Source organism: Herpailurus yagouaroundi, unplaced genomic scaffold, assembly GCF_014898765.1.
Source record: "Herpailurus yagouaroundi ecotype Mexico unplaced genomic scaffold, PumYag 185, whole genome shotgun sequence".
Taxonomy (NCBI): Eukaryota; Metazoa; Chordata; class Mammalia; order Carnivora; family Felidae; genus Herpailurus; species Herpailurus yagouaroundi.
Genome location: NW_024412416.1, coordinates 16,574,337 through 16,646,425, shown reverse-complemented (window position 1 = coordinate 16,646,425; position 72,089 = coordinate 16,574,337). Strand labels below are relative to the sequence as shown.

The following is a 72,089-nucleotide window of genomic DNA, read 5'->3' as shown; positions in this document are numbered from 1 at the left end:
ATTTAGAAAGTAGTGTGGAGTAGTGGATTTGGAAAGTAGTGTGGGAGTCCTAGAACCTAAGGTCCAAGGAAACACTGGTGGAAAAACAGTATAAGGAGGTAGGAAAGGGACAGAACATCAAAAGCTTTACACGCGGTTGGTCACTCATCTTTGTGTTCTAGGACAATGATAGTTGATGCGTGCTGTCTGGGTGTAATTATTAACAGGGCTCCCTTTCACTGTCAAAAAAGCCCTGGTTTGGACAAATAAATTACGTGGTCAGCGTAATCCTGTGCTGTGATGAGAAGAACCAGTGTCCACAGTTTAATCAATGACTAGGCTTTCACTCTGCAATGAAACCATGAAAAAAACGTAACTTTTTTTGAGATGAGAATAAAGAGAAAAATAAGAATGAAGGGAATTATTTCTGGTGAGTGATTGCCAAGGCAAGACTTTCAAAAAAGTCTTTTTTAACCTTGTTTTCCGCAGGATTATATTTTAATGTTTTATATAGCTTCCTGTAAGAAATGCAAACTTAATATTCGATATGAACTGACAATTTGCTTTTATTATGTGTACAAAGTAAGGACTTTTATGACATACCGTTGTTTGAAATAGTGGTATAAAATATATATTTTTTTCTGATCAGAGAAAACAGTCATGGAAGAAACTTCATTGTTTTTCTTTTTCTACATAAGATTTAATTACAAAAATAATGCTCTCGATAATGACCCATGTGATACAGAGATTTACAATAAGAATTATTATTCAATTCCTCCTGACAGTCAGTCATTCCTTCTGAGTTAGCTCATGGACTTTCTTACCTACAAAATTATCAAAATATTATCATATTTTATTGAAATATTCTATAGTTTTATTTATAATATTGTTATGTTTGGGCACTTAAACATAGGTAAAATTTTGGATATGATGTGAGATCAGACTCTGATTTGGGGCACCTGGGTGGCTCAGTCAGTTGAGCATCTATCTGAATTTGGTTCAGGTCATGATCTCATGGTTCATGAGTTCAAGCCCCACGTTGGGCTCACTGCTGTCAGCCCAGAGCCTGCTTTGGATCCTGTCCCTCTCTCCAAAAAAAAAAAAAAAAAAAAAAAAAGATAAATAAAAATTATCTATAATATAATAATCTAATTTATTGGGTTTTTTTTATTAGACACTTTTAATCACTAATTTGAAATGCCTATTAATATTACCATACACATATGCTTAGTTTGGGGATTTATCTTGTGTCCCATTAATCTATGTACATAGTTTTACATTTATAAACCACCATTTCAATTTCTATGGCTGCATATTATGTTTTAATATTTGATATCACAAAGCCTTCCTCATTGTCCTTGTTTGTCAAAAAATCCTTATTGGTTTCATGCACTTTTTTTTTTTCTTTCCAATGATTTTAGAATTAGGTCTTCAAGTTCCTGTTTTAAAAATGTCTGTCTGGGGGCTTCTGGGTGGCTCAGTCAGTGAAGCATCCGACTTTGGCTCAGGTCATGATCTCAAGGTTTGTGAGTTTGAGCCCCGAGTTGGGCTCTGTGCTGACAGCTCAGAGTCTGGATTCTGCTTTGGGTGCTGTGTCTCCTTCTCTCTCTGCCCCTCCCCTGCATGCACTCTGTCTCTCTCTCTCTCTCTCTCTCTCTCTCTCTCTCTCTCAAAAATAAATAAAGATTAAAAAAAAAGATTAAAAAAAATTCATGTCCACCCCAGGGAATCTTTAGGACAATGAAACTATTCTGTGTGATAATATTCTGGTGGACATTATACATTATGATATTATGAATTCATGAAAACCAAGACAAAAATAAATTGTACGATACAAAAAGTAAACCTCAATGTAAACTATGGACTTCATTTAATAATGATGTATCGATGGGTATTGAGGAGGGCACCTTTTGGGATGAGCACTGGGTGTTGTATGGAAACCAATTTGACAATAAATTTCATATATTGAAAAAAAAAATTGTAACTTGCCTGGGCTTCAAAAAAAAAAAGAAAAATCAAAGTAGCTGAAAAAAAAATAACAATGATGTATCGATATTGGTTAATCACTTGTAGTGATGGTAGTGCCATGCAAGATGGTAATAATAAGGGAAACTGAGGGCACAGGAAAGGGGGTATATGGGAACTCTACTTTGTATTCAATGTTTCTGTGAATTTAAAATTTCTCTAAAATATGAAGTGTATTAATGCAAAAAAAATTATGTTGGGATTTTTGTTGGGGACTACACTGATTAATTTGTGGAGAATTGGCATCTTTAAAATATCAAGTCTTGGAATCCTGGTCTTCTTTGACGTCCTTCATTAACGTTTTGTTGTTTTCTTCAAGTATGTTTTCCACTTTTTCATTTTATTTCTTCTGAGGCATTTTATGAGTTTGTTGCAATAGTGAAAAATAGATCAGGATCTTATGTCTACTAAATATCCCTATTGGCTGTCTCTGTGACTTAAGAAAGATGATGATTTTTTAAGTGTAACTGAAAGTAGTTTATTATATATATTATGTTATTAATTTACTTCATTAATCACTAATTCTACATTGTTCCAAAATCAAAACTCTTTTAAAATAGTTACCATGAATATTTTTTTGTTTTTTGAGAGAAGAGAGAGAGAGACAGGGAGAGAGTGGGCCTGCACAGACAAGCAGGGGAGGAGCAGAGGGAGAGAGAAAGAGAGAGAGAGAGAGAGGGAGAGAGAGACAAAGAGAGAGAGAGAGAGGGAGAGAGAGAATCTTAAGCAGACTCCTTACCCAGTGCTGAGCCCCCTGTGGGGCTCGATCTCGCAAACCGTGAGATCGAGACCTGAGCCAAAATCAAGAGTCAGACACTTAACCAACTGAGCCACCCGTGTGCTCTATGAATTTTCTTTTTATGTCTTATCTTTAATGTTGCATGAAACACGTGTGTAGGTATATGTACTAAAGACCAAAATAATTTCTACATTGACTGCAAAGAACTTTTAAGCCTCTCTTTCCAGGAACTTTAAAGTTTTTTTTTTTTTTTTTAACGTTTATTTATTATTTTTGGGACAGAGAGAGACAGAGCATGAACGGGGGAGGGGCAGAGAGAGGGGGAGGCACAGAATCGGAAACAGGCTCCAGGCTCCGAGCCATCAGCCCAGAGCCCGACGCGGGGCTCGAACTCACGGACCGCGAGATCATGACCTGGCTGAAGTCGGACGCCTAACCGACTGCGCCACCCAGGCGCCCCTCTCTTTCCAGGAACTTTAAGTAAAGGTTTTTAACTCTGAAAACAGCAGTTTTGCAACGAGCTACAAGAGAATTTACAGTATTTGTCAACAATGGTATTGCTTATGTACTTCCTTTCAGTCCACAGTTGCTAAATAGAATTCGATTACACTTCTGGCATTTATGATTCAATTCAAAATGTCTGTGCTACATACACAACTAAGTGATTATATAACAATGCTTTTGAATGTGTCTGAGGAATTCCTTTTTCAAAAACTTTTTTTAACGTTTATTTACTTATGAGAGAGAGACAGAGCACAAGCAGGGGAGCAGAAGAGAGAGAGAAGGAGACACAGAATCCTAAGCAGGATCTGGGCTCTGAGCTGTCAGCACAGAGACCGACGTGGGGCTTGAACTCATGACCGGTGAGATCATGACCTGAGCCAAAGTCAGACACTTAACCGACTGAGCCACCCAGGGGCCCCATGAATGTGTCTGAGGAATTTCAACACACTTCCTGAATGGTAAAGGAATTTTCTCATATATGCAGGTAGGTTAGTTATATACTTAGATGACATTTTCCATCTTTACATCAAAGATTTTAATTTCTCATCTTCATCTTGGTCAGATGTTTTTATGGTTATTATTTAGTCATGAGTTTCCTATATAATTTTTACACTTATAGTAATTATTTTTTTTTAAAGTTTATTCATTTTTGAGAGACAGAGAGAGACAGAGTGTGAGTGGGAGAGGGGCAGAGAGAGAGAGAGAGGGAGACACAGAATCCGAAGCAGGCTCCAGGCTCTGAGCTGTCAGCACAGAGCCCGACATGGGGCTAGAACTCATGAACCGTGAGATCACGACCTGAGCCAATGTATGGCTTGCTTAACTGACAAAGCTACCCAGGCGCCCCTACACTTCATAGTAATTTAAAGTGTATCTTAAATGTTGATTTTGACATTATCCCTAAGTTTCAGAGTAATAGTAAAGCAGAAAATAAAGATATAAGGGCAGATCTAATACAATCCAATATGATTACATTTTTATCCCTTTTACTAGCTTACTGGTTTATAAAATACATCTTTACGTACCACAATCTATTTTCAACTGATATATACCAATGAATTTATAGCTGAAGAAACTTAAGCTAATATACTTCCTTTTATCTGTTGCCTTTGTGTTATTGTTATTATATATTTTACTTTTATACATGTTATAAACACTACCCTACATTGTTATCATTTTTACTTTAAATAATCAATTATTCTGGTGCCTGGCTGGCTCAGTCAATAGAGCATGTGACTCTTGATCTCAGGGTCATGAGTTCAAGCCTGATGTTGGGTATGGAGCCTACTTAACTCAAAAAATAATAAATAAATAAATAAATAAATAAATAAATAAATAAATAAACAATAATAATAATAATCTTTTAAAGAAAGAAAAGCATTTGTTTAACCATGTAGTCATAGTTGATAGTGTTTTCATTCCTTTGGGTAGATCTGGAATCATTCCCTCCTGCCAGAAAGATCTCCTTTGGCATATTTTATAGTAAAGTTCTGCTGGTCATAAGTTCTTTAGCTGTCCTAAGCCCAAGAAATTTCTTATTTTGACTTTGGTATTTGAAAGATATTTTCACTTGGGGTGCTTGGGTGGCTCAATCAGGTAAGTGTCCAACTCTTGATTTCAGCTCAGGTCATGATCTCACAGTTTGTGAGTTTGAGCCCCGCATTGGGCTCCGCACTGATGATGCAGAGCCTGCTTGGGATTCTCTCTTTTCCTCTCTCTCTGCCCCACCCCTGCTCATGCTCTCTCTCTCTCTCTCTCTCTCTCTCAAAATAAAGAAATGAAAAAAATTAAAAAAAAAAAAGAAAGGTATTTTCACTGGATTCAAACTCTAGGTTGCTAGTGTTTTCGTTTATTACTTTATAGATGTTGCACCACTATAAAGTGGTTATTGCTTGCATTGTTTCCAAAGAGAAATATGTTATCACCAGTACCTTTGTGCCTCTGTATGTCACAGTGTCCCTCCGATTAAGATTTTTCTCTTCGTCAGCGGTTTTGAAGAGTTGACTATGTGTAGGGTTCACTGAGCTTCTTGGATCGATGAGTGTAGAGTTTATGTCAAATTTGCAAACTCTTCAACCATTATTCCTTTCAAACATTTTTTTTCTATTCCATCTTCACTGTCCTTCTGGGACTATAATTACCAGATTGAAATTGGCCCAGGGCTTGCTGAGGCTCTGTTCATGTTTGAATCCTTCTTTTTTACTTTGTTTCATTTTGCAGTTTCTTTCTTTTTTTAGTGTCTTCATGTTCACTACTCTTTTCCACTGCAATGCTTAACCTGTGATCAATGCCATCTACTGCATTTCCCATCTCTTGAGCTGTGATTGGAATCTTTATATCTTCTGTATCTGTGTTGTTTTTTGAGCATATGGAATACAGGTTTAGTAAATATTTTAATGTCTTTGTCTGCTAATTGTAATATCCTTGTGAGTTCTGTGTTGGTTTCAGTTAAGTTTTTTCCATGTTATAGGTTGTACTTTTTTTTTTTTTACCCCATTTTTCATGCATGGCAATTTTAATTGGATCTCAGACATTATTATCAATTTTACATTTTTTGAGTGCTGGATATTTTTGTAGTCCAGTAGATCTTCTTGAACTTTGTTCTGGGATGCAGTTATTTGGAAAGAGTTGGACTGCTTCACATCTTTATGATTTGTTAGGAGGGACTGAGGCAGTGCTCAGTCTATGGCTAATTATTCCTCATTTCAGAGGCAAAGCCATCTGAGTCCTCTTCCCAATGCTGCGTGAATCAGGAGGTTTTCTGGTTTGGCCAGTGGCAACAGGCATTTTTTTCCAGTCTTAGGTGAATCAGTCCCCTATTACCTCTGATACTTTGCACACATGCACTGATTATTACTCAGCTGAATCCTTGAGGGAGAGCCTCTGCAGATCCCCATAGTTTTATCTCTGTCCTGCTTTCTTCCCTCTATGACGCTATCCTATAGACACAAGCCATCCTGGTCTTCCCAGACTCTTAATTCTGTCTCTTCAAATCAGGAAGTCTACTTGTTTCCTCCTTGGCTGCTTTTCCGGGCTGTATGAATTAGAACTCTCTTCAGGGGGCCTGGGTGGCTCAGTCAGTTAAGTGTCTGACTTTTGATTAGGGTTCAGGCCATGATCTCATGGTTGGTGGGTTTGAGCCCCACACTGGGCTCTGTGCTGACACTGTGGAGCCTGCCTGGGATTTTCTCTCTCCCCCTCTCTCTTCCCCTCCCCCACATCTTCTCTCTCCCTCTCCCTCACCCACCCCCCCCCCCGCCAAACTAAATAAATAAACTTTAAAAAGAAAAAGAAACTGTCTTCAGGCAGAAAGCTGCAAAATTCACAGTGCTTTCATTGCTAGTAAGAGTGTAAATTTGTGCAAACATTTTGTAAAACAATTTATCGTTGTTTTTTAAAACTGAAGATATATATCATGTACAACCTAGGGATATACTCACAGCACTGAAATGTGTTCAAGAGTATTCATAGCAGCAATGTTTATAATAGCAAAGTTTTAAAAAATGAGCAAGGTTCTATTGATAGGAAAATGAATGAATTGTGGTATATCCATCCCATAGAATCCTATGTAGCAAGGCAAATGAGTTTAGGACAGCTTCATGTATCTCAGTATGGATAAGTCTCACCATAGTGTTAAGTGAAAAAAGCAAGTTGCTGTAAAAACACCGCATAATACCGTTTGTATGATGCTCAGAGGCGTATAAAATATAAAATGTATTGTCTAGGGATTCATACACTTTGATCGCAAACAAGAAATGATGCATAACAATTTTGGAAGATGAGTTGCCCCTGAGAAACAGTGGGAGAGAGGGAAAGGAGCTGGTAGAGAGAGGAAGAGGGTATGAGATATTAGGTTGGGGGCATCAAGTATTGCTGATGTTCTGTTAACTTTTGTGGAAGGTTTACAAGTATTTTACAATTATCTTTAAACATTATACCTTTATGTTATTTATTTTTTTAGCCTGTCTGAAGTATTTCTTAACAATAATATGTTAAATAAATTTTGCATTCATTCTAGCTATATAGGTAACAGAATTTTAATTGTTTAAGCTAATCTTATTCAGCCTTCTAAAAGAGCTGTCCTCAAAACTATAATTTATTCAAATGCATTATAAACTAATTGAATTTGAAGATGGTGTTTGGAGGTCTCCAGTTCTTGAAAATGATTGTGTCTTTTGAAAAGGTACCTTATGAACAACCAATTAAAATATTTAATTGAAAATATTAAACTTACATTGGCAGAAAGTATAAACAATATAAACACAATCAACTTCTTTTAAAATATCTGTTTGGAATAATTAACATGTCTTTTGAAAATGAAAATTACAATCTCTATTAGTTTAAAGATAAATTCCTAGCGGTAATATTAAAATGCAGTTATAATTCAAACTGTGTTTTAATCATTAATTTTGTTTTTAACTGTAACTTTACATTAAAATAGAAAAAATATATAATAGCTTCCATGTTTCTAGAACTGACAAAATGCCATAAAATATATTCATATACTTAAAATTAAACAGATTTGGTGTGTGTGCCTGTGTGTGTGTGTATTTTGTGTGTATTTTTCATGTAACATTCTCCCAAAGCTAACATCGTAAGGGGGAAAACAGTATCATTGTGAATCCAAGAAGTCATGGCTTTGAGTTGAGAGGAAGAATTGAACTTTCTCTCATGTTAGGCATGTTCCATCCCAGGGCCTTTGTCTTTGTCATTGCCTTTGTCTAGAATGTTCTCTTTCCCCAGGTATCCTCATGGCTACTGTCCTCATGTTATTCAGATCTCTGTTCCACCTTGTCAGTGAGATTCCCCCCCTTGTCATGCATCTAAAATATTACCTTTCCTAGGGGCACCTGGGTGGCTCAGTCAGTTAAGTGTCCGACTTTGGCTCAGGTCATGATCTCATGATTTGTGGGTTCAAGCCCCACATCGAGTTCTGTGCTGACAGCTTGGAGCCTGGAGCCTGCTTCGGATTCTGTGTCTCCCTCTCTCTCTGCCCCTCCCCTGCTTGCCCTCTGTCTCTCTCTCTCTGTCTCAAAAATAAATAAACGTTAAAAAATTAAAAAAAAATATTACCTTTCCCACCCCTAATGGTTCATATCCCCTTATCTGCCTTTATTTCTTTTTCCATAGCACTTATTACTTATACTGTTTATTTTACTTAAATTTTTCCCCCACTGCTTCTCTCCAAAATAGAATTTAACTTTCTCAAGGACAAGGATTTTAGTCTTATTTATTTATATTTATGTACATATGCATGTATCACCAATACCTTAATAAATATTTGTCAAATGAACAAAAGATGAGTGAATGCCGTTATCAAAGTAAGAACTATCCATCATTAGAAGACCAATAGTTTTGGTTAAAGTAAACTCAAGTAGCTGGACGAAAGCCAACTTAGGTATTTTCTATAAGCTCATTGGAATCAAAATTATTAGAAATAATGCAAAATAAGCTAATTTCATTGTCAAGCATTAAGGAGATATATTGTCATAAAAGTCTCCAGTGTTAAATCTTATATATCACGGTGTTACATTGGTAAGTTTTGGGTGTATTTTGTTGTTAGATAAAGAAATAAGCAAATATACATCTTTGAAGGCTTAGAGGCGGTATGAACAATTTTCCGAAGCCATGTGAAAGTTGCCTTCCACTGGAAAAAAAAAAAAAAGTGATAATTTGGCCAATTCAAGTAAGAGTAAATTATAGGTAAGATAGCTTACATCTTTAAAAGGAAGAGGTCTGTTGATGATATTGGGAATAAATAAAGTATCTTTACTCTGTAAATAATTAGTACTCTAGTTGGGATGACTGTATTTGATTAGGAAAACTCTTTTCAACTTGAAGTGCGTGTACCTACCTGTCTATGGCCTTGCTCTGTAATGTAGGACTAGGCTTCTGCAACTCACATTGCTTTCCTGCCAGCTGCCTTCCTGTTACGTTTTTGTCAACTGGGTTCTGGAGAGAGTCTGCAAAGCTGATGGAGGGAGATCTGACCGGGCTCCTTTATTTTTGTTCCTGTGGCTTTTGTATCTGGTTCCTTTTCCTGCCACAGTAGTTCCAGTTGATTGAAGTTTGCATTTTTTTTTCTTGTATGTGCAGAATCAGCTTCACGGCACTTTCGGATTCACAGCTGACTAACACCTTCTTCTGAGATGTTCAGGTCCAGGCGCACAAGATCCCTCTTCTGAGCTCTTTCTTGCAATCCTCCTCTGGGATACCTTTGAGTTCTCTCTTTGCCCCACTCAGTTGCTTAGTTAATAACCTCTTACTTGGTTAATATTTGTTTTGTATATTACATTCTTTAAAGTAACTGTCACGATTCTGTCTTCTGACTGGTCCCTCACTGATCTCTCATCCATTCCTACTCCCTGTACAAGATACCAACTGTCAGCAGGTTGTTCTGAATTCTTCAGCGTATTTTGCTTTGCTTTTAGAATTGTGCATGCATGCAAATACACATGCACACACACACACACACACACACACCATGCAATCTATACAGTCTTTCTGATAGGTGTGTAGAAGTAGCTTATTGTTTTAATTTTCATTTCCCTAATGACGTATGGTGTAGAACATTTTTCCATATGCTCTTTTACCATCTCTATGTGTTCTTTAGTTCAGTTTTAAAGGTATCTGGCCCATGTTTTAATCGGGCTGTTTGTGTTCTTATTGTTGAGTATTAAGATATTTTGTATATTTTGAAAAATCCTTTATGAGATGTGTCTTTTATAAATATTTTCTCCCAGCATGTGACTTGTCCTCTCATTCTCTGAAACACTCTTTCATAGAGCAGTTGTGCCTTTGGTACTACATCTAAAAAGTAATCACCATATCCAAGGTCATCTAGATTTTCTCATATGTGTTTTTCCTGGGAGTTTTATAGTTTTATGTTTTATATTTCAGTCTACGATCTGGGGCACCTGGATGGCTCAGATGGTTAGGCATCCGACTTCAGCTCAGGTCACAGTCTCGCAATTCATGAATTCAAGCCTTGCATCAAGCTCTGTGCTGACAGCTCAGAGTCTGGAACCTGCTTCAGATTCTCTCTCTCTGCCCCTCCCCCACTCACGTGCTCCCTCTCTTTGTCTCTCTTTCAAAAATAAACATTAAAAAAATAAAAGAGAGGGGCGCCTGGGTGACGCAGTCGGTTAAGCGTCCGACTTCAGCCAGGTCACGATCTTGCGGTCCGTGAGTTCGAGCCCCGCGTCAGGCTCTGGGCTGATGGCTCGGAGACTGGAGCCTGTTTCCGATTCTGTGTCTCCCTCTCTCTCTGCCCCTCCCCCGTTCATGCTCTGTCTCTCTCTGTTCCAAAAATAAATAAACGTTGAAAAAAAAAATAAAAAAAAAATAAAAAAAATAAAAGAGAAAAAGTTAAATCTATGATCTATTTCAAGTTAATTTTGGTGAAGGGTGTAAAGTTAGTGTCTAGATTCTTCTTTTTTTAATGTGAATGTCCAGCTGTTCCATCCCCATTTGTTGAAAAGACTATCTTTTCCTCCATTGCGTTGCCTCTGCTTCCTTGATAAAGATCAGTTCAGTATATTTCTGGGCTCTCCATTCTGTTCCATTGATGTATTTGTCTGTTCTTTTGCCAATACCCCACTATCTTGATTACACTAGGTTTCTAGTAAATCTTGAAGTCAGGTAATCTTAGATCTCCAACTTTGTTCTTCAATATTAAGATGGCTATTCTGGGTCTTTTGCTTCTCCATATAAACTTTAGAATCAGTTTGTCAATATCCACAAAATAATTTGCTGAAATTTAGATTGGGATTGTGTTGAATCTATAATTTGAATTGGGAAGAGTGAGCATCTTGACAATATTGAGTCTTTTTATCCATGAACCTAGAATATCTTTCCATGTATTTAGGTGTTCTTTGATTTTGTTCACCCGAGTTTTGTAATTTTCCTAATATAGTTCTTGTACATATTTTGTTAGATTTACGACTAAGTTTTTCACTTTGGGGAGGTTCTATTAAAATGGTATTGTGTTTTTAATTTTAAATTCCACTTACTCATTGCTGGTATATAGGACAGTGATGGACTTTTGTATATTAACCTTATATCCTGCAACCTTGCTATAATTGCTTATTAGCCTTTGGAGTTTAGATGAATTTAAAAAGTTAAAGTATAAACATGTATATAGAAAATTAAATCAAAAGTGTATAGTATAATGAGTTTTCAAAAAGTGGGCACACTATGTATCAGCATCTTAGAATATTTTTTGTTCTTTTTCAGTCACTTTTCCTTCCCAAAAGTACCCCTAAATGTTGGTATTTTTGAGCCTATGTTTTTCTGTCGCATTTGTATCTACAATCTCTTATGAAAATAAAACCTTTGCGTTTCTAAAAATTTCTATTTGTCCTCCTCTGCTTCCTAAGACCTAGATTTGATGTTTATAATTTTAAAAATCATTATTTTAGGCTCTAGATTTTTTTAAAATGGTTTTAAAATTTTATTTTTGAAATTTAAAATTTTATTTATTTGTCTTGTTTATAAAAATTATGTGTTCTGAGCAACCGCATTAAACTCTAGAAATGCATTGTCACCCTTGGTGATGTAGTTCTAAGATTTACTAGTTGCTTTTATCTCTAGTATGTTTTTATATCCAAAGTTTTAGATTTTTCTTTTTTTGGATATATACATGTATATATCCAAAATATATATATATATATATATATGTGTACATATATGTATACATGCAGACACACACACAGACACACACACACACATATTAATTGACTAGGAAATATAATTGAGCAATATTCTTTTTCAGAAAAGCAAACCTTTGGTGTGTTTTCTGAATCCTTACACAACTGAAGAAATGTTTAGTTGGTCTTCATGTGCAAATGATAATATGGCTTGTTAAAGGATTCAAGATTCACAGTATTTTCTTCAGAACAATGTAGATATTTCTTCATTGCATTTTAGTATTTAGTATTTTATGATAAATTCATCATGTGTTTATTTCTCTTTCCTTTTTAATAAAAGAGTTTTATCCTTCTAAAAGTTCTTAGTGGTATTTTTTAGAATTAACCTCTGAGTTCAGATATAATAGCAGGATATATCTAACAATATACAACTACTTTCAGTATTCTTTTTTAGTGTTTAGGTGGCACTTTAGTTATGAAAACTCAAATCTTTCTCAAATAATTCATATTTCACTTGTCCTTTGCTTTATATTATCAAAATGGGCTTTTAAATTACTAGTTGGAGGTTGGGTGTATGTACATCTTGTTATTCTGTCCCCCATTGTGTTTTTATATTGTGCTAGTCGTATTTTTATTCGTCTAAGAATTTTTGTTCTGAAAAAAAAAAAAAGTTTTTTGTTTTTTTTTTTTTTCCTTTCTGATTGTGCCTTTTTACCAGCCTGCTTTTATTATATGACTGCACATTGCCTTCAATATCATAAGGGATATTCAGATTTGGGGCCACAAATTCTTTTCTTCCCTTTGTTAATGCTGTTTCCTTTGGGAACCATTTGTTTTGCTTTTATGGGGTGACTCCTTAATTTTATGCCTTTATTTTTTTTTTAATTTCTAGTGACTCTTGGTTGTCAGTATACGTATACTGACATATACATATACATATACATACACATACATATATGTGTATATATGTACACATATAAATGTCTAGAGTAGTTGACATTAGCAGCTGATGTAGAGCTACACAGCAACTGTGGGTTCATCTTTTCTAGCCATGAATGAGAGTGTTATCTGCAGAGTCCTAACGGAATGAGGGGATGCAGGCCAGCTTCTTTATAGATGCATAAGCCTACATCCATTGTGGTGGCCTGAAGTTGTCTGGGGAACAGCCCCTTTTTCCTTTGGCTCTAATACCCATCAGGAGCCCACCAAGAGCTCACAGCCTGATACTGCTCCCTGAACTGGCTGACTCTGTACTTGAAGATTTGGGGGGCTTTCTTATAAAAAGTATTAGTCACTTTTCAGCCACATCCTTGTTTTCCTGGAATAGGTCACAACTCAGTTTGGTCTCACCCTCAGTTCAGTCCCACCTGCGTTGGGTCCTGTAGATAATTTCCAATGTTTCTAGTCTTCTGGGAGAAAAGTCCTTGGCCTTTCACTACTTCTATCAAATATTACTTTTATTTTGCCTTTGTCACCTCAGTGAGATGTTTGGAGGATGAATGGGTAATTTTTTAGGCGTGTTGTTTTTAACCCGCATTGAATGAATTTGATCGGTTTTAACCAAATCCAACCAGATGGGACAAACTCAACCTAGTATCATTTGTCTGATGAAGACGCAATGCGTACCTGGTACACATGCTTTGAAAATTTGGAAATTCAGGAAGACTGACCTATTGCTAACACCTGTCATGGGGAAACAGGATCTTTACTAGATGCTTTTGTATCACTCAGCTCTGGGCACGAAAGATATTTGATCTACAGTCTTGGTGTTACCCAATTACTGAGCCTAGAAAACCAAAGCTGGCTAGATCAGCAATTTGAAGCAGACCATCATTTGGCATATCTGACAGTTATTCTGCCTCAAGTTTTGGGGGAGTCTCTGAAAATCAGGTTCCTCATTCAGCTCTGCTAAAATTCATCCTGCTTGAATGGGGCCCTAAACCCATGACTGACCCGTAGGTGGCTTTCTTGAAAGGCTTCGAAGCTATCCCAGTAATTCCAGCTGCTGCCTGGAATCGTGTCCTAATCCAGAGATGTGCTCAAGCAGGAAGCTGTGTCTATTTGGCATTGATTCGCTATCCAGAAGCTTCCGAGATTCTGACCTGGCTGTTTGGGCTGGTTCATTAGACATTGACTGGAACTTTTACACCCAACAGTGTGCTTGCTAACTACTTTATTTGGAGGTCAAATTCTACTTCTACATCACAGACTCAACCTTTGCTCCACAAAATCTCGTGTCCTTTGATGGCCCATTGTTGAAATAGAAGCAAGTTTCTTGATTAAGGCAATTTTATGGTTGTATTCAGGGGGTGGTTTTAACAATGTCCTTGATGGTCAAGAATGGTTATCTATGGGTGTTAGTGTTGTCAAAGATTATCTCTCTTTTTTAAAATCTACAATAAGGGTGACTACCTTTTAAAGAATATAAAGGGCTAAGGTTATTTTGAATTATTATTGTCAAGAATTAAAACTCTACCTAGAACGGACAGCAAGGACACTAAAAGATGAAATAACAGTTGAAAGAAACAGCTTTGCAGATTGAGAATCAATAACTTGGGATGCCTCCCTGCCTGTCACTTCTCTCCAGAGACTCCCAGGCCGGTCTCTCTAAGGAGTTATCAGAACTGGAGAAATTGAAGCCGTACGTCATTAGTAGAGGGTAGAAATTTAATGTGCTATAAATAGTTTTAGTGACTGTGGGGTTTGCTACGTATGTTTCAGTGGTAGAAATGTTTAAATATTTAAATTCTTGACTTTGACAAATTAATAATGTATAGTCTATTGACATTTCCAAAGGTCTGTTCCACCCCAAATCACAGTACCTGCTGAATAATTAATATTTAAAGCTTTTTATTCTTCCCCTGTTCCCCTGCTGGTGTCACTCGAGTTTTGGACCACAGTTGGTGCAGTAGGAATAAGATGAATTTTGGCAACTTTCTTATTCGAATCTCAGCATCGTCACTTATCTAGGCTGATGAAGTTGGTCAAGTCACTGAGTAGTTCCAAGCTTCTGGAACTGTTAGCGAAGATAATATGACATCCAATAATGCAGGGAGTAACACCTACCTCACAGGGTAAGGATTAAGAGAGTAGGATCTGGAATTATGTCGCATGAGTTTGGACCCCCGCTGAATGCCTTGCTGCGTAACTTGTTAATGGCGCTAATCTCTCCCTGGCTCAGTTTCCTTGTGGATAAATTGAAGAAAGTAATGGTAGCTTCCTCACAGAGTTGAAAGCCAACATATAGACACATAATGTTTTATTTCAGAGTTTAGCACATGATAAATATTTCATAATTTTAAATATTTTAGGACCATTGTAATATACTAAAAATTCTAGCTATTGGTTTTTCCTATCTTGACTTTCTTCTTTCATTTCATTTTCTACTTGTTCTGTGCACACTGGGCACAATCACATTCCTCTATCTACTATTTGTCTACACCACATGTTGTTGGGAAATCCAGAAATAACCAAAGCAGACAGGCTGCCACACAGGCAGACAACGGGAACTTGAGAGTCTAGGACTGGACGCTTACTGACTGTATCGTGCTTGGACAGTTTGCCAAAGAAATAAGCATTTATTCCATTTTTATTCCGGTTTTTTTTTTTTTTTTATTTTGTGTCCTTCAAAACTAGTTGACTCTTCTTGCAAAAGTGTGACATATTTTGCTAGAGGCCGTATATTTTGCTTACTTACTGATTTTATTGTTACTGTGAGAAGTCGCCCTTTTTGTAATACAGCTCTCGAGTAGATGGTACAGCGTGGAAAGATGCTACTCGTTTTCTGTACATTGATCTCGGGCCCAGAAACTATTCAGTATTATTTTTCATTCTACTAGCTTGCTTGTGGATTGCTTGATCTACTACATATTTATTATTATGTAGACCGGGGCATGCAGACTTTTTCTGGAGAAGGCAAGATGGCCAATAGTTTGGTCTTTGAGGGTCCAGCAGTCACTGCTTTTAACTCTGCTGCTGTAGGTCTAAAGCAGCCATAAGCAATATGTAAACAGATGGGTGTGGCTGGATTTGGGCTACAATAGGCTTCGTTTAGCCCGTGGGCTCATAATAATCATTTTATTTATAAATTAGGACGTTTTGTTCTTTTAGCCATACCTTAAGCCTTTTGCTTCTTTTTCTTATATTTTATGGGCTAGGATTTCTAGCATAGTATTATGTAGTGAGGCCAACAGTGGGAATTCTCGACTTTTTTCCCGAATTTACTGGAATCCGTTGGAAAGTTTGATATTAAGAATAACATTATCTTTGGGGCGCCTGGGGGCTCATTCGGTGAAGCGTCCGACTTCAGCTCAGGTCATGATCTCCCAGTTCGAGGGTTCGAGCCCTGCGTGGGGCTCTGTGCTGACAGCTCTGAGCCTGGAGCCTGCTTCAGATCCTGTGTGTGTGTGTGTCTCTCTCTGTCCCTCCCCTGCTCGCACTCTGTCTCTCTCTGTCTCTCGAAAGCAAATAAACAAACAAAAAGAATGACATCATCTTTGAATTAAGAAACTTTCTCTCTATTCCTACTTTGCCAAATGCATTTATATTAAATAAATGTTTCTATTTACCACTTTTCTGCATCTGTTGAGATAATCATCTCATTTTTGGTCTTTATTGATTGATTTCATAATTTTTAAATATCTTTGCCCTAGTAATAAAAGTCCAATGCACTTATGATGTGTTAGGTTTTTTTAGTGTCTCTTTATTTATTTATTTATTTATTTATTTATTTATTTATTTTGAGAGAGAAAGAGAGAGAGAGAGTGCTCAGGGGAAGGGCAGAGAGAGAGGGAGAGAGAGAATCCCAAGCAGCCTCTGCAATGTTGGCACAGAGCTGGAGTCGATGCGGGGCTCAGTCTCCCAAACCCTAGAGACCATGACCTGAACCCATATCAAGAGTCGGATGCTTAACCAACGGAGCCATCTAGGCGCCCCTATGATGTGTTAGTTTTATACACTCTTGATTTGAGTTGACACTATTTTGTTATTGTTGCATTTATACTTATAAATGATTTGGATCTTTTTGCACTCCCCTAGCCAGGTTTCAGAATAAGGTTATAGTAACATCAAAACATCAGTTGGAGAGCTTTCTCTATTTCTTTATTCTGAAAAAAAAAAAAAAGTTTGTAAAAACAAATAGAGAGTTTTGGGCTTTGTGGAGTTAAAGTTATCTTGTGAAATTGGTTGAGGAGAGATAGTTTTTGTCTTTTTTTAATAGTTATTTATTATTGAGAGACAGAGAGAGACAGAGCATGAGCATGGGAGGGGCAGACACAGAATCCAGAGCAGGCTCCAGGCTCCGAACTGTCAGCACAGAGCCCAACGCAGGGCTTGAACTCATGAACCATGAGACCATGATCTGAGCCAAAGTCAGATGCTTAACTGACTGAGCCACCCAGGCGCCCCAAGGAGAGATAGTTTTTAGACTGCTGATTCAAGTTACTTAATGGCTGCTGGCTTGTTCAGAATTTATTTGTTTTTGAGTCATTTTGGTGATTAAAATATTTTGGGGAAATTGGCATTTCATTAGTGTTTTCAAATGTGTTGGTACAAAATTGTTTATAGTATTAACTTAGAACTTATCTATAGCTATGCGGTTGCCTGGCTGCCTCAGTTGGTAGAGATTGTGACTCCTGATCTCTGGGCTGTGAATTTGAACCCCACATCCAGGGGTAGAGAGTACCTAAAAAAAATAAAACTCTTTTAAAAAAATAAAACAAAATAACTTATCTATAGTTATGTTTCTTTTACATTTCTTTTTCTTAAAAATTTTTTTCTTAGTGTGTATTTATTTTTGACAGAGAGAGAGAGAGGGACAGAGCATGAGCAGGAGAAGGGCAAAGAAAGAGAGGGAGACACAGAATCAGAAGCAGGCTCCAGGCTCTGAGCTGTCAGCACCGAGCCCAATGTGGGGCTTGAACCCACAAATCACGAGATCATAACCTGAGCCGAAGTCAGATGCTTGACTGACCGAGCCACCCAGGTGCCCTTCTTTTCCATTTCTAATTATGTTAATTTTTGGCTTCTCTGTTTCCTCTTGATCAGTCCTGCTAGAGATTTGTAAATAGTACTCACCAAGGAACTACATCTTGATTTTGTTGTTTTACTTCTCCCCATTAAAAAAAAAATGCAGTTTTGCTCTCATGCTTAGTCCCTTTCCACTACCTTATTTGGATTTGTTTTCTTGCTCTTTTAACGTCTGCTTGGTTGAATACTTCATTCACTTATTTTCAGTCTTTTAAAATGCACATTAAGGCTGCATTTCCTCAAAGTACGCACTTAGCTGTATCCTACAGGTTTGATATTTGCTATCACTTAGTTACACATATTTAATAATGTCTAGTATTTAGGAATGTGTTTTTTGGTTCCTGTTGTATGGTGGTATTTTAGGACTTTCCTGGTAAAATTTTAATTTGATTGCATCATAATGAAATAATACCTTTATCGTATCAAGTTTGGAACGGTATTGAGACTTTCTGTGTAGTCCTGTGTAAGTTAGAAGCATCTGTCCTACGTTTCGTGTATTCCTTGGGGTGCTGAGGTGGTGTGGGCTGAAGGATCAGGGACACCGGCAGGCTGAATGATGCTGCGGGTCTCAGGGCGTCAAGGAAGAAAGTCTGGTTGCGTTTGTCAGGAGTCTATTGCCTTCTCATTTGTCAACCTATCAAACTTTATGATACAGGTTTCTGTCGTATACCGCATTGCGTTTTTACATTCCATACCTTGGCATCAGGTATGTATTTTACTTAAGGACAATTTACAAATCAAAACAGAAACTTGCAATAAACTCCCTTTACAGTTGTGGTTGTAAGAAGCCTCAAATTCCCTTAGGCTTGATTGATAAAACATGGCATTTCTCCTATTCCTACGATAATGTTCGGCAAACTTTATGACGGAGGGAAACAGCTGGTAAAGTGGGTTCATCGAAAGGTGAAGGTAATATAGTCATAAAAAACAAGACGATAATGATTTTAAAAGGGATAATAGTTGTAACAACACCATTAACCTTTTGCTTCAAATTATCGAATGTGTGGTCTCTTTTAGAGGTCTAGTCAAAGGTTTTCAGTAACTGCAGTAGGGGAACAAGAAGAAACAACATAGAATTTGCCGTAAATTTCCCCTTCAAATTACTCTTTTCCCTAATCCATTAGGAAATCAAGACCACTGCTGGGCTTGGACTTACTTTGAAAATTTATGTAACTTGCTTCATAGTAGAGAGAATGTTCAAGGATAGATAGATAGAGATAGAGAATACATATAGGATATTATATGTGTGTGTATGTATATATATGTAATATCCATATAGTAGACCAGAATTCAAATACCTGCTGGTAAGAACAGATACCCTTGCTGAGGAGAGAAGGCATTTTATGAAGCTTAAGCATAGAACAATGTTTCCTATTCTAGGTTTATCAATCCATTTAGGATTTCGTATGCCATTTGGGCGATAGTGTAATTTAGCGGAAATTAGAATTAGTCTCCTTTTAGACTTTGTGATTGTACAGCTGATGGAGGTTACATGCATGTGGCAGAGGTGAAATTAATTGCGGACTGCATGGCTCAATGAAAGTCAGATAATGTAAATATTGGTTGGGCCTAATTTAGATGAAAAACTATGATAACAGAATGTTTGTTGAGGGAAGGAGAGTTATCGAGACTGGGGCTCTCAAGCTGGTGTCCAGGGTCACGCCGACGTTCTTGGGCTCCAGAGGTTTTGCAAACCTCTCCAAATAGTACGCACAATTTTGCAAGAAGATACCTGAGCAAATTGTTTTGGGAGAAGTTCTAGAGGGTTCAGCAACTTCTCAAGGTTATGGGGGTTATGGGTCTTTAACCCCCATAAAGTTTCAGAACAAGTGATCTAGATTTTTCTTTCTGTGTTTACCTTGTTGCCTGGTAACGGTTCCATTTTTCTACTTCTAGAAGTTTCTGTAGCTAGAGATTTGAGATTTGGTGCTTCTCCGCTTTTTCATGTCCTGTAAAAGGCTATTACATGTCTTTTTGGCCACCTTCTCAGAGTGGCCAAATTTCTTATAGGAAATTTACTTTTCAAAAATTTTTTAAACATTTATTTATTTTAGAGAGACAGAGAAGGAGTGGGAGAGGGGCAGAGAGAGAGGGAGACACAGAATCCAAAGCAGGCTCCAGGCTCTGAGCTGTCAGCACACAGCCCCACACAGGGCTTGAACTCACAGACCGTGAGATCATGACCTGAGCCGAAGTCGGGTGCTTAACTGACTGAGCCACCCAGGTGCCCCTAGGAAATTTACTTTTCAAACCAACCTTTGGGATACATGGTCCATACGTTAGATAGCACTTGGAAGTTTAGGGAGATGCTGGAAGAAGGGATAGTGATACAGTCTGATTCATCTTGGAAAATCTGTGGCAAGTCTCCTACGCACACATGAGTCCTTCAACTTTGTGTGTATACAATATGATCCGAATATAGTTGACCTATTGTTAAGGCCTTTGCTTGTTTGTTTTTATTTTTTTAACTTTTTTTTTTTTTTTTTTTTTCCAGACAGAGAGAGACAGAGCGCTAGTTGGAGAGGGGCAGAGAGAGAGGGAGACACAGAATCTGAACCAGACTCCAGGCTCCGACCTGCCAGCCCAGAGCCCGGTGCGGGGCTTGAATCCACAAACCGTGAGATCATGACCTGAGCTGAAGGCGGACGCTCAACCGACTGAGCCACCCAGGCGCCCCAAGGCCAGACATTTTTCAACTTTAGAATGTTATTGTCCTTCTTGTTCTGGGTTTCACTAAGAACCTTGGGGAAAAGGCACAGAGCTTTTCCTCAGAGACATGCTCATTCCTACATTTAGGGCACATAATCTGAGAGCTTCCATAAATCCTACAAAACATGTAGGTCCCAGAGGAAGAACTCCCGTTTTAGGTTCTGCTCATTTCTTGCCTGGTTGTACTGCCCGTGACTTTGGTAACTCCAGCTGAGTTTCCAGGGTGGTCTTTTTCAAAGGCCAACACAATTATTTTGCACCCCTGCTGAAAACCTTCTCGTGGTTTCCCGGTGCTTACAGGCTAAAGTCCATAAAGCCCAGTCTCATCCAGGCACTTGAATGCTTTTCATGACCATCTTCTTGTCTACGTCTCCTGCTGTTGCCTACCTCTCTCTGTATACCCCAGTGAACACCCTGCCTCTTGCTTGCCTCTGTTACATGCACACATCCTGCCTAGTTGTTGTTGTTGTTGTTTTCTGGAACGGCCATGCTATTCTAGTACCCAGTCCCGCCATTTGCTTCTCCTGGCTTGGCTGGCTACCCCTTGAGTATGCTTGGTGATCACCCCCACCCACCCTTCAGGACCCTTTCGCCTCTTCTTGGATGAGGCCACTGTGGCACCCTCCCTGCCCACTCACACCTGGTATGGCGGCTGTTGGCTTTTGTGCACCACCGTGGGCTTTTCTCATTGTAGTTCTTAGCACACTGCAGCTCATTTCTTTGTTTACATGTTTGTAAGGTTACTATAGTCAGAAACTAATTTTTTATTCATATCTGTAGCTGAGTTCCTAGTCAGTTTCTTGTTTAAATTTTAGCTTTGTTGAATGAATGGTTCATCTGGGCTTGTGGGGTACCATGGAGAATTTATTAGCAGGAAAGATGCAAAAAATCTGAAGGGAGAATCATTAGTAGATAATATATAATCACTCTGATCCAAGATAGTCTATCAAGAGATTAATTCTCTTTCTCTCTCTATCATTTTTTTTTTTGAATAGTATTGTATAGGGGAGTGAAAAGAATATCTTGTTTCTAAAAGAATTAAATTCAGGGGAGCCTGGGTGGCTCAGTCGGTGAAGCATCCGACTTTGGCTCAGGTCATGATCTCACTCTCTGTGAGTTTGAGCCCTGCATCAGTCTCTGTGCTGACAGCTCAGAGCCTGGAAACTGCTCCCAATTCCGTTTCTCCCTCTTCTCTCTGCCCCTCTCCCGCTTGTGCTCTGTCTCTCAAAAATAAATAAACATTAGGGGCGCCTGGGTGGCGCAGTCGGTTAAGCGTCCGACTTCAGCCAGGTCACGATCTCGCGGTCCGGGAGTTCGAGCCCCACGTCAGGCTCTGGGCTGATGGCTCGGAGCCTGGAGCCTGTTTCTGATTCTGTGTCTCCCTCTCTCTCTGCCCCTCCCCCGTTCATGCTCTGTCTCTCTCTGTCCCAAAAATAAATAAACGTTGAAAAAAAAAATTAAAAAAAAAAAAATAAATAAACATTAAAAGAAATTTAAAAAAAGAATTAAATTCAAATTCTGAATTTTTCATTTATTAAAATTTTTTTAAATGTGTATTCATTTTTGAGAAAGAGAGAGAGAGAGAGAGAGAGAGAGAGAGAGTGGGGGAGGGGCAGAGAGAGAGGGAGACACAGAATCCGAAGCAGGCTCTGGGCTCTGAGATCATGACCTGAATTGAAATCGGATGCTTCACCGACTGAGCCAGCCAGGTGCCCCTGAATTTTCTATTTATTATTAGGTGACCTTAGTGGAAGCCCATTGTTCTACTTAACAATTATACCCTTTGCCTCCAAATTAGAGATCATAAATACACTTTTTTTTTTTTTTTTAATCTTAGAAGAAAGCTGTTAGGATGGAAATAATACCTGCATGCATGTATTGCTTCGGGTAACATGACATAGAAGTGTGAGTAGCATTTGTTATTAATATGCTGCTGGATTATAGAACCGTTACATTAATTTGAAAGTGAATGCCAAGTAAGAGGGTCAGACCAGGAATAGAAAAGAAGCACCTTCATCCCTACCCTCTTTTCCTGTACGCATTGCAGGCATCACCAATGGATAGCAGAACTCTTCATCCTGGAGGCCACACTTCGTTTCAGACTCCTTCTCAAGCAGTCGTGAACTACGGTTGATGATTAATCAAGCCGTCACTCATCGGGTTAAGCTATTAATCAGAGCTGGCTCAAGAGATAAAACCCAGGTGTTGTTTTTAACACTAGAGCCCGTGACCTGTGAAGGAAGCCATGAGTAAGGAAGAATCTCGTTAGTGGTCAGAAGTCCACAGACAAATGCCCATTTCTCTGTCAACAGCACCTATGTTGTTCCATTCACTGTCTTCCTTCGTAATGGTGGGATTTTGTCTGGGTGCACGGTTCCTCGGAATCAAAATGGAATATTCTGTTCTCTTCTCTGCAGCTGGATGTGGCGATGGGAGGAGGGGCTTCGGCCAGCGGGACAGAAGCCACTGTGTTCAGTGGCAGTTTCTGGGAACCCTTCTCAGGAGGCAGTCACACCAGCTCTTTGCCTTTTCTCTCTTCATCTTTTCCCGCATTCTGCGGCTGGCATGCAGACTCGCCCCGAGGAGCGATGACAAACAGTGAACTGGGGGAGCACCCTGCTTCTCTCTTGTTTAAGACACCGTTCAACAGTCAGGGCCATCCGGTGAGAGTCTGCCATTCCCCCTGCCGGTTTGTTTATTTAACCCCCCTCATGGGGAGTTCCAAGCACCTTCAGATATTAAGGCAAAACCCATTTACTGTAGGCACAGAAAGGCCAACAGAAAGACTTTTGTATACTTTTCCAGGTTGGAAAAACATGGCACGTTGATGTCCACTGGGACAGTTGCCATAAGCAGCAGCAGGAACGTGATGAGGTAATGGAGCGACGCATTGGGCAACTGGGATGTTGGATTTTGACTTGGGCCCCGTGTAAGTTGTCTGAAATTGTTCTAGGTACATAGGGCCTCAGTTTTCTATTCAATATGATGTGTACAGGGGCGCCTGGGTGACTTAGTCGGTTCTGCCCCTTCCCCATCTCGCGGTCTGTGAGTTCAAGCCCCGCGTTGGGCTCTGTGCTGACAGCTCAGCGCCCGGAGCCTGCTTTTTATTTTGTGTCGTCTCCCTCTCTCTCTCTCTCTCTGTGTCCCTCCCCCGCTCGTGCTCTGTCTCTGTCTCAAAAATAAATACACACTTAAAAACATTAGAAAAAAATGATGTGTGCCCCTGAGGGAAAGCGGGGAGAGGTTTGTGCTGGTGTGGGAGGTGGAGGGCGTGGGGGTATGAAGCAGGGGCAAGACCAGGAGCCTCTCCAAATGGGAGCGAGACCTTGCCACCAAAGCGGGGACTGACCCGTGAGCTGGCAGAGGCCCAGTCAGGGGACTTGTTAACAAGGGACAGCAGACCACATGATGCCTTTGTATTGTGACTTTGCCACATTCATGCACGTAGTCAATATGCCCCGTAAATTTTCAACGGTGAATAGCTTTCTGCATTTGTTACGTGCTGCTTGCTTTAAATTTCTGTCACACAGCTCCACTTTTGCCCTTGTCTTTCATATACTCTGTTTACGTTTGAGCATCTATATTTATACTGACTACAGTAAAAAAAAAAAGTATATAATAAAGCCATTCGACATCAAGAACAGCTTTTTATCTGCTTTGTCAGAACATCATTTAAACAGCTACATTCTCTTAATGCACAGTAGTTAAGTAAACTCCAAGATTCTTATCCTGCAATAACCCATTAAATCATCTTAAATACTATGTCATAATGACAACTCGATGCAACCAGATGTGATATTTGGGGATTTAAAAGAAATAGTTTTCTAAAGACACAGCCTCCTGATTTTACATTCTCGAGGCCGTGTGCACAGCTGTTAAATCTCACTGTTCTACTTTCTGTGAGTGTATATCACTTCTGTTCTGCCTCACGCACGGCATTACCGAAGTGCAAACGAAATGTTCCCCAGGACATTGTGATAGGCACTTTCGTGAGCTCTGCATCGGCCATGATTTAGTTCTCGAGGTGTGATTTTCTCACTCCGGAAATGCATGAATGCGTATGAGCCTGATGCCACACAAAAGCATTAATATCAGGGCGTGCAAGATGCCCCATGGTCTGACAGTCACGGTAAGTCAGCTGAACCCAAAAGGCCAGAAATCACCCCCAGGCTAGACGTAAGGTACCGCTGGAACTTACTAGCCCACATTTGGATTAAGCATTACCTCGTGACAAGTGTTTTTAACGCCATCAGCACAGTAACCCAAGACCTCCCGCGTCAGCCCTGCCATTGATTATTTCTAAAAGGTGTCGGCTTTAGAATCTTCGAAGTTTCCATGTCACGTGGGATCGGGAGTGAACTTTTGAACTTCTGATTTTATCAGCTGGTATAAAAGTTGGCACAATTCAAAACTGTGTATGTGACGAACCATCAAAGAGAGAGAACTCATCTGACAGCCATGTTATACACTGTGTGCAGGGAAAGATAATTCCACCATCAAGCAGGAATCCTAGAAATTAGGTCATAACAGGCAGTGCAAGTGGGCCCTAATGAACCCGGATTCATATCTGTGGTGAAATTATATGCTGGATAATGTCCTTGGAAACGCTGCCATATTTCAGTCTGGAAGGAAGCCCATTGCTGATACAACAAATCAATTGATAAGAAGTGTCTTTATTGCACTCAATAAAAAAACAGCGCAACCCCAAATAAACATACACGGCTCATAAAACAAATTGCTCACCTAAAATGAATTACACTCTAAGTTTTTTTTTAAGTAAATTACACAGAATATTCAGTGATGTTTCCACCCACTAAAGAGTAAGATTATAAACGGCACTAAAAGTAAATGTTTCCACGTTTCTTTTTAGTTTAGTTTTTGTTGTTGTTGTTCAATCTACAGGATTACCAAGAGCAAAATGCAAAAGGAAAAAAAAAAGTGGTAGAAATTGCCTGTTTCGTGAAATATAGGAAAAAATATACCATCTGTGATTTAGCACAGTCCTCAATATTCCATCTGCGATCTGAACGCGGTTCTTAACAAAAGCTGAATCCATTGTCGTTCAATATGATGTTTTGAAAAGTTTTTCCAAGAAGACGACTTTTGTAAGACGCTGGTATTTTTGGCGTGGAGTTCCTTCTGAATGAAATAGTCGATGTTGCTCTTTGCAACTGTGTTAAGAATTGGTTTTTGTGACACGCAAAGGCTTGCAATTTTGAAAAGGTAGTCGGCCAGAGCTGCCTTCCACCACCTTGTCCCCAGAAAACTTCCTGAGAGAAATGTAGTTTTGAGCCCTGTGTTATAGGTTTGGATTTCTTCATGTGTTAAGATTCAACAAATATTTATTACCAACAATCTTGTCAGAGGGGTTTACCCGTGTGAGTCCAAAAGTATCAAATGGTGTTACTGTGCTGCCTTAGGCATTGTAGTTTTGTTCAGTATTTTTGTTTAATGTTTATTTAGTTTTGAGAGACAGAGAGAGACAGAGCACGAGTGGGGGAGGGGCAAAGAGAGGGAGACACAGAATACGAAGCAGGCTCCAGGCTCTGAGCTGTCAGCACAGAACCTGATGTGGGGCTTGAACTCATGAACCGCGAGATCAGGACCTGAGCGGAAGTCAGACGCTCAATGGACTGAGCCACCCAGATGCCCCTAAAAAAACTTTTTTAATGTTTATTTTTGAGAGGGGGGGAGGGGCAGAGAGAGAGGGAGACACAGAATACGAAGCAGGCTCCAGGCTCTGAGCTGTCAGCACAGAGCCTGATGTGGTTAATTAGACAACACAATGGCCCGTCCTGTAGTGACCACCAATGTTTCCTCAGGGTGATGCTGTCACCTATGTGCTACCCCCTGATGAACCCATTAGGTGATACGAAACCACACGTGGGCACTTCCATCCGTCACTGTCAAATAACATAAAAATGGGGTTTCTCAATCTTGGCATTACTGGCACTTTCAACTGGATAATTCTGTGTTGGGGGCTGTCTTGTGCCCTATAGGGTATTGCGCAGCATCTCTGCCTCTACCCATGCGATGCCAGGAGCACCTCCCTCCCCATTATGACAGCCACAAATGCGTCCAGAGATTGCCACGTGTCCTCCAGGGGAAAAAAAAAAAATCACCTTCGGGTGCAAACCACTCCTATGAAAGGAATCATTAAATTTTCACATTAGCAATTGTTAGAAACTATTGTTTTCTTTTCTTTTTTCCTTCCCTCCTTCTCTCTGCAGGGTAACAGCTCATGATTCGTACCTAGCTTCTTACAGTAAATGAAAATGTGATGGAGGTTACTACCGAACGCAGAAAGGAAGAAAAAGTGGGAAGTGGTTTAGGAGACGCGAGGGCTGCAAGAACTGTTTTGCAACGTGTGAAGAGCAAACAGAGGGGCGACAGCTCCAGTGAGTGTCATTGAACACAACCCAGTTCTCCAGCCCCGGGACTGTTCTGAAACTAACCAGGTTGCCACAGACCACACTTCCTTTCTTCACTCTGGGTCCTTGGTGGGGGTGGGGGGTGCGGGGGGGGGGGGCGCGGGTGGTGCGGTCCAAGCCCTCTTTGGTCTGGAAAAACACTCTTCGTTTTGCAGAGCTCGGCTCCAGCGTCTTCTCCATTTTTTTCCATGAGGGTGTCTTAGGTCCCACTGGTAACGCGAATTTTCTCTTTCTGCTTCCGCGTTGTGGACTTGTGTTAATTTCAACTTGGTGCTTTTCATATTCTGCTCAATATTTTGGTTAAGTGGTTAGATGCCTGCCTCTCTCAAGACGTCATAAAGCCTTGGAAGCTAGGCTACCATCATTGCTGCCTGTGACATCTAGTCAAGCGATTGCATTTGGCTGTGATTAACAGAAATCTGCTTCAAGGAAGTGAAGTGGAGGGGCGCCTGGGTGGTTCAGTGGGTTGAACGGCTGACTCTTGGTCCTGGCTCAGGTCATGATCTCACGGTTTTATGGGTTCGAGCCCCACGTCAGGCTCTGTGCTGGTAGCTCGAGCCGGTTTAGGATCCTCTCTCCTCTCTCTCTGCCCCTCCCCCACATACACTATTTCTCTCTCAAGATAAATAAATAAACTTAAAAAAAAAAAAACCTTAAAAAAAAAAAAAGAAGAAACTTAAGTAGAGAGCTTGTTTCCCTTATATTATTAGAAGCCTAGAGCTAGGCAGCTGAAGTCACCAGTTCAGCAACTCAACGTGTCTCAACCTCCAAACTTCTTGGAGGCAAGATGGCAGCGGCTTGGCCAGCCACCATCTCTGCGATCTCCGCGTTCTCAGCAGGCAAGAGGAGGGTTCTTCAGAAACCAGCACACTTCCCTTCTATCTCTTCGGTCAGCACTGACTCACATGGCAATTCCTAAGGGTAGCAGAGGTGAGGAGATTGAGTTTTAGAGTCTGTTGTAGAAACCGGCAAAGGAAAGCAGGTTGGAATCAGTTCAAATTAGTTGCCCTCCAATGGCTGACCACGTGCTACTGCTCGTGCAGGGTACATGGGGCTAGACGATGCCCCAGTGAGAATTCTTCCTCCTAAGGCCCTTGGCACAGGAAGAACAAACACCATCTCAAGTATTCCACAAAACTATAAATTCGGCCTTAATTTGGCCATTGCTTTCAAAAAAAGAGCTCAATAAATATGCATGCCTCCTTATCTTTTGCTTTCATTCTTCATGGTGCGGGGGTTGGATTTAATAAAAGGAATATGCAGGACAAGGCACAGAAGTCCGACTGGGAGGGATGTGGGGCAAAAGGAAGGCACTGGTGACCGATCTAATCATGTGGTGCCGTGAGCTACCAGGGCCAGGACGACTTTGAAGGCAGAAAGAAATCTGGATGGCCAACATGACCTATGTTGTCACAGTGGGACTTAGATAAAAGGGGTCACATGTTAAAACGTGATTTTAAGATTTGTCTGCCAGAGCAATGCAGCACTATTATTTCTTTTTAAGACCCACCTGAAAACTCACATAAAGACATCTAATAGCTATTTGAGATTTAGTGTACCTTATCTACTCTGGTCTTATGGCTTAGCCAATGGAAAGCCCAGTTAGCTAATGGAAAGCCCAGAAATTTGTGCTTTAGGCTGTGTGCTTGTGTTTTTTTTTTTTTCTCTGCTAAATATGCATATGGAGATATTTAACCTGTAACCACAATGTTCCATAGAAAACATTCATTTTATTTTCTTCTTCAGTCAGTGTGACAATTTAACCAAGAATGGCCAAATTGTTTTCTTTCTTTTTTTTTTCCCCTAAATCAAACTCTTGTCTATTCAGTAGAAGATCACTATGGGGTTCCATTAAACAAACTAACACATTCTGTTCTGATGTTTAGTAGGGCAGGCCTCAACTTCACTGTCTCTGGGATTCATTCACGGGAATGCTCACTAGAGGAACATTTTCCCCCATCAAAAGATCTGGAGATCCACATTCCACCTGCCTCCCCTTTCCCTGGAGATTTCTTTTGCTTCCTCTGGTCTTTGGTATGATAAATGACACAAGGCTCCTATTAGCATGTATACAAACTCAGAGAAAGAAAAATGGAGGGGTAGAAAAACAGTATTTCCCTTTTCTCATCTAAAACAATAAACTTACAATAAAATAAAATAAAATAAAATAAAATAAAATAAAATAAAATAAAATAAAATAAAATAAAATAGAATAATAAATTTATATTTAATTGATTTCGTGGGTCTTTCCTCATGAAACGGTAAACCCTATTAGGAAAAGAGACACGATGGTAAATTATTGGGGGGAGGATCTTTGCAAAGGTTTGTCATTGGTTGGTAATAACGGTCGTGAGGATGTAAGATTGATCACACCTGGCCGGCTCTCGATTCATTTAGCCCAATTGCCTGTCGTTGGCAGCTGGGCCAAGAAACACAAGTGTTCACGATGTTTCTATTACATGCAGTTTGTCCCTAATCATCCCAGTGGACAATTAATGCTGCGACATCTATGCATTTGGCCAAAGCACAGATTTATGTTTGCACTACCTGCAAGCTCCTGAGGAAAAATAATTATTGTTTTGTTTGTGTGGGCTTTTTTTGTTCTTTATTATTCCCTTTCAGGCATCCTGGTATTCACTTGAGTGCTATTGCTTTAAGGGATGAATTACACTGTAGAATTCTTGTTTGGGAAAGCCAGCTAACATTCCTCTTATCCTTACTCTTGTTGGTTTCAAAATTATTTCATATCGTAAAAGCAGTGCATTCACATCCCCAGAAGTACACAGAATAGGGAAAAATGATAAGAAACTATTCATGGGCTTGGGCAGGTGCAGAAGGCTGTGTGTTGTAATATTGATGGCAAGAGTGAAAATCTGAGAACCAACTAAATGTCCATCAATAAGGAAACAGTTACATAAATGTTGTCATGGACACGTTAGGAAATCCATGCAGCTATTAAAAAACAAGTAGATATTTTGTGTATTGATACAGAAAGTTCTTTTTTCACGACCAATTTTTTTCTTTTTTGGTAAAGTTTATTTATTTATTTCGAGAGAGAGCACAGTCAAGCAAGGGAGAGCAGGACAAAGATGGGGGAGAGAGAGAATTCCAAGCAGGAATCTCCTCTTTGACAGCAGGGAACCCCAGCCGGACGTGGGGCTTGACCTCACAAACCGTGAGATCATGACCTGAGCCGAAATCGAGTTGGACGCTTAACCAACTGAGCCACCCAGGCACCCCTCAAGACCAATTTAATTGAAAAAAGAAACATCGCAGAACGACACAAAAAGTGTGATAACATTTATATTACTAAAAATACTAAACATTTATATATTCCTGTAATTATGTATTTACGTGAATGCGCAGAAAAAAAATGTCGAGAAAGATGTTCGCTACCCTGGAGAGGCCGGGAAATGGGGAAAGGTTACAACAAAAATATATTCAATTTTGTCTACATTTGAAAACAAGTACAAAAGAATTGCTTAAAATGAAGGAGGGAAAAAAAGATCCTGAATCTCCTTACTCTAACAAAGAAATGCCATCAGAATGTTTTGTGATTTTTCCTTCTAATCTTTTTTTTCATTTGTATATATCTTAAATAGTGGTGCTCTGAAGGAACATAACATTTAAACCTGTAACAGTGTCTAAAATCAGAGAGGGGTGAAAAAGAAAACCAGTGTCCTGGTAAATCCGCTGTTGACATTGTCCTATGTAATTACGTGTTTAGGAAATGCGAAACATCCTTTTAGCGAAAGCCTCCTTCCCTTTGTCTGTAAGCACCCTCCACCTGTCCTTGTCTTTCCCTCCTAATTTCCAAAAGACTTCTAAAATTTCCCGACTTCCTCAGGGAGAGGAAAAGAAGTATATACCAATAGGTGTAAAATAATTACCATAACAAACAATTTGTGAGCTTTTATCATATAACTGTTAGCCACTGTTCTAAAGCACTTTGTATTAACTGACCCATGGACTCCCCATAGATCTGTGAGTTAGGCTCTAGGGTGACCATTCTACCGAGGAGGAGATTAGGGACAGAGAAGCTAAGGAAATTGTTGACAGTTACACAGCTAGAAAGTGGTGGACCCCGGGTACAAATCCAGGGACTATAGCTCTAGAGTCTCCATGGTGGCTTCTACCACACTGCCTCAATGTTAGTAGATCCTTAATGGCAGAAACACATGATGCCATGTGTCTACCTGAGTCTTTAAATTTTACATAAAGGAAGTCACACCATACCTGCTATTAGGCACCTTGCTTTTTTTCCCTTTAAAAACTTTTTTCCCCCCAGGGCTAATTCAAAAGAATCGTATTCTTTTAATAGATTGCAGAGTTTTTTGGGGCGCTTGCGTGGCTCAGTCGGTTGAGCGTCCGACTTCAGCTCAGGTCATGATCTCAGGGTTCGTGGGTTTGAGCCCCATGTCAGGCTCCGTGCTGACAGCTCAGAGCCCGGAGCTTGCTTCGGATTCTGTGTCTCTCTTTCTGCCCTTCCTCTGCTCATACTCTGTGTCTTTCTATCTCAAAAACAAACATTAAAAAAAAACCAAACAGATTGCAGAGTTTTCTATAGTAGGGATACAACTCTATTCATAAATACTATAGTCATTTTCTGTTTCTTTTTTTGGCGTTGTTTTTCACTTGTATTGTTTTATTTATGTTTTCTCCTTCTTCTGAGGTCAATTTTGTACCTTGTATTTTTTTCTAGAAAATGCTTCATTTCCTTTTTCTCTGTTTGATAGTTCTTTCATTTCTGCTATTACCTTTGTTATACTCTTCCATCTATTGAAAGGGCATATTTTATTGTTGATTTTCTAACTTCTTGAACTGGATGCTTAAGTAATTCATTTTTACTTAGTTCATTATGTAGGTCTTTCATGCCATGAATCTAGAAAAGCACGTTTTTCTCCTCTGATATTCTGTTTAAAAAAAATCCATGAATAATGTAAGATATTGTTTAAAACTTTCTAGTTGGTTCACTTTTTTTCTCCTAATTCACGCCTACACTTTCTGCCTTGTATTAAACTTCTTGTTCCTGCCTTGCATATCCTGGTTGATGACTGTCACATCTTCATATTTTATATTATCAAGGTTGATAAGCTTAACCTTGTCTACTCGTAACATTTTCCATAGTAATTCGGTTTTCATTGTATATTCAGGTACATTTAGTGCTCATACGCAGCATTTTGTATCCAGAATTTAACAACAAACATGATAAGTTTGTTATCATTTTCATGAAAGCAGGCATGGTCTTATTTTACACGTATCATGAGGTACCTGGCCGTCGCTTCAACATTGGATTTTAGATTGTTTCCAGTTTTCCCTTCTTGTGTGTTACACTGCATTCACTGCTTGTAAGGATTTATCTCCAACCCCATATTCTGCGTTATTGCCACAATTAGAGGAGGGCTCACTAGGTGGGAGTGGGAGTGGTTGTTTTGAAGCCCAGGGTAATTTATACCTCTGCTTTGAGCGTCCCCGACTCTTGCAAGAATCATGCTAGACTGCCCTCCCATGGCAGCCACTGTAACTACACTCACATTTCAGTTCTCCCATTGCTTCTATTGGGAGCCAGAACCATACCAGTGAGTGCATTCAGGGAGCCACAGCTCTCCTTGTGGTGAGGGGGCTTTCTCCTTATTTCCAGAACCCTTTTTTCCTCGATGTTCAGCATATTTCCTGGGCTGAATCTCAGAACCTTTCTCCAAATTGACCCTGCGAGTTGAGATTGACAACGTTGCTTTAAGAGAACCGTAGAGTTTGGACTTTAAGAATCCGTTTTGGAACCATTCTTCCAGAAGATAGTGTTCGTGTACTCTCATGTATAAAAATCTGCCTGCGATGGTTTACTTTTACGCAAAACCCTGAAAATATTTTCATTAAGTTATTACCCAGCAGGTGTTAAACTCATATAGAACACGTGACCTTTGTGCTTAAAAAAAAAAAAAAAAAAAAGGCTTTCTTACCAAAAGCAGACAAACAAACACACAAAAGACTCTCTTAGCTATTTTCAGTAGTAATGGGCTGTTGGGCTGGGGTTGACTCATTGACATGCCCACACGTGAGGTGAGAGAACAATCTGTCGCTATGAAATAACTTTTTCCTACAATGGTGCTGGACGCAAGGTGACCTGAACGGAGCTGACTCTGTGGTCCCCAAATCAGTTCAAGCCAGTACATGGAGCCCCAGTCTTGGCTCTTCCTGCCACCTTACCTTCTACACCCTGCCAGCTCTTTCTGCCAAATATCACTCCAAATCCAACCTTTCTTTCCCTCCCACTGCTAGTGTCCTGCCGGGTCCAGGCTGCCTCAGGGTCTCACCCTGGACTCCGGCACTGGCCTCCCACCTATCTCTTCCCTTCGAACATGCCCTTTGAGACCCTTGCTTGGTAAAGCAGTCGGGAGGATTTTTCTAGCAAGGAAATATTTACTTAACAGCCTTCAGCAGTCATCAGCTCTTGTGGTTACGTTCAAACTTATGGAAAGAACAGGTTATGCTCTCTGTCCTGCCCGTGGGTTTTTGTGCATACTCTTTCCTCTTCTGGAACGTTCTTCTCTCCCTTCTCCAACCCATTCTTAGTCCTAACCTTATTTGTTACTTCTCCAGAGAAATCTTCCTGCATCTTCCAGTTTCCCTGGCTTTGTAGCTCCTATGGTTCCCTGGCCCACATTGTCATGTTGTATTAGTTCCAGCTGATGAGTCCCTAAGTTCTGTAAAGTCGGGTATCTTGGTCTTGTGTACTGTATCCACTAGAAATTTTACTTGACTGTTAGTCACTGAGACTGAACAGAATAAGATAAAAGGATGTTTTTCTCACATACCACAGTCCTGAGAAGAAAGGTACCTTAGAGCTGGTGTGGGGGTTCCACATTCCCCCTGGAGAACCAAGCTTCTTCTATTGCCGCTCTGTATCCTCAGGCATTGGCTTTCATCCTTAAGGGCGCCTCATGGTCCAGTATGGCTGCTGGAGCTCTAGCTATTACAGCCATGATCCAGGAAGGAAAAAAGAAGAAGGAGAGAAGGACAGAGAAAGCCTGCATGGCCATTTGTGTCCCCTTTAAAGAGCTTTCCCACAATCCTTCCTGAGAATATCTGCTTCTATCTTGTTCGTCAGAACTTGGTTACCTGGTGATACCTAACTATAAGGTTGGTTGGGAAATAGCCTCCACCTAGGTATAATGCCACCCCAATCGAAGCTGGAGTCTATCACTGGGAAAGAAGATGGGAATGAGTATTTTGAAACAACCAGCAACTTCTGCTCTTGTCGGTATAGTATCTCAAGGTCTACCTATTTGGGTTCCCAGTAGACGTCATGAGACCATGAATGTGTGTCACTCCAACCAAGGGAGCAGACAGCCCTGGGACCGAGAGGGTAAAGGAAACCAAAAGGTTAGGATAGGAAATGTTATACTGCGCTCGACAGAAACCGTCTCCCTTGCGACGATGAGCGTGGCCCATCTGCAAGTGACATGGTGACCCCTGTTTCTCTGAGCTGCTGTTTGCTCCGGGTCCAGCACATGGAAGCGGGGTTCTAGGCTTTGCCCGTAATTAAGAAGCTAGAGGGCTTCGTTCTCCTCACTTACCCCCGAAATCATTTTCAATTGTTTGTTAGGGCCTGTGCCTTCTCTTCTACTCACCTGCCGCAGGGGGGCAGGGGCCGGGGGAGCCTAACAAGGTAATAAGATAATGTCCTAAGTGACACATATGTGGACCCGCAGGCCTGATCGTCAGTAGCTTGGCACCCACCTGGGGCCAGCTGCCTACGGCGGTGCCATTCAAGCTGCTACGTGCCTGTGCCTCACCTGGAGCCCTTGTGAAATGCACGTCTGACTCAGTCGATCTGGTGTGAGGCCTGAGTTGGGTGCTCTGCTCTTTGGAACTCCAGGACCAGCTCTGTCTGACCGAACTCTGCGGGGGCGGGGGGTGGGGGGGGCAGCTGTGCGGTGAGCCAGGGGAAGCACATTCCCTACCCCAGTGGAGCATGTGCTCCCCAGTGCACCTGCCCACATCCCTCTGGGGAAGCTCTCTCTCATGCTTTGGGAGTGTGGCTTTGACCTTCTTCGTGCCTTTGCTTTGCTGGGTCAAGTGGCATCCGGACCATCACTGATGGCCGGATCGTTTTTTAACCCTTGTATGGCGAGAATCTCCACTTCAAATACATGGAAACCTTAAAAAAAACCCAAAAAACAAAAAACAAACACTCATGGAAAAATAAAGTACATAAAATTGGAATCGCTAATAACCAATAAAAACCTTGCAGGACTTGGCGTGGATAGCTCAGCTTTCTCTCACTGCCCGTTCATCTTTGCAAGGAGCTTACATGCAATAGACCCCCAGCCTTCACCTTGTACCCCATGCTCTGAGACCTTTTCTAGGCCAAGGCAGGAAGGGCAGAAGCAGGGATTTTTGTTGGGTTTGTTTTTCAACATTACGTTACATTTTTCTGATTATGAAAACAGTAGGTACTTATTTGAAAGTGGGGGGGGGGGCTAGACAAAGTCGAAGGAAAGAAATCTCTCACAATTTTGTTTTTCAAAGGCAATCGTTTCAAACATGTTGATGTCTTGAAAATTCATTTTTGTATTTCAAATTCTGTACATTTAGACTTTCTCTTTTTACAGAACTGTGAACTCCTGTGACAGGCAGTTGACTGGAAGATGGACCAGGAGAAAGGCAGGTAAGAATTCAGGCCCGTGTAGACATTCCCTGGTGGGAGCCGAGGCCAGTTTGCCAGGGAGCTGGTAACCAGCCTGATAGCTGGGTACTGCAGTACTTTTCTGTCTCTTTCCTGTCTCTTTCCCTCTATTACTAATGTGTAAATGGAAGTAATGACCTCGACTTCTTAGCAAAGTAGAATACCACAGAGGCATTAAACAAATGAATAAGTTTTCTATTTAAGCTTTGTAGCAAACTTTGAAGGCAGGGACCCATGTTATTCCCATTTTATAGATGAGGAAACAGAGGCCACGACCTTACTGGGTTATGGTGATGATTTTTTTTTTTTTTTAACATGCAATATACATATAAGCATATGTAAATTCTGGCACCATTTGTTATAATTGTGGTGAGACTTGGTCTAAGCACTAGAGTTCTGGGGTGATTTGGAGGGACTCCCAACTCAAAGTAGGAAAATCAAATATGGCCTCTCAGGAATGGGCTATGTGAAGAGAGTGGGGGTGGGAAGGGATCAGCTTCAGGCATTATGGTGCACTCGTTGGTTAGAATGTAAATCCTTTTTGGGAGACTCTAGGGACATCCACAAGCTCTTTGCATTCTTTGCAGTAGGCACGCAAAATAGGTGTGTTGACTGTAATAGCAATACAATCTTCCAGAAGCTAAATCTAAAGCCATTGTTAACCCCAACAGTCGCTTGCGCAGATTACAAATGGGATCCCTCTGGGTGTAGACGTCAGGCACAACGGAAAGGCACCCTCCCTAGACCCTGCTCTAAAGCCTGTGCCTTTGGGCTTGGCCCCCACTTGCCTCTTGTTGGGTATCGTGTTCCGTGCACCCACTGCTCACCACTACCCATCAGAAGTCCCTGGTCATGAGCTCCAGGCTACTGGGGCTTGGGCCTTGAATACAATGACCCCATCTCCCCCATCCCAGACACTGGGGTGAGTAGCAAGTGTGGGTCCCACTGGCATGAAGGCATAATGACCAACACTGGATACTTTCAAGAGTGGGTTTTGGGGCACCTGAGTGGCTCAGTCATCTGGCATCCGACTTTGATTCAGGTCATGATCTCACGGTCCGTGAGTTCGAGTCCCGTGTCTGGCTCTGTGCTGACAGCTCAGAGCCTGGAGCCTGCTTCGGATTCTGTGTCTGCCTCTCTCTCTCTGCCCTCCCCTGCTCATGCTTTATCTCACTCTCTTGCAAAAATAAATAAACAACAACAACAAAAAGAGTGGGTTTTGGTGGGGGCAACAGGAATCGATCTCTGAAGGCCCCAAGTGCCTGAAGGGAGTGGAAGAAAAGCAACTCAGTGGATAAAACCGGCAAGTTGAAATACCCACAGACAGGCTTCTCTCCTTCCCAGAGATTTCCCACAGTGGCCTTGCTTAAACATGCCCCTTCTTGCACCTTGAGAATAACTTCAGGGAAAATAATTTTATTTGTCCCTCATTATTTTTATGTGACTAATAAATCACATATAATTCTGGCACTTCTTCCTAATAGCAATTAGAATAAACAATAAGAACCATTTCAGCTGCTCGACAATTAGGATTCTAATGAGTGAAATGGAAGTCGTGTGATGCAGATTTGGACAATTCATTAGTTGGAAGCATAAGCGCTTTTAAAAACGAATGATGTCTTGAGCTAAATTATTCAAAACACAGCGAAAAACTGGACGGGAGGGACAGATGCCAGAAATAGGCCATATTCTTCACATTAGAGGGAAAAACGAGACAAATCCTAAAAAGGATCTAAGAATCGAGAGTCAGAATGGTGTGAAATCTTACTATCACTGAAAGGTACAAGCGTCACCACGTATCTGTGTAAGGAGGCGCACTTTTTTCACTGTGCTGAACAGCTTTGGCACTTCGCCTATGTCCCTGATGGTTAAGTGGGTATTTCTCAGCTGAGAAAGATCAGTGAGGTGGGACCACTTACCCGGAGCTACCCAACCAACTGACCGAAATGCCTATCCTTCGACCTGTGCCCCCTGCCCCCCTTCCTTTTTTTAAGTTTATTTACTTATTTTGAGAGAGACAGAGAAAATGAGTGGGGGGAGGGGCAGAGACAGAGGGAGAGAGAGATCCCAAGCAGGCTCTGCCTTGTCAGCATGGAGCCCGGCATGACGTGGGCTTGAACTCATGAACCGCGAGGTCATGACCTGAGCCAAAACCAAGAGTCAGACGCTTAACCTACTGAGCCACCCACATGCCCCACACCCTGCCATTTCCAAAGGCCAAGGTAAATTTCTCCTGAGGGGACATTTTAGAAATAGTAGAAATCGGGGCACCTGGGTGGCTCAGTCGGTTGAGCATCTGACTTTTGATTTCAGCTCAGGTCATGATCTCACAGTTTGTGAACTTGAACCCTGTGTTGGGCTCTGCACTGACAGCACAGAGCCTGCTTAGGATTCTCTCTCTCCCCCTCTCGGCCTCTTGCCTGCCCCCCCCCCCCAAAATAAGTAAAATAAACTTAAAAAAAAGAGAGAAATAACAGAAATCAATACAGGAAATGCAAGAATGGAGGTAATCTGTCTCCTTTCTTCCTTCCTCTCTTTTAAGTATACTTTTCTATAGAAAAATGCACAAATTTCATCCAAGTATACACTTCGTGAGTATTACATATGTGCACACCTGTGTAGCCACTGCTCAAATCAAGAGCTAGAACATGTCCATTATCCCAGAAACTTCCACTGTGCCCTTTCCAAGTAATCACACTGCAAAGGCAATTGTTGACCCTCTTTCTATCACCGTAGGAAAGCCGGCCTGTTCTTCATATAAATGGAATCCTAGAGTATTTAGTGTTTGGTATCTGGCTCTCTTCACTCCACATAAAGCCATGCTGTTGCACGGATCAGCAGATCGTCCCTTTTTATTGCGGTGAGCGATTCCGGGGCATGAATATACCACAGTTGGTTCTTCCATTCTGCTCGTGATAGGCATTTGGATTGTTTCCAGCTCTGGGCTATTATGAATGAAGTTGCTCTGAGTATTTTCACTGCACCCACGTTTTGTGGACATCCACACTCCTCCCTACGAGGGAAATTCCTGGGTCACAGGGTAGGCTATGTTGAAATTCATTAGAGAGTGCCATATGACTTTTTAGCTAGTTCCTTTAAAAAAAAAATTTTTTAAACATTTATTTACTTTTGAGACAGAGAGAGATAGAGCAGGAACGGAGGAGGGGCAGAGAGAAAGGGAGACACAGAATGGGAAGCAGGCTCCAGGCTCTGAGCACAGAGCCTGATGTGGGGCTGGAGCCCACAAACCGTGAGATCATGACCTGAGCCCAAAGCAGGAGGCTCAACCGACTGAGCCACCCAGGCGCCCCTAGTTACTTTTCTTTTTTTTAAACATTAGCACTTTATAAATGTTAACTGTCCAACTTAGACTTTACCCACAGGCAAGAGTCACAAAATTTAGAGCAATTTCATATCTTTTGGTTCCCTGGTGACCAGTTGTTCGAATCGCATTTTAACTAAGGAAAAACTGGTTAAGGGCATCAGAGTCCCGTGTTCATCAAGTTTTACCTGTACGTGTCTGTTAGGAGGTGTTACAAAATAAATAAATAAATAGATAGATAAATGAACGAACTCATGAATGAATGAATGAATGAATGGATGAATCAGTCAATCAATCAACCAATCAGTCAATAAGGTGCTGTACTCAGCAAACACAAACAGCCCTTGGACTGAGCAGAACCTGTTGGCTCCCAGGAGCGATCCTGCGGGAACGGCACTGCCCGCCGCCTCGGGCTGCCTGGCCGCGCAGCGCCACCTAGCGTCGGCCGCGCTCGGTGCCGGGCTTGCTCAGCGCCTCGTTTCCTCAGGGTGTAGGAAATCACCCAGCGTCCTGGTGACACCTTTTGCCAAAAGCCGGAGAACTCTTCTCAGCATCCTTGGCTTTCACCTTGCACGGTCCCCAACCCTTGTCGTAAGGGCCCCTGAGGGCGTGTCGCATCTCGGGCCCCAGTCCTGGCTGTACCCTGCGGCTCCAAGAGCATCGCGACCATGGACAGCAGCCAGGGCTGAGCTAAACTGCAGGCGCGTTCCCTCCTCCCCTGGATCCCTCCCACTGCGCACCCCTCTGGCCCTCCTGGACCTCTCTGGTAGGTTGGAGACTGATTTTAAAAAGCCTTCAGGGAAGCCAGAAAGGGGAACTGACACCGAGAACTTACTTCTCTTGGGCTGGGTGGGCCAGGTTGTGGGATATTTATTTAAAAGGTGAAAGAAAGGTTTATAAGATCTGAAGAGAAACTAGAATGTATGTGGGGTATTTTATATTTGATGTCCCAACAAGCCTCTGAGGCAGCTATCATTAACACATTTTATAAATGGGGGAAAGGGAGATTCAGCAAGGTTAAGTATTTTTTTCCAAGGTCACACAGCCATTCCAGAAAGAACCAGATCTCCAACTCACCACTAGCTGTTTCCTTCCAGGACAAGGGCACTTTTTCTGATTCTGTGCCTCCCCCCTGCCCCCACCCCGTTTTACTTCCTCCCTTCACCATTCACATCTTGTCCTTCTCTCCTGGATGCTCATAAAATGTTGCTCTTCCTGTTTTAAATTTGTTTTAATGTTTATTTATTTTTCGGAGAGAGAGAGAGAGAATGGGGGAGAGACAGAGAGGGAAAAAGACACAGAATCCGAAGCAGGCTCCAGGCTCTGAGCTGTCAGCACAGAGCCCGACTTGGGGCTCCAACCCACGAACCGTGAGATCATGACTTGAGCTGAAGTCAGACGCTCAACTGGCCGGGCCACCCAGGTGCCTCTAGCTCCGCCTGCTTTAGAAGCCACATGTCACATGTTTGGAAGGAACTCCAGCTGGGCCTTACAGACCCCTGCCTGGTTCCTGGCCAGCTGTCCTGAGTCTCCTTGAGAGGCACGGTCTAGTTATGGACGTGCCCAGATCGCCACAACCCTCCCTTGCAACCTGCGGCTCTTTGCTTGTACAGAAAAAGAATCCCTCTGTGATTCGAGACGTGTGGTGCTTGACCTCCCCCTTCCCAGGAAGTGATGCTTATAGTGAGGCAAGCAGAAAAGTAAAAATCGAGAGCAGGAAGGGTGCTCGAAGTTCATTTAGTTCTGGTGCTGCCGCATACTGAGGGAGGAGAAGAGTGTCCTAGAGACGGATCCAGCATGATTCGGTGGTGTGGAGAGCAGAGCCAGGCGGGTTACCGTGTTATCCGGTGTACAAGAGCTGTCCCCGTGTGGAGAGAGACATACGGGGTATCCACGGGGAGGGGGGTAGGAAGATAGGCACAATGAGACGTGAGGGGAACAGCCACCTGCCCGAGGGGCCTTGTGGGTCTACAGGTGGGCCCTTGACCATCAGGGTAGAGGCGCTCTATTGCAGATTGAATTGTGAGCCCCCCACCCCCAATTCATATGGGGAAGTCCTAACTCCCAGCACCTTGGGAGGTGACCTATTTGGAAACAGAGTTTTATAGAAGTGGTCAGGTTAAGATGAGCTCGCTGCGGTGGCCCTAATCCAATATGACCGGCATTATAAAAAGAGAAAAGTTGGAGACAGGCCCACAGGGAGAACACCATGTGAGGATGAAGGCAGAGGTCAGGGTGAGGCTTCAGCAAGCCAGGGGCACTGAAGATTGCCAGGAAACCACCAGAAGATAGGAGAGAGGTCTGGGGCAGATCCTTCCCTCACAGACCCTGGAAAGACCCAGCCCTGATGATATCTTGAGATGACCATATCTTGATCGCAGACTTTCAGCCTCCAGAATCAGGAGACACTGAATTTCTTTCTTTCTTTTTTTTTTTAGGTTTATTTATTTATTTTGAGAGAGAGAGAGTGAGTCAGAGAGAAAGTGAGAGAGAGAATCCCAAGCAGGCTCCGCAGAGCCTTGCAGAGTCCGACACAGGGCTCGAACCCACAAACTGTGAGATCATGATCTGAGCTGAAACCACGACTTGGAAGCTTACCCAACTGAGCCACCCAGGTGCCCCGTGAGACACTGCATTTAAAAAAAAATTTTAATGTGTGTTCATTTTTGAGAGAGGGGGAAGGGAGAGAGAGAGAGGGAGACACAGAATCTGAAGCAGGCTCCAGGCTCTGAGCTGTCAGCACTGAACCCAAACACGGGGCTTGAACTCGTGAACCACGAGATCATGACCTGAGCTGAAGTCAGACGCTCAACTGACTGAGCCACCCAGGTACCCCGAGACACTAAATTCCTGTTGTCTTAAGCCCCCTTCCCTAGCCTGTGGTACTCGGTACAGCAGTCCTGGGAAGTGAACACACGCTGTAGGGTGCTCCCCGAGTTAATGAAGGTGGGGACAAGCTCATATATGAAGAATATTGTCCTGTTGTTACATACTTCTCTGTAGGTGAGGGACTGTGTTCTGCATTTGCTAAAGATTGCAGTCTCTGTCCCCCAAAATCTGCGTTCTTCCCACCTAGGAATGACTACTAAATGACCATTGGAAATGTTAAATTCTTGTCTCCCAAACCATTTCAGCTGGAGGGGAAAATAACCTACAATTGCAGGGCCATTCGTCATCTGGGATGACAAATTTAAGGAGGCTCCCACTCTCAGGCGCTGACTGCCCACTGACACTGCTCGGAGATTCCACGCCCCCTTAAACTCTGCACCCTATATGCCTCTTTTGTCTTACCCTGGTCTAGACCCTGTACATTTGTACCTGGAGCCACAGAGAAGGAAATAAACCTGTAGATATCTAGAAACCGATATATGACTGCAGGAACCGCTGTCACAAAACCTGAGATGATTATAGAAAAACTTCTTCTGGGGCGCCTGGGTGGCTCAGTCGTGTAAGCATCTGACTCATGATTTTGGTTCAGGTCATGATCTTGCTGTTTGTGAGTTTGAGCCCTACATGGCTCAGTGCTATCAGTGCAGAGCCTGCTTGGGATTCTCTCTGTCTCCCTCTCTCTCTGCCCCTCCCCTGCTTTCTCTCTCTCTCCCTCAAAATAAATAAACTTAAAAGAAAAGAAAAGGTTCTTCTGGACAATTACATAAAATTATTATTCTTTATCTGAAACAAGTTTAACTGGGTGTCCTGTATTTTATCCGGCAACTCTACCTGGATCCAGGCAATTCCCCGGAAAGATTGCTGATATATATATATATTTTTTTCTGGTTCAGGTGTTTTATTTAAATTTTATTCTTATTATTTTCTAATTAATTTATTTTTTAATATAATGCATTGTCAAGTTAGCTAACATACAGCGTATACAGTGTGCTCTTGGTTTTGGGGGTAGATTCCCATGATTCATCGCTTACATACAGCACTCAGTGCTCATCCCAACAAATGCCTTCCTCGATGCCCACCACCCATCTTCCCCTCTCCCCCTACCCCTCCATCAACTCTCAGTTTGCTCTCTGTATTTAAGAGTCTCTTATGGGTTTGCCTCCTTCTGTGTTTGAAACTATTTTTCCCCCTCCCCTCCCCCATGGTCTTCTGTTAAGTTTCTCAAGTTCCACATATGGGTGAAAACATAGGTTATCTGTCTTTCTCTGACCGGCTTATTTCACTTAGCGTAATACCCACCATTTCCATTCGTGTCATTGCAAATGGCCCGATTTCATTCTTTCTCATTGCTGAATAGTATTCCATTGTATATATAAACCACATCTTCTTAATCCATTCATCAGTTGATAGACATTTAGGCTCTTTCCATAATTTGGCTATTGTTAAAAGCGGCTCTGTAAACATTGGGGCGCAAGTGCCCCTATGTATCAGCACTCCTGTATCCTTTGGATAAATACCTAGTAGCGCTATTGCTGGGTCATAGGGTAGTTCTATTTCTAATGTTTTGAAGAACCTCCACGTTGTTCTCCAGAGCAACTGCACCAGTTTGCATTCCCACCAACAGTGCAAGAGGTTTCCCGTTTCTCTACACCCTCGCCAGCATCTGTTATTTCCTGAGTTGTTGATTTTAGCCACTCTGACAGGTGGGAGGTGGCATCTCAATGTGGCTTTGATTTGTGTTTCCCTGATAATGAGGGACATTGAGCATCTTTTCATGTGCCTGTTGGCCATCTGGATGTCTTCTTTGGAAAAGTGTCAGTTCATGTCTTCTGCCCATTTCTTCACTGGATTATTTGTTTTTCAGGTGTTGAGTTGGGAAAGTTCTTTATAGATTTTGGATACTAACCCTTTATTCGATATGTCACTTGGACTGCTGATATTTTTAAGTGCACACAATAGTATGATAAGGTATGGTGTGGCTGGTGAAAGTTTTGTCCCCGTTCTCTAGGGATTTATATTCCAGGTCCAAAAAAAGGCCATTAATCTCAGTAGATCAAGTGCCTCTAGTTGTTTAGGCAGGAATATTTCACCTCGAAGAATTCCAGCCAGGCTATTTAGACCAGAGCAGGGCCCCATTTGTTGGCTGCTTAAAGAAATGGGGATAATATAGCCGCCTATTTGTTAAGGAATTTAAATGTGGTCCAGCCTCGAAGGCAAGTCTTTCGTGACTTAGAGCTGGTTCCTTGAGGCTTTCTTCAAGGGCTGGTGTTCAGGGACTGTCTTTGAATACAAATTAAATTTTCTTTAAAAATAATTTGTTCTTAAAAATTGCCCAAGCAATTCTGGCTGAGAAGAGCATCCTCATGACAGATGTGATTTGGACTGGTGTCCTTGGCAACTATACAGGACAAGGGGAAGCCAGGGTCCTCTTGTTGGGAGTGCTCCTGTCCATCCACCCACACATCCATCCTTCCATCCATCTGCCAAACACCTGGGTTAGACACAGATTGAGAAGAGACAGAAAAATGCTACAGTTGTATTCTTCAAGGAGCTCACAGTCTTTTAGGGAAGACAAGCACATAAGTAGGCAATTATAATAAATTGTGACTTTGTTCTGATAGAGGTAGGCACAGTGGATTGTGGAGATATTCAGGTGCAGGATTTAATTTAAGTGCAGGAGAGGAAAGAAGAACCACTTTCAGGAGGAAATGATGCCTTAGTAAGTCTGGAAGTACAAGTAAGAGTTACGTAGCTAGGTGATGTATTAGAAGGTCGAGGCAAGAATCATTGGTCATTATTTGGGTAGAAAGTATGGGGTGCGGGCATGTGGGAAGAAGGCAGAGGGAGGAATCAAAAGTGAGTCCTAGATTTCTGGCTTGGCACCTGCCTCCTTAGGTTTAGACCTTCAAAGTAGTCACTTCTAGAAGTGAGTCACTGGACCACAATGAATGTTGGGAAACCTTCAAGATGTTCATTGTCTGCGAGCTTGGTAGATCCCATACTAACCAATGACAAAGAGTCACGTCTACTTCCTGGCGTCCAAGACCCAGGGATGCAGACTGAGTTATTAAATACCCACATGTCTGACATCACCCTACATTTCAAAGTTTTCTTTTTTTTTTTTTTTTTTTGCCCGCTACGTTTGAATCCATAGTGTCAGAAGTAGAGCGTATCTATGAGATGGCAGGTGAAACAGAATGGGCGTAGGGAAAAGGAAGTTGGCTATGTGTTCCTACTGGGTGTAAGGGGGCTGCTGCTTCCAGAGAGCTGCCCAGAGAACTTGATGCGTCAGTGAAATTTGGCAGATTGGGTTTGAAAATTGGACTGCGTCACCGGGAGGCACACTGCGACAAAATGGGTGGTACTGAGTTCCATAGATTGTATTTTTGGGCAGAATGTCCTGGATGAGCTTACAGATTGTATTTTCCATGTCTTCATGACTAATGTTTGCAATTACTAATAGCTGGGGACAGTTCCCACTGGAACAGACGTCTTCAGTATTTTTTTTAATACAAAATTAGTCATGTGGATTCCCTGGGACTTGGTGTTTTATTAAGTCTCTCTTTCTCTCTCTCTCTCTCCGTCCCTTTTCAGAGGAAAGCTCTGTTCTGTACACGCCTAAAAGATTTTTTAAAAGTGAGATGTGCATTCAAAGCAACGCGGACGGGTTTCTGCTCAGAATTCAAACAAATGCCTTTTCTGGTCAAAATGACGACAGGATCTAAAAGACAACTCTTTGATCAACTATCAGATGATACTTTTGTTCTACACCAGTGCAGCTTGCAGAATGTTTATTTGGCAATAGAAAAAAGGTCACCATTTTAAGGCAGTTCAGAAACCAAATGTTCCCATAATATGGCAGTTTTCTCCCTTGGCTTTGCTGCTTTGGAATCTGTGCTTTTGACAAGCTCAAGCTCTCTTAGATGTGTGGTTGGGGGGGGGGGAGGGGGGAGTCGGGGGGGGGAGATCTGTTAATTGCAAAAAAAAAAAAAAAAAAAAGGGAGATCTCCCCTGCAAGGAAACTATTTATATCACAAGGTGAGTTCTTTAAATAAGAAAAGGAGGTGGTGGGGAGAGAATATCTCCGCTAGGTGCGACATATGTAGAAACAGAACAGCAGCGTGTGCACAGAAATTTGAATCAGGTTGTGTTTTTTACTATCCAATCCTTGCTTTTAAGCAGCATTTTACACCCCCTCCTGAAACAGAAACCTCTTTAATTAGTTCCTGCAGAAGTACCTCTCTACTGCCACCTGTTGTTCAGGAGAATATCAGAGCTCCATGGGGGTCCCGGGAGCCGGTTTGAACTCCTGAGGTGCGTCTCTGTCCTGCATGGTCATCCTTGCTGGGACCCTTTGAGGCACAGGTTAGGGAGGTGATGTAAGCTCGGATCATCCAGAGCTAGCCGAGAGAGCTGGAAAATGCCGTATTTTCTCCACACGGAACAAGCTGTGCTCTTAGTTGCTAATCATTATTGATTTAGAATCTTAAAAAGCCATGCTTCCCATTTCAATAAAAGCAATGAGAAGTATTTTAGAGGTGGAAATTGCCTCTTCAAACAATATTAAGGAAAGAGAAAGGGAGTGGATGCAATCCAAGGTTGGGATTGTGTTAAAAGCTATCTCGGCCTTCTGTATGCTAATTACAAGTACTGGGGAAAGTTGAAACTAATCACAGCAGAGGGTCAAAGCCCCAGTCACTGCAAGTTAACCCAAGTGGCCCACTGTATACATTATATTTATTTTTGCTTCTCTTGGGTATAGTAAATGTGTCTGGTTTTGTTCATTAAAGCCTCAGATTGGGCTTATTTGGCTAACATCTGTTAGGACGAGGGTCTTACTCTTAATTGGTACCATCTGGAAAGGGGGAGGAACACACAGAGGATCTTCATAATGGATTGAAGGCCCAGCCCTTCTATATCTTGCAAAAATACTTTTTGTTTTTAAGCTAGTATTATATACATATATACATACATACATGCACATATATACACATACATATATACATACACATACATATATATGTACACACACATGCGCACACACACACACACACACACATATATATGTATGCACACTTACTCATGTGAAAGACTATAATTTTACAATCCAGCAATATAACAAAAAATGATCGGGGCGCCTGGGTGGCTCAGTCAGTGAAGCATCCAACTTTGACGCAGGTCATGATCTCGCGGTTCGTGGGTTCGAGCTCCAAGCTGGGCTCTGTGCTGACAGCTCGGACCCTGGAGCCTGCTTCGGATTCTGTGTCTCCCTCTCTCTCTTTGCCCCTCCCCAGCTCGCACTCTGTCTGTCTGTCTCTCTCTGTCTCAAAAATGAATAAACATTAAAAAAATTTTTTTAAATGATTGGTATAGGAGATTCGCATCATTTAAGGTACCAGCGAAATGTGTGCATGTGTGTTTGTGTTTAGGGATGCTGAATATCTTCCTTTTCTGGGATGTCTCCTCTTTGCAGCTCCCTAGTGCTTATTCTGAGGCATCTCTTTTCCCTCTTCCTCTGGCTCTGGTTTCCATAGCTGCGGTGGACAGGTCCTCCTAACTTGCACACAGATGTCATTCTGCACTCAAAGCCACAATGCCACGGGCCATACCAGTGTTGCTGGGCTTTAGCTCTCTCTTTATGTAATTTGAGAGCTCATTAATAAGCACCATTTTGTGTGATTGAAAAATAGAAAGGGCGTCCTGGCGTTAAACATAAAATCTGAGAAGAACTGAGTTAGGAACACAATGAACTTCTTTTTTTCTCCTTATGTCGATTCTAGTCTGGGGATGAGTGGAGACCCAGACACTTCCTCTACTCAGCCCCCACCAAGCCTCTGCAGGAAGCAGAAATCCGAGTAGACCCTTAAGATTGATTTCCAGATGCATCTGGGTGATGGAAAGGCTTCTTCTAACATTCTAATTTTATCCCATTTAATTATTGCCGTCCTGTCCTTGCCGGGAAGCTTACTTGTGTGTGTGTGTGTGTGTGTGTGTGTGTGTGTGTGTGTGTGTGTTGACGAGGGTGACGAGCTTTTAAGGACTGGCCTGGGGAGCTCTTCACAGGGATTCGGGGTTGGGGGGAGGTCCCACCCCTTCAGAGTTTCTTCTGCAGGTGACTACATTCCTGTTACCCTAGAAAACTCTGGCTGAAATGGGAAGTCACCTCTCCAGACTCCAAACTTCTCGTACTTTTGGGCAAAGGGAGTCAAATAATGCTGCCGTGATGGACCCTGGAGCTGGACTCTGAGTGGTGATATGCATGACGGTCTCCTTGGATGCTTCCTTCCTCACATTGCGGTTGGTTTCTTTTCATGTTTTGAAAGAGTGGCAGGAAACTGCCCTCTGTTACTCGTGGCTGCCTTTTCATGGACCCACCTTGGCATCGGCGTAAAGAAAGACTGTGTGTCCCTTCTGGAAAAGTTTGAAGAGAAAAGTGTGTATGTGATTAAGAGGCTGAATGTTCTATGTGGCTCCAGTATGTCCGGTAATGTTTTTCCAGCCTTCAATTGTCTTCTCATTATTTCTAGAGATAGACACGTGATAGTCTATCTCTATTCCCACAGATTTGGTTAGGGCTTTATATGTTTATAGGGTCAAGTTACTACATTCTCTAGGGGGCCAATTCTTGAATTATTTTGATACTTTTTGGAGCCTCCAAGGATCCAAGGTCTAATACTATGACAGTTTTTCAGGACTGGCTTCAGGAGGTAAGATCTGTGTAGGAGTTGAGGAGGTTTCTTGCCATCTTGGAGGACAGCCTCCAACCGTCCATGCATTCCAGTTCAGTGGAAGTTTTCCCAGACTCGGTGCTTGGGAACCAGGCAGGTGCACACCCTAGTGTCTTCGGGTCCACTCACATGTGCATGGATGTCTTTGAGCAAACACAGCTCCGTGCCTGGGACCAGGGTCTACAGATACTGTGCCTGGCAGTGGAATCATTGCAGTCATGGGGATTGCAAAGGAAGACTCCAGAGTGGCAGGCCAGACATTTGCTGAGTCCAGTTGTAGCATTTCTCCTCCTCCTCCTCCTCCTCCTTCTCTTCTGCTTCTTCTTCTTCTTCTTCTTCTTCTTCTTCTTCTTTTAGAGAGAGAGCATGGGCAGGGGAGAGGGGCAGAGGGAGAGAGAGAGAAAAAGAGAGAAAGAGGGCATTTAAAAATTTTCAAATATGCTTTTTTAATCTCTAGAGATAGATAAATCACTGAGAAATGATTGATTTGCTTCTTAAGATGGTGGCATATCTTCTGTTCCAAAGTTCTTTGTTTTCCATTTTTTTTCCAACATTAGCAATGGTATCACAAAATAAGAGCTTGCATTTCAAGAATATAGCATAGGAAACATTTAAAATTTGTGACTGTACTTAAAGATAATGACTCAATATTCACCAAAATTGTGTGCCATATAGTTGAGAAGTCACTCACAAAGATGATGGGATTTTTATCGATTAAAGCTGTCATGTATCTGATCTTAAACACAATTTACAATTCCCATGGCTTAAAACTAAATGGTTCTTGGTTAAATACAAAATTTTAGAGGGAGGTTCACATTGTTGGTTTTTTTTATAATGTCATATTTATTACTATTTCAATTGTGTCTATTTCAAATCTGCACAATATGAATTTATATAAAATATAAGTCACCCCCCCTGAAATAAATAACTGCCCAGTATTTTTGAAAGTATAAAGGTCTAAATAGAAGCTAAAGTTTTAACTCAGGGCTTAGTTGTGTCTTTTGGTTTGCCCTTAAAGGAAACACTTTTTTTTAAATTGTGGTAAAAAATATGCTTAAAAGGGCGTCTGGGTGGCTCTGTCAGTTAAGTGTCTGACTCTTTTTACATCTTTTTTTTTTTTTAATGTTTATTTATTTTTGAGAGAGAGAGAGACAGAGCATGAACAGGGGAGGGTCAGAGAGAGAGGGAGACACAGAATCCGAAGCAGGCTCCAGGCTCTGAGCTGTTAGCACAGAGCCTGACGCGGGGCTCGAACTCACAGACCATGAGATCATGACCTGAGCCGAAGTTGGACACCCAACCGACGGAGCCACCCAGGTGCCCCTAGTGTCTGACTCTTGATTTTGGCTCAGGTCATGATTCAAGCCCCACGTCCAGCTCTGTGCTGACAGCATGGAGCCTGATTGGGATTCTCTGTCTCCCTCTCTCTTTGCCCCTCCTCTCTTGTGCTCTCTCTCTCTCTCTCTCTCTCTCTGTCAAAAATAAATAAACATTAAGAAATACACATACAAATGTTGCCATTTTGACTTTTTAAGTGCAGAGGTCAGAGGCATTAAGTACCTTCACGATGTTGTGTAACGACAACCACCATCCATCTCCAGAATTCTTTTCATCTTGCAAAACTGAAACAATCCGTTATCCATTAAATAATAACTCTATTCCCAACTCATTTAGCCCCAGGCAACTACCACTTGACTTTCTGCCTCCAAATTTGACTGATCTAGGTACTTGTTATGGGTGGAATCATACAATATTTGTCCTTTCGTGACTGGATTATTCCACTTAGCATAATATCCACAAGATTCATCCATGTTGTAGCAGGTGTCAGAATTTCCTCCCTTTTTAAGGCTGAGTAAGATTCCATTGCTTGCATAGACCACATTTTGTTTAGCCATTCATCTGTCATGGGTCACCTGGGTTGCCGACATCTTTTGGCTATTGTGAATAACGCTGTTATGAACGTGGGCGGATGTATATCTGCTTGAGTCCCTCTTTTCCATTCTTGTGGGGTATATACCCTGCTTCCCCTTTTTGCGCCACGGTACTTTTCCCTCATGCCGTTCACTCTGCTTGGGATAGTCTTCCTCCCATTCACCACCACCATCGCCACAATCTTACTCGTGCTTTCAAGGACCGGTTTTAATGTCTGTTCTTTGGACTACCTTCCTGCAAATTCTCAGCAGAAAGCAGGCTCCCTACTCTGTGTACCCTTAACACTTTGTTCCCATGGGGTGAGTATGGATTCCAGGGAGAATGAGTGGGGCAAGGTGAACTGTGTCCACCACGTGGAGGTTGTTGACAAGAGCCTTCACAGCAAAGACCAGGCCCCCTGCCTGATGCCATCAGGACAGTGTTGGTTACCATGCAGTCCATCTCTGAGAGGTACTCCTGGTCTCCTCGTGAAGACAGGACGTGTTCATATAGAAGACACACGACAGGTACCCTCTCTTCCTTGGTGAACATGATATTAGCAGACCGTGTCGTTCTAGTTCATGGTACCGGAAGCATATTACCGGTGTATTTAAATTCATCCAGATTTAAGTGAGTACATCCTCTGTGCCCTGCACTGTGGAGGACACAGGTCTTCAGGCAGTTTGCAACTGACATGTTCCCAAAGAAGTTGCATGAAATACTTTACTTCCCATCCCCATGTTGGAATCATTGATGGCCCATAAGAGGTGCTACCCATGCTTTTGAATGAATCGATGAGTATTTTAGAATCTTGTAGAGAGAGATATCATGTTTTTACTCGATCACAAATGATATTTCCTAGCATTGAATAGTGAAACACAACCCAGACTTCCTTTAACGGAAGCCCCTGAGGGTTTCACTGAGGACTCAGTGTTGCTGTCTTCACGGTTCCCCTTGGGGGAGGTTGGGTAGGGCACAGGGTGGCAGTAGGCCCATTTATCAAAGGGGTGGCCCCCACCACTTGTTCGAGGCTTTTTGACCAGGATTCTGTGCTGTCTCTCAACCTCTGCATTTCGTAGTTGGACCCCCTTCACAGATGGCGCCCAGCAGGCTCACTGGCGGCCGTCTCAAAACCTTAGCCATTTTACTGATGGCTTCCAAAATGACAATGACCTCTATAGCTGTTCCCTTCCTAATACCCCTGATGGTTTCAGTATTCTGCGTATTGAAGATCAACCACATGAAACATTCATAAAATCATGAAGCTCTCAATAGGTAAGCCAATCAGGGGCTCTCCCTAGAGGACAAATTCGATTGACCCCTAAGAAGCGAGGTCCCCCCCACTTTTTCCCACCACCAACTCTAAGGTGTGAATGTAATTTGGTGGGAAAGCAATGGAAGGTTGAGGCAGAGGCAGGCTGGTTAGATTAGACTGTGATTTTCACGGAACTCTTTGTTAACAGCACGAATGAGGAGTTCGGGTGACTGATGTTGATGAGCTGGAGCCATTCAGTTCAGTTTTGTTTTCGATTCAGAAAAATTGTACTGACTTTTCCCCATGTGCTTAATGGTGGGCGATGAGAAAGACGCAGGGGGGTTCCTCCATGCTTCAGGTTTCCCGAGCCAGTGAGGATTCAGAGGGTCATCACCTGAGAAAATCATGGCGACAGCAGGAGCAGTGCCAGCATTTACGTCACTTGCCTGTGTGCCGGGCACTGTGCATATTTGTATACCTTATCTCATATCATCCTTGAACTGATGGAGACTGCGATTATTATTATTCCTGATTCGTGGATGAGGAGACGAGGCCCAGGGAGATTACTTCCCGCGCCTGTGTTTGCACAGCTGTGAAGTGGGGAGACCAGGATCCCAACCCGGGTGATCTGCCTCCAGGGTTGATGCCGTAAACTACGTCGTGCTGCTCCTGCTTCTACTGAGGGCAGCCGGGCCTGACTGGGTGCTGACTCCTCACAACTCTGTTGTGAAAGAGATGCTGTTGTCATCTCGATTTTAGAGACGAGGTAACACATGCCCAGAGAGGGCCGTGACCGACCGAGGCCACACGGTCCAGGGCAAGGGCAAGGTTTGAGTTCCCTTAGTTGACCTCATCAGTGTTCAGCCTGGGCACATTGTGCTATCCCCCCCGCCCCCCGCAGTAACTGTAACAACCATTGTCTTTGTGGGTTTTTTTTTTTTTAATATTTACTTATTATTTTTGAGAGACAAAGAGAACGCGAGTTGGGGAGGGGCAGAGAGAGAAAGGGACACAGAATCCCAAGCAGGCTCTGAGCTGACAGCGCAGAGCCCGATGTGGGGCTCAAAATCCACCAGCCACGAGATCATGATCTGAGCCGAAGTCGGACGTTTAGCCCCCTGAGCCACCCAGGCACCCCTTGTCTTTGTGTTTTGAAGAGAGTTGGCATGATCTCTTCTTTTGCAGAAATCCAGCCTCTTAGATCTGTTTTGCACTGCTGGTGGGAATGCAAACCAGTGCAGCCACTCTGGAAAACAGTATGGAGGTTCCTCAAAAACTTAAAAAGAGAACTACCCTATGTCCCAGCAATTGCACTACTAGGCATTTATCCACAGGATACAGGTGTGCTGTTTCAAAGGGACATATGCACCCCCATGTTTATAGCAGCACTATCCACAATAACCAAAGTATGGAAAGAGCCCAAATGGCCATCGATGGATGAATGGATAAAGAAGATGTGGTATACACACACACACACACACACACACACACACACACACACACACAATGGAGTATTACTTGGCAATCAAAAAGAATGAAATCTTGCCATTTGCAACTACATGGATGGAACTGGAGGGTATTATGCTAAGTGAAATTAGTCAGAGAAAGACAAATATCGTATGACTTCACTCATATGAGGACTCTAAGAGACAAAACAGATGAATATAAGGGAAGGGAAGCAAAAATAATAAAAAAAACAGGGAGGGGAACAAAATAGAAAAGACTCTTAAATATGGAGAACAAACAGAGGGTTCCTGGGGGGGTTGTGGGAGGGGGGATGGGCTAAATGGGTCAGGTGCATTAAGGAATCTACTCCTGAAGTCATTGTTGCACTAGATGCTAACTAACTTGAATGTAAATTACAAAAAAAAAAAAAAAAAAGAAAGAAAGAAATGCAGCCTCTTAGGTCTCTGCTGAGCCCTAGAGCAGGTATCCCCAGTGGTGGCCTGACCAGGACATCAAGAGAAGCCTCACAGCCCCCACCCCCTTACTTGCTGGAACCTTTCCAAGAGCCTGGGAGGGACCCTACAGTGGGGTCGTGTGTGTGTGTGTGTGTGTGTGTGTGTGTGTGTCAGAGAAAAGTAAATAAGATTTGTGTAAAATGTGAAGAAGAATTTTGTACTTTTTCTTAAAGAGCCCCCAACAGCCGATTGTATAAACCAGTGATTCCCAAAGTGTGAACCCTCTCGAAGTGGGGGCCAGCAATTTGCCCTGTATCTCAGGGGAATTCTATAGAACTGCACATTCTCAGCCTCCCATCCTGGGAGATTTAGCTTCAACTCTGAGTAGCAGCACCCTTCCCTGCAAGGTGAATTCTAAACCCCTGTAGCTAATTTTATACTGGTAACTTCAAATTCTGTGTCTTAAAGGGCACACCCAAATGGTAGCCTCAAGACCTCCACCTGGGGGGCTCCTGGGGGGGCTCAGCTGAGCCGTGCCGACAGCTCTGAGTTTGGAGCCTGCTTCAGATTCTGTGTCTCCCTCTCACTCTGTCTCTGTCCCTCCCCCACTTGTGTGCGTGCTCTCTCTCAAAAATAAAGAAACATTAAAAAAAATTTTTTTTAATTAAAAAAGAAAAAAAGACCTCCACCTGGATCCACACTTCGTCACGACTTTAAAATGTGCCTATTTCTTCCCCTAACACTGAGCTCGTTTCTGTCTGGGCAACTTGGTGTTTTACGCAAACTTTATGATATTTCTAAAATGTTTGAACTTGACAGGAAGCCACACGATCATACGGCTCACCCAGAGAGAAGGATTTGTCTATGCATCAGGAAGGTAACCTCAACGTTCAGTTCACCTGTTGTAGCAGCTCGGATTGCCCCGGGCTCGCAGGCAGGCTGTAGCCCGACACCCTCTGAAGTTCAAAGAGGCCCAGAGAGAGGGCTTCTGAGAGTTATGAGAGGTCTTCCTCAGCCTGTCGGGGAAAAGCAGGTAGCATGAGGGTAGCAACCTCCTCCAGCAAGACGTCCAGGCCTCCAGGTTGAACGCTCTGCGGGGCTCCGTCCAGGACGAGCTCCCATGGGATGCTGCCCCAGGCCGGAGGATTGCTCTCCAGAGCAGCAGGAGGTGGGCTGGAAGGATTGCAAAGCGGTGTTGTTGCCGTGTCCTTGGAGAGCTCTTTTCCCGTGGAAGAGGACCTGGGGCGGAGGAGGAGAAGCCACGGGGGGGGCGGGGGGGGGCCCCGCCCTGTGAAACAGGTACAATCCACCTACCAGCTTCCCTGGGTATTCACTACTCTATGGCCTCTTGGTCAGTTCTTAATACAAACACTTTTTATTTTTATTGAAATTGTTTTTAAAAATGTTTATTTTTGAGAGAGACAGAGTGCGAGTGGGAGAGGAGCAGAGAGAGGGGGCGACACAGAATCCCAAGCAGGCTCCAGGCTGGAGCTGTCAGCACAGAGCCCGACGCGGGGCTCGAACTCATGAATCATGAAGTCATGACCTGAGCTGAGGTTGGATGCTTAACCGACTGATTGAGCCACCCAGGCGCCCCTCACCAACACTTTTTAATTTTTTTTTTTTCTTGAGAATCTACTGTTCAGAGCTGTGTAGTAAGAGTTACCTTCAGGAATGTTCTGTGCAATACCTTTCTCTCATAGTGAAAACTAGATACCATGAAGATCTCAAATCAGAGGACACTTAATATATGTAGCCATTAAAATAACAGTTATTAAAATGATGATAGAGAAGATTGCTAAATGACAAAGCAGAGGAATGCTCATGATTGTTGGATTTTTTGTTAGTTTGTAAGAGTTTGCAAATTACTATGCCCAGTTCAATTCTGGTTTTTGTTTTGTTTTGTTTTTTTGTACATTTTGTATAAAGAATGAACAGTGGAGGGGTGCCTGGGTGGCTCAGTTGGTTGAGCCTACAACTTCGGCTCAGGTCATGATCTCACTGTTCGTGAGTTTGAGCCCCGCATTGTGCTCTGTGCTGACAGCTCGGACCCTGGAGCCTGTTTCTGATTCTGTGTCTCCCTCTCTCTCTCTGCCCCTCCCCCACTTGTGCTCTGTCTTTCTCTCTCTCTCTCTCAAGAATAAGTAAACACTAAAAACAAAGAATGAACAGTGGAAATGTACACCCCAAAATGTTAACACAGTTATCTTTTAAACATGGTGGAATATTTGGTGCTTATTTGTGTGTGTGTGTGTGTGTGTGTGTGTGTGTGTGTGTGTGTTTTACTTTCTTCAAAATAATGTACATTGAATGACTTCTACTTTGTCATCACAGAAAAGAAATGCTCAACTAGCTAATTGGATGGGAAGTACCAGTTGTTAAAACAGCATGGCCATTTTAATGCTGCTGGATTTAAGCAAGACTCTTCAGTGTGTGTCAGTCGAGAGACTGAGTGTATAAATCGGCAATGGCCAGACCATGAATAAAATAGACCTCTGACCCGCAACCTGCAGCAACAAATCCGGGCAACTAAGTCAACCGCTGTACCAACGGGCTGTGAATAGTCAGGACTTGATCAGTAACTGACACCTTCCCTAATTTTTGTCCCTGCTTCCAGTTGAGGGCCAAGCGGAGAAAGCCAGATACGCTTCCCTAACCAATGACATAGGATGTCCGCCTTCTAGCTAGCCTGTGTCCAGCGTCCCCATCACCAGTGCCTCCAATGAGGCCACACCTGAAACCTTCCCTTTCCCCACCGCGGCACACGTGTTCTGTTCTGTCTGCCTTTGAATCTCTGCCAAGCGCCCGTGATTGTCGCTGGCTCCCTTGAACTCAAAAGAGAGAGCTTCTGCTTGTTCTCATGTGGGTGGTCTCTGTTTATTTCCACACAAATTTGGCCTTTTGGAAAAACATGTGCGTTAAAAAAAATTATTCACTCTATGTGTAGCATTATGCTATCACTACTACAAAAAAAAAAAAAAAACCAATTCCTCCTTGTACAGAAATTTTTTTTTTTAATTTTTTTTTTCAACGTTTATTTATTTTTGGGACAGAGAGAGACAGAGCATGAATGGGGGAGGGGCAGAGAGAGAGGGAGACACAGAATCGGAAACAGGCTCCAGGCTCCGAGCCGTCAGCCCAGAGCCTGACGCGGGGCTCGAACTCACGGACCGCGAGATCGTGACCTGGCTGAAGTCGGACGCTTAACCGACTGCGCCACCCAGGCGCCCCGTACAGAAATTTTTGAATCTCAAGCCAGTCACTAAATCCGAACGGTCCAGGATTATTTGGAGAGATGAGGGTCCAGCTCATGGGGAATGAAATAAACACTGAGTCTGAGATTATTATTATTAAGATTTCCAGGTAGGGAAAAGTAAGTAACGTCAGGAGTAGAGAGATCGCTGCTTTTTGCTCTTCCGTGGGATTCTAACGTTCCCTACCTACTTGCCAAGTCTCATTACCTTGTCCCTCTAGGATGAAATCAGCTTACAGAAAAATTAAGTTTGATTTAGTGGCAAACCGGTATTTTCTACTGTGCAAATTGTGTAAGTGATCAAACTTGGATGGGTCAAACTTCATTATTCATACGAGTTACTAAGTCTTGTAGACAGTTTTCATCTGAGAGAAAGCTAGAGCTAACTTCAGAACCTTTACATGAGAAGAACGCCAAACAATTTGGAAAAATGTGTTGAAATCCTGCAGAAAGGACTGAGATGCTGTGTGAATATGAATGAGGGATTCTGGTTATCTAACAGGTTTTCAGAAGACATCTGTGGTGAAATACCCTGATATGAATAAAACAAGGGTAATTTGATTCCTGTGTTAACGGGCATGCGTAGGTGGGGGTGGGGTGACAGGGAGAAAAGTCACAAATCTAAGCCACCGAAGAGAAATGATGCTTCCATATTAATGCCAAGCAATTGTCTTGTGTTTTCAAAGTCAGACAATGAAGGTATCACATATGTCATTGATTCAGATGGCTACTTTGTATATGGTGGGTCCTTAATACATGTGTAACAAATGTATTAATTCAGTACAATAATCTGGAGATCAAATGGGATTATACAAGGTCAGAAAGGCTTCCCCAAATTCAAGCTGACCAATAAAATTTGCTGACTTTTTTAGGTGTGGGCAGTTTTGCATTATGAGTGACCATTGCATGCTTTTGCCATACCCTTGGGTAAGTGCTTGCAAGTTCAGAACTGGGTGAAATAGAAATGCATTAGACAAGAACAGTGGTGACTTATGGTTTTTTTTTTTTTTCCCACCAAATTTAAATGTTTGGCAAAGACTTTGTTGACTTGAAGGCTTAAGACTTAAATCATTAAGCAGTCAAGGATGGAAGAAGTTGGCTTTGTTGTCACAGAGAATGCTATAGATGGACTAGAGGTACTCCTGTCCTTACAGTACTGAATCAGAAAGGCTATATTCAAAAAATGTTTTTTATATTTGTTCATTTTTTTAAGAGACAGAGAGTGAGAGAGCAGGGCAGGGACAGAGAGAGAGACACACACACAGAACCTGAAACAGGCTCCAGGCTCTGAGCTGTCAGCACAGAGCCCGATGTGGGGCTCGAACTCATAACCCTGAGATCACGTCTGGAGCAGAAGTCAGCCGCTTAACCGACTGAGCCACCCAGGCACCCCAGGGTGTATTTAAAGTAGGGCCAGTTTCATAGGTAACTGGGGTGGTGTCATCATATGGATTTATTGAAAGGTCCGCCTTACCTATGACAAGGTACTAATCTTACCCACCTTCTTTGACAGCTATCCATGCTTATCTAAGCAATTGTAGTGTTTGCTTTTAGAGGGTCAAGCAATGATGGCCAATAGTTTCCATCCGAAAGAAGTGGTTACTTGGAATCCTGTATTTAGATTTGTAAGGTTGCACCTGGGTTTAGAGGGAACAAATGTAGGATTGTCAGACAGGACCTGGGAAGGGTTGTCTTGGATCTAAGACTTTATTTTCAGAAGCCACTGTAACAATATTTACACTGTAGCTCTTACTTTAACCATTTAACTGTTTTAGTAGCTACAGATTAGTAGGGTCTACACAGGCTAGGCATGTGTGGACAGGATTGGGAGAACAGATCCCATTGCTGGACACTGCCCAAATGAGGAAGACTGGTCTGGTTTGAGGTCCTGCAGTCGGGAAGACGGGGTGCCCGGTCAACTGTCAGGAGGTAGGAAAGCACTTGGAAGGAATAGCAGACAGGCAGAGGGAGACAGAGTCTGTGGGAGGCAAGTGCCGATCAGAGAACTCACATGGCCATTTTATTTTTCCAGCCCTGATTTCATCACCTTCTCTGGCAACCGAGGCTGAAATTCTCAGGCTTCCCACTTCAAGGAGGGCAATGCTTTCCACCTTTCTTCCGACTCTGAAACTTCTTATTTTCCATTGTTCTCAATGCAGTCAGACTGGATGTTTCTTTGTAGCTCTTAAAGGAACAAAGAAATATCTGGGTAACGAAAACTAGATGCAGGTCTCTGGGAGGTAAGACAGTGTGGATATCATTCTGGGAACTGCTAAAGGCAGAATGGTATGTATTGATTTTCAACTAGAATTAGGTGGGTAAGATCGTCTTTCAAAGTTGGCTAAAAAAATGAACTTGTCCTTTCTAAGGTCTAATTAAGATCCTCTGTCAGAAAACATAAAAAGAACTGTATATAATATCACTGGGGACAATGCAAACCATTGGCTCCTTTTGCATTTAATAAGATGTCATGATAAAAAGAAGTTAGCTTTTTTTTTTTTTTCTAAACCAAGGAATTGGAAAATAGAAAAGAAGCTCTTCTCATTAGATTATATCTGAGTAACCCTCTTGGTCTGATATTTGCAACATATTTGGCATAAAATTCATGGATCAATATGGGTTCTGAGGCAGGAGGTTACCTTTCATGTTGATGAGATTCAGGTTCCCTTCCGCTATCACGTTATTAATGGACGTTATTTGCTCATCAACCATTATGTAGAAAAGTTTCTAATCTAGAAAAGTTAGAAGAAAGAGCATATTAAGAAAGACTTCTGGGTTAAACTTTTTCTCCATTTTCCCCTTTTCCCCCAAATGAAAGAAAACTGGACCAACAAATGGTTCTTGGCTACATATGGATGCAATATGGGTCCAAGAATGCTTGATGACAGAAAGCAGAGTTGTAATCTATTCCAAATGGACCATCATCTGGATATTTGAAATGTCATGCTGTAAACAGTGTTCCCTTGTCTTATAGGATGTTATGTAGGGTTTAATGCAGATGAAAGCATAAATTTATATCATGAAGTAAAGTATAAAATGAATGTTAACCTCCTAAGTACTTCTTTTTTTCAATGTCAGTTTCTGTTAACTGCCTGTCTTCTTCTAGCAGTGCACCTCCCATCTTTAATCCTTTGGCCATTTGATGACCCCCATCATTTCTCTCTCTCCCTTCCAGAAAGGGGTAAGAAATTTAGAATTCAAAGGAATTTTGGAACTCGTTTTTATAAGCCTTATTTTGTAAATCAGTTCAACCTTATTTTGTAAATCAGAAAACTAAGATCTAGGGAAGCTATATAGTCCCACAGCTCGGTAGGTAAGCAGATGATCCAGGAATTTACAGACTCCTAGGGTGGGATAATTTGCATGGTGTTATGTTGCCTTTCGGTAAATACCTGTCTGATCCTATAATGTTTCCATCCCTAGCAGAGGACTGATTTCATCAGCTTGTCCTCATAACCACCATAGGTGTTCAGAATTAGCTACTTGATTATGTGGATGTTATTCATTCAATTTTCATTCATTCACTCATTCATTTAGATAATACTTATTTTCCTCAAGCTTTTATTGTAAAGATATACATACTCAGTGCGCAGAGCACCAGCAGCCTCAAAATTCACATAAAGGAGCAAAATTCTCCTTTCCTCCACCACATCCACTTCCCAGAAATGTTCCTTATGAGAGCACACTGTATATCCTTTCAGACATGTTTTTGATGCATAAAAATGTTATAGTACATAATATATATATGCACGTATTAAAAATGGGAGCATACTATACATGTTTTCTGCAACTTTCCTTTTTAACTTTTCTCACATAATAATGCCATGAACACTTTATCATATCATAGTTAATTTGCTCCTGTGATCAGTGCATGTGTACATGTTATGTATATTTTTATCTATGTAGCAATCCACAGCTTGTATGCTATGGGAGGTTATCTTACCATTCCTCTGTTGATGGGCATTTTATGTAGATCCCAATTTTTATCGTGGAAGGCAATGCTACAAGGAATATCTGTTTTTGCATTTCTGCCAACACATCTGTAGGATGCATTCCTAGAAGGGGAATTTCTGGGTCCTTCAATGTATATTTATTGCGTAACTATCGTGTGCAAAGCGCCGTAGGTGATAGGATGCAATCTTTGAAGAAGAGATGGTTCCTCTTCTCATGAAGCTTGTGGTTCAGGTAGCAAGAAGTATACACAAACAATGGATTTCAAGTAGAAAATCATGAGGGCTGTTTAGAAAACTTGGTGGCTCTGCCATGGGAGGATAAAAACACTTTCTAACCCAGCCTGTGCGAAGTAACAGTTATCTGGAGATGGGAGTCTCAGTGGAAATGCATTGAAAATTTCTGAACAAGATTGCTAGGATGAGTTGAAATGTGGGAATGTGGAAGGTGACTTGTGTCTTGTGAGAGCCGCACAAATGTCCAGGAAATGTAATTGTTGGTGTTGAACTTGGAGGAAGTATCGATATTGGTGAGGGCGAGAATTGTTGCTATCCATTTGATGATACAAGACTGAAAGGACTTTTGTTTCCAAGATCTTTTCTCATTGTTTGATGGAGCAAAGTTTTATTTTGACTCAAGGCTAACTTGCTGTGGGTTTTGGCTTTACACATGAGTGGGGTCAGCTACAGGGAGCCTCTTCTTGAATCCGGACCATTTTGGTAAATCACACATTCGTCTTCAGTGTAGCTAGAGTTTAAGAACGAGCGCTTGTATTTTTTTTTTTTCTTTTTTCATTTACAAACCCAATCCGGTTTTCCTAGGGAAGCTTCTCTTGAACCTTCAGCAGCTGTAGTCAAGACATCAGTGCTCATCAGAATCTTACAATAGGATGCAGATTTATGGGTTTTAAAAATCGATTCAAGCATGACATTATTCTTATTATCATTTAAATATTTACTCATTTATTTTGAGAGAAAATGAGAGAGAGAGAGAGAGAGAGAGCAGGGGAGGGACAGAGAGAGAGGGAGAGAGAGAATCCCAAGCAGGCTCTGTGCTGTCAGCGCAGAGCCTGACGTGGGGCTCCATCTCACGGCCCGTGAGATCATGACCGGAGCAGAAATCACGAGATGGATGCTTTACCGACAGAGCCACCCATGTGCCCCCAAGCATAAAATTATTTAAGTGGAGATGTAGATCATAAGCCTTGTGCTCTAACGCGTTCATCTTTCCAGTGAGGAATTTGGTGGGAAAAAATTCAGTACGATATTTGACAGAAATTCCTCCAGCCACATCTTAGAATCCTTTTAGCTTCATGGCCTTGAAGTTACCTCACCTAATGCATAATACAAGCTCAGCCCCCACTTGTAACACTCAGCAAGTTCAAAGTACCCATCAACACGCAGTGAAAACCCACAGGACAGAGGGGAAGGTAATCAAATACTGGAGAAACTAACCCTAGGCAGAATCAGTGGCAATTTTCAGAAGAAAAATTGGGGAGACCTTAAAATATTTTGATCATGCAAAGCGTTTTTCAACTCCTGATAAGAGAGAGCAACGCATTAAGTCGCTGGCAGTTGGAGAAGGAGTCAGATTCTGGTCCTTCCATTGCAAGGTACCCGGCAGAACAGAGCGTTTTCCATTCTGAGGGATGCAAAGCAGCCAGCGGTGTTTAAATGCTCCCTCTGGTCTGGGATGTCTTCATCAGGCAGTCGGGAGGCCTCCCCAGGAGCCCTTCAGGCCTGGGTGTCCAAAGAGCTTCTTCAGGAAGCACCATGAGCTGATCTTGCAAGGGTCCCCATGGCCTATTGTGAGTCATGTCAGGCCCCAGAGCCTGCATCCCACAAGCAAGAAGCAGCAGGGGAAAAACAATTTTGGCTTTTGCAGGTGTCGGACCGCAAAGAAAGAACGGTTGGTACAAGAGGCAACACCCCCTTTTAAAAAGTCAGCTTGGGTGATTGAAATCCAGGCTAGGAGTTTTCAGATAAAAAGGATTTTAGTAGTGATGACCACTCCTATAGAGAAACCCTCTGGAAACGGAACAGTTAACTTGTCAGAAATATACAAAAAAAAAAAAAAAAAGAAAGAAAAAAGAAAGAAAAAAGGATGTGGTTGGTTTTATTTTTTCTTTTTAAGTTTATTTATTTACTTTAAGAAAGACAGAGAGTGTAAGTTGGGGGAGGGACAGTGAGGGGGACACAGAGGGTCCAAAGTGAGCTCCATGCTAACAGCAGAGAGTCCAATGTGGGGGCTCAAACCCACAAAGTGTGAGATCATGACCTGAGCTGAAGTCAGACCTTCAACCAACTGAGTCACCCAGGCGGCCTGATGTGGTTGGTTTTCAACTAGATTTTACCTATTATATTATACTGGAACATACTCTAGAGGTTTCTTTAAATTGTGATTTCTTTTTATTTTTTTTTAAGTTTATTTATTTATTTTGAGAGACTGAAAGCGAGAGCGAGAGAGAGGGAACCAGTGGGATAAGGAGAGAGAGAGGGAGAGAGAGAGAATCCCAAGCAGGCCTGCACTGTCAGCATGGAGCCCAACGCAGGGCTCGAATCCACAAACCATGATGAGATCATGACCTGAGCCAAAATCAAGAGTCAGATGCTTAACCATCTGAGCCACCCGGGTGCCCCTAAGTTGTAATTTCTTTATTATTAAAACTAGTAACCGAATCTAGGGTGCCTGGCTGCCTCAGTCAGTAGAGCACGTGACTCTTGATCTCAGGGTCATGAGTTCAAACCCCACGTTGGGCATGGAGCCCACTTTAAAGAATAAGCCAACAAACTAGTAGCTGAATCTAGTTGGTGTGGTCGTGGGTTAGGACACTGTGGGTTCAGAACCAAGGAGAACCTGGTTTCAGTCTCACTTCCATCCCCACCATATTTAAAACCAGGCACAGATCACTTCACTGTTCTGTGCCTCAGTTTCCTCATCTGTAAAATGAGATCCATAATAGAATCTCTCACATAGGTTAATAGGAGTAATAAATGAGCTGCTTTCTAGGATGTACTTAGGACAGTGCTCAAAAACGACTAATTGTCACAACGAACACTAGTCATAATTCGTGTTGTGGTTTAAATATCAATTACCATTAAAATATTACTGAGTATTAATTGTGTTCCAGAATTAGCAAGCTTTTAAGCCAATATGACTAATTATTGTTGGGTTTTAATAAACTTCACATATTCACAAAATAAGATTTAATTCTTACTCAGGTCAATTCGTCGCCATTATATATACCAATAGATCGCCGACTTTAAAAGTAATTTAATTTAATACCTACATCATTCAACATCTCTCTGATGATGAAGATGATGAAGAGCCTGGCTTTTGTTAAGCACCAAATAAATACAAATTATTTTTAGTATCATAAACACATGCTTATCTAGTCTGACTGCCTTTGGAGTTCCCTGTGTTAAGATGTTGCTTACAAGTGTCTATAAGCCAGTTATCATGTGCCTGCTTTGTCTACACATGTTTATTTTGAGGACAGGGATTGTGTCTTCAGCACCTGAAGAGATAATGGCTCCTGGTGGGCATGAAGCATCTAGCATAGTATTTGGCACATAGCAGGTTCTTAGGCAATTGAATTCCCTTTACTGTGAAGCTGTGTTGTTGACTCATTGGATTCCCCTTCCATTGGGGAATGTGGTGCTCTACAGTCTCCATTAGTTTTGTGTCACCCTAGGACTTTCCTTGTACGTTTTATTCCTTCTCGTTAAGAAATTCAGGATTCTTGGAAGTCAGGGGACAACACAATAGCATCAGGCTGGCAAAAGCTATATCTACCAATGGCCTCATGGTGGTTGGGGACACAAAAATGCAAGAGTTTTGAGGCAGCAGGCACCGCCAGGCAGCCGAGGTGGATGCTGGGGCAGACTTTTAATTGTTTATTGTTGCATCTCAGATTTACCAGGTCTGTTAATTAAAAATGTAAATTAATTAATAGTTCATCATGGCACACTAACAGGAAAGGAGGGAGGTGGAAAATGTAGAGATGTTGAGGAAAAGGATGCTTTGTTTTAGAGAGGGAGTTGGATTAGTTTAACTGATCCTTGGGCACTATTCCAAATCATAGAGCGAAAGGGGGGTTGTTGACAGTCCAAGTTTGATAAGTATACTTGGCATTAATGGCATTAGGAACTAAAGGAAATTAAGGGAAATTAAGGTAAAAAGGAAAGCTAGACAGTGCCCAGTAGGAGTTGGGTATAGCCAAACCCCAATGACTGGGGTGGCCAGGAGAGGATGTGGAAGTCACTGTACGGGACTTCCAGACTCTCTTAGTCTGCAGTCACCCCATTGGGGGACCAACACGTGGCAGAGTAGAGGAGGAGGAGGTGAACCATCACACGCACCCCACCCTGCACAGGCGGACCAGCCACTTTTCTCCCATCTAGGGCCCTGCCTTGTTAGCACCAGCCCAACCATCGGGACGTTTAGCTGGACTCTGACAACAGAGATGGGAAAGTGTACCCGTGGGTTAGGGGAATCCGAGTGGGATGGTAGAGAAGAAAGGGAAGGGGAGTAGAAAACAGAAGGAAAGCTTTTCCTTCCCAGGGACCAGGAAACAGCTCAGAACCTGGCTGACTATACCTTAAATTTCCTTCCTTCCTTGATTGGCCACATTACCAAAGAAAGAAAGCACAACAATGTCTTCCTTCCTTTCGTGGTCTGAATGCTTATTTAAAGAACACGGCTTCCCATTTCCTGCTGTAGCACCAGAGCCTGGTCTCTTGATTTCGTTTTCCTCTGGGACCCTCTTTCTCTCTGCTGAGTGTCTCCACACACTCCCCTGCCTCTTCCAGCCCCCTCTGCTTCCTGCCCCTGCGGCCGCCTTCATCCCCTGCCCAGCTCCAGAGGAAGAAAGGCTCCTGTCACTGTGAAGTCTAAGAGGACCACCCAGCAGGTTTTTCTTTTCTTTCTTTCTTTTTCTTTTTCTTTTTCTTTTTCTTCCTTTCTTTCTTTCTTTCTTTCTTTCTTTCTTTCTTTCTTTCTTCTTTCTTTCTTTCTTTCTTTCTTTTAGCTTCAAGAGTGCCTCTTGACACTCTTCAAGAAGCCAGTCTCTCTGGCCTTGGTTAAGAGCGGGCAAGGGCTTTGGGAGATAGAGCGGAGAATGAGGACAGGAACAGTGACAGTTGTGGCAAAGCCCACAAGTGCCAGCAGGAGGGAAATGTTAGTCTGCCATTTCTGGGAGCTGCAGAGCATATGGGGAGCCTGGAATTGTTGTCAGCAGCCCAGATCAGGGCTGTGCCATCCTGGCAGCTTCCCTGGGGCTTTAAGAAAGCGTTTCCGTGAGCTCCCTTACCTGTGGTTGTCAGAGGAAATGGTCCTATGTTGTTTTTCATATCCTTCGATCTGTTCATCTGGGTATCATTATTAAAGGCTGCATTGTACTCCACGGTGTGGATGCACCGTACAATTTATCTAACAGAATCCTGACTTTAGGACATTTGGTTTGTTTCCATTTTTAAGAACTGATGCTAAACAATGCTATCACGAATAACCTTTTAATATACATTTGTTAGCAGTGTAATTGTTAAATCAAAGAACACATCTATTTCTAAAACTTTCGGTATGTAAGGCCAACCTGGTCTCTAGAAAATGTAAGCCAATGATTATATCCTTCAGCTATGTGATATGAGCACAGTTATCTCATTTATACATGTCATTAGATGTGCACTTATGTTTTAGCTCTGGAAATATTCTGAAAGATAAACACTATAATGTTGAGAATGGTTATTTCTGGATACTAGCGTTTTAGGAATATTTGGGGGTGGGGAGTGAGGGAGGTTGACATTATTTTCTCTTTTTCTGTAATGAACATTTTCTGGTTTTGTATTTAAAAACTTAAATGCTATCGTTCTCTCTAAGACTGGATGTCTTTAAGAGAAAATAATATCATAATGAATCTTAATTAATTGATTCTTAAATAAGAATTTTTTTTCCTTGTAGACTGATTGACTGTCAGGACTGGAAGGGAACCTGAAATTCAGCTGGTCTAACTACATTGTGTACTTACTGGTGTGGAAATTGAGTCTCCAGGAGATGGCCTGAATTGCTTCTATTCACAGAGCTACTCTAGGGCAAATCCAGACGCTGGAGTCCAAGAACATTCTTGACTGCCTGTTTATTAAAGCATTGTTCTACACTCTTCCTCCAGCTTTTAAAAAAGGAAAATCTAATTTGCTTTTATTTATTTCCCCTTTATTTTAAAATTATTCATACTAGCTAATGATTAGTTTACCAAAGCATGGCTCCAATATTTTTGGAGCTCCAGAACAGAGTTCTTAGCTTTGCCTAAAGGAAGGCTCAGTGGGTGAAGTATCTGACTTTTGATCTCAGCTCAAGTCTTGATCTCAGGGTCATGAGTTCAACCCCACATTGGGCTCAAAGCCCACTTAAAAAAAACCAAAAAACACAAAAACAATAGATAATAAGAGCTATAAGAAGAACACGAATGAAGGCTCGGAAGACAGACTGGTGCTGCTTTTTTTCTTTGCCTTTTTAAAAATTGCTTTTTAATTTTCCAGTATCTTTCCTGTTCTTTGTCACTTGTCTGTAAGTTGAAAAAAAAAAAAAGCTTCAAATTGCCCACACAGGACAGTCATTCCGGACCACAGAAAACTATCTTTACGTCTTCAGAATGTCCAAATGAGCTCTCTACCATTTAATGGGGATGGGAGTGGGGTAAATTGCTGCATCCCAGGAGGCCAGATGTGTGAGCAGAGGAATTCTGCTAACTGGCAATACTATATGACACGTGGAGCCTTCACTCTCTTTAAAGAATTTTGATAAGAGATGTTAAAAATGGAAGGCACACAGATACTAAATTCTGTAGCGCGTGGAGTTGCTAACCATTTGGGAAGTCGACGCCCCTACACCGCGCTCTATTTTCACGCAAACTCTAAAAGCAACATGTGGGTTTATTGTACTTGCTGTACTTCCATTTCATCAAGAAGTACAGCGGGATCCTGGAAATACAAGGGCTTCCTCTTGATGCGTCGTTAGCTGAGCTGTGAGAGGCCAGGCCACTGAGCATTTGACTTGAGTTCAATTCACCTATGACCTCCGAGGAATCCTGACTTTAGATGAGGAGGGTGGGTCTGAGGATTGCTGTGACTTTTCCCAACATGGTGCACAGCCGACCTGGTAATGGGACAGGTTGAATTTGGACGGGTATTGGTCTTTGCCTCTCTGCTTACACACACACACACACACACACACACACACACACACACACACACTTTACATAATAAATAATATAATGAAATATAAATGGCATAATAAAAATCGATTAAAAATAGAGAGAGAGAGAGAGAGAGAGAGGTTTTCTCTCTATATGGAGAGCTTCTCTTTATATAGTAGCTTCCTGAAAATCAACGTACTGCAATACAATAGGAGGAAAAATACTCAGTGAAATCTTTCCTTTCTTGTAGTTGATGCAGGTTGGAAAATAACACTACTTAGATTAAGAAAAATAAACATGGTCATTTTTTGGAAAAATAAGCAGGAGCTCTCCTGGACCCTTAGATAGGAAAACTCCCCATCCTAGCCCCCACTTGCTTTTGTTCATCATCCTGTGTCTGATTGCATGTTATCACCTTCAAGAGAACAGCTGGGTCACCGTGAAAGGGTGTTAATCTCCCAGTGGCTTCCCTAACACCTTATTGACAGCTCAAGTCAGGGTGGCCTACTTTGGCTTTGGTGAATCCGACTTGTCAAAATTCCTTTTCAACTTTATATTCATTTAAAAAAAAAAAAAAAAGATGGCCCCTACAATTTCCCCAGGAAGATCTGTAATGATAACTATTCCGCATGACCTAGCAGCGTTGCGGGAGAGTGCTCCCATTCCTGGGAGGCATACAGCACGGAAGTCAACTCCTACCTGCATATATCAGCGGAGCCTGGGGGTCTGTCTTTAGAAAGAAGCGAATGTACAACTAATGAGTTACAGACAGTCCCATGCATCGCACAGAGGAGCTCCGGTTCTCCGCTGGTTTGAAGATTTGAGCATTATTTCCTGTGATTTTTAGCTGCAGTGGAATGAGTGCCGTCAGTTCCGGATTCTCTCTGGTACAGCTGCCGGGACTTCAGCCTGCCCTAGATTGGGCCTGCCCTGGATCAGAACCGATCAATCTATCAGCAAAACCTGATTGTCCACTCATTTGATGAACCTTTGGGGTAAACAATTATGCTGAACTAGTAGGGAGGCTTGGGGATGCAGGACAGCGCCCTGTTCTTGAGATCACCCAGAGGGGACACAGCTGTATGGAGAGCTGACCCATGAGTCAGTGGGTGATTAGCTAAGATCTAGCTAAGACCCCTCAGGAGAGAGGCATATGATGAGGAATGCTATAAGGGAATGTCTGATGAGGGAAAACCGTTTGAACCTGGCCTTGAAAGACCAACCATGGGATGAGAACATTAGGCAAAGCATGAAGATTTAGGATGCAAAACCTTAACACACGCCAGGGAAGGTAGGTAGGGTGACCAGCTGTCTTGGTTGGCCTGGTAAGTGAGCAGGTTCCTGGGGCTTGAGGTTTCAGTGCTAAAACCAGCAAAGTCCCGGGAAAGCTGGGACAAATTGGTTATCCTACAGGAAAGCCAGAATGAAAAGGAGGGTTGTGGCCGGACTGGAGAGTCATGGTCCCAGTTCAGTGGGAGATGCTGCTGGTTTAGGTAAAGCACCACATGGAGCTTACAATCTAGCCAATGAAGTAAGACTACCAAGGACAGAACAGTTTTAGCATTACAAAAGGATATTTGACACTGAGTGGACTTAGTGTGAATTTGTGCTTTGCACACAGTTAAGGGCATGGGCCAGGTACTAACTGGGTAGCTAGAATGAATTACGGACAAGGTAAGGAGGAGGTCCATAGGGTTTAGCTGAGACCTCAAAGTAGGGACAGGCAGATAGCGGCATGGTAGATAGGAAGAAATAACTTGAGTTTAGGCTTGGGGTTGAGGCAAATTATAGTGTGGGTAGAAGATTACCTACTACCTATTAGAAGAGAAACTGTTCCTGCCAAATAATAATGCAGGGACATGATTAAGCAGGGCTGAGGGGTCTATATGGAAGCTTGAGGCATTTTAAGAGGCCAGCATTTCCAGGAGGATGTTGTCCAGGTGACTAGGCTCCTGAGGGTCTCAGGAAGGCAATGGGTTCCATGAGGTATCCAAGCTGGGAAACACCACATGCTGTCTCTCCTTAGTGGAGAGTCATGCTGAATAGTAACATACTTCAGGCTTGGAGAAGTTCTGCAATAATGAAACAGAGCAAATCACCCTTTCTAACACAAGAGGCCACTAACCCTCTTTGGGGACGGGGTCAAGACTAGAAGGCAGGGATTTAATAATATTTTGTGGACAAAAGATTCTTTGGAAAGACTTTGAGGCGCTTTACTACAGATATGAATGAGTCACTTTTTTTAAAGCTAAAGTGATGCTATTAATGCATTTCAGGAAGCTTGCCCTACCAACGATTGCAAAAAAGATCTGAAGAGGTACTATGGCAGCAAGAACTATAGAGGGACAGGTAGACCCGAGGTCAGATTTGCTGCTCACTCACTGTCAGAAGCCTCATGGGTTTGTATGGTTCAATTAAATTTTGGTTTGAAAGATCTTGGCACGAAGCCTACCACATGGCAAACACTATATGGAAGCTATTGTTATAATTTTCATTTTTGGAGTGATAAATTGGAGCAGAAAGGTCAAACAATCAGTTTAGACTTTCCCAGAGTTGTCTTGCCTTCCTTCCCCAGACAAAATCCCTCATGCTAACAGTCTCGGGGTGCCATCTTACCTTCCCCGATGAGTGAACTGTTAAAAGACTAAGTAAGCGGCTCCCAGCAGTGGCAGAGCCCAGCAATATGCAGCCTGTTGTCTGTCAGACGATACAGTCGCAGTCCCAGTGAGGGGCCCAGCATGCACACCCCAGGAGAGAAAGTCTTGCTGCATGTGATATGGAAGATGCTGAAGAGGTGAGGGAAGCACCATATGCTGCTGGGCCTTTGTGTGTGTGTGTGTGTGTGTGTGTGTGTGTGTGTGTGTGTGTATGTGGGGTAGGGGGAGAGATAAATAACAGCAGAAGCCTGGCACAAGGCTCCAGCTGGAACACCCACCAAGATCTCTCAGGTCCTCCAATGGCGTTCTCCTGGACACATGCACATGGCTTTCTTCTTCATTATGGAATAAAAGAATGTTCTTAATTTTGGAACAAAGGAACAGTAGCAAAACATGCTCAGCCAAAACTAAAGTAAGGAGAGAGGGACAGGAGAAGACCCATATGCCCATGTTCATCCAAAGAAGCTATACTCCCTTTTGAAATTGGGGAGAAGCCATGCCGTACTGTGTGGCCAACTGTTGCCTACCAGGTCACTGTGCATCTCCTGATTTCTTTACCTGGATCCTGAAAAGTGCCAGGCAAGCATAACTCCCTTCAGGGGCACCCCATATTTGTACAAAGGAAGTATTTGAGAAGCAAGAGGGGACGGGCAGATTTGGTGAGTAAAGCTGAAACTCCATCTGTCGCTCTTGAGATGTTTTATGAGTTCTGCTGTCACAGTTGCATGAGTGTGGGATTGATCATTCAAACGGGGATGATTTTTGACAGTGAAAAGGTGCTATGTAATAATTACCTTGGGGCAATGAGCTCACACTGGCTATTCCAGGCAAACGGGAGTATATGGCCCCTGGTGTGGTCTGAATTGTGTCCCCTCACAAATTCATATGCTGAAGGCCTAGCCCTCAGTACCTCAGAATGTGACTGTATTTGCAGCTAGGCTTTTAAAGATGTGATTAACTTAAAACGAGGCCTTTAGGTTGGGCCATAACCCAATCTGACTGGTGTCAGAGGAAGAGACACCAGGGGGTGCACACAGGGGGAAGACCGTGTGAAGACACAGAGAGAAGGCGGCCATGTGCAAGCCAATGAGAGAGGCCTCAGAACAAACCAAATTGGCCAACACCCCAATCTTGGACTTATGGCCTCTAGAACCATAAGAACCATAAGAAAATACATTTCTGTTGTTTAAGCCACCCGTCTGTGGTTATTACAGCAGCCCTAGCCAGCTAACAAAAGCACTTATTTTCTCTAATTTTCCTGATCTATAAAAATGGACGT

The 72,089-nt window shown here is 42.2% G+C and overlaps 1 long non-coding RNA gene across 3 annotated transcripts; it reads left to right on the top strand.

Moving 5' to 3' along the window:
* Window positions 1–22,308: 22,308 nt before the first annotated feature.
* On the top strand, window positions 22,309–67,144 carry LOC121042472 (uncharacterized). 3 transcript variants are annotated; one of them, XR_005796244.1, is made up of 6 exons: window positions 22,309–23,294; window positions 23,437–23,560; window positions 26,862–27,089; window positions 35,678–35,733; window positions 57,883–57,937; window positions 66,920–67,144. It is a non-coding gene; the product is annotated as an uncharacterized LOC121042472 (long non-coding RNA). The 3 variants fall into 3 exon arrangements; XR_005796243.1 differs by having other exon boundaries at window positions 22,309–23,560; XR_005796245.1 differs by lacking the exon at window positions 57,883–57,937 and having other exon boundaries at window positions 22,309–23,560.
* The last annotated feature ends 4,945 nt before the right edge of the window (window positions 67,145–72,089 follow it).